We start from the raw sequence: 61,357 nt of genomic DNA, 5'->3' as shown, positions 1-61,357 counted from the left end.
GCTGAACCCTCCCTCTCTCCCCCAGATACCAGGCTGAAGGGGATGCCGCCTGCCAGGTCCAGGGTTCAGCATCCCGGCGGGGCTTTGAAAAAGGCACAACCTTCCGCCCTTCCCGAACCCGCCCCCCGGGACACACAGATGAAAAGTAATTCTGCCCCTGTCAGCTGGCCTCATGCGAAGCGGAGAAGCATGGGGGGGCTGATGCTGCGGCAGGAAGGGAGAAGGGGGTTGGCCTGGGCTGCAGCATGGCCAAGGACAGAGAAGGAGGAGCAAGGAGTCCTTGGGAGCGGCGCAGGAAGAAGCTTAGGTAACGTGCTCATGCCCCAAGTGATGTTAACATTGGCCTTCTGCCAATATGGGCTAGCAGCCCTTTGGCTTTGGAGCCCTCACCCCATGGTCTTGTGGTGGTCGTGCCCATGGGCCTAGGACAGGCAGCCTGGCTAAGCCCCATGCTGCCTGAGGAGTGGTGCGGTGTGGCTGCTTCGGAGCAGCAGCCTCTGTGCCTAATGTTTGTTCACTGTAGCTGCTGTCAAGGCTGGGGGTCACAAACAGCCCTCATCAAGACTACCGACAGCAATTCCTGTCCTGGCTTCCCGCTCCTCACTGCGGCCTCTGGGAAGAGCTGCTTCATCCCAGCGCTTTTGGATCAGTATGGGTGAGTCTTGGCAGAAACGTCAGAGGTGGCGGAGTTGTGGCGGGAGGGGGAGCTGCTGCCGTGGGAAGAACATTCAGATCTCAGCTACAGGGTCAAAGCTGTTTCTGGGGAAAAAACTGGAGGGGATCTCGTGTACTTGGGCTCAGAGGAGGGGAGGTGAAATGTGGAGCAGCAAGGCTAGGTGAAGTCCCTTTCCCTGGAGAGGCACCCAGCAAAGAGACTGAGCAAATCTGGTGCTTGAGCTCATCCATAGGACAGGGAGCGGCCCTGGTCAGTCAGGGCACTGTCTGAGCAGGAATTGATGCTCTTTGCTTTCATTTCCTGGGCCTCCCTTCAGGATCAACTACACAGGAGCTTTCAAGGTGTGAAGATGCAGTCCCTGCTGAGCAGGTAAGAGCCAGCTATGTCCTGGCAGCACAGAGCACTGTTCAACACTGTTGCTGGGGCCAGCTATGCCAGAGGTGGAAGATGATGGGACCTGGGGCTGCCAATTTCCTGGATGGCACATGAGCTGATTTAGCCTTTCCCTAGGGTTTACACAAAACCATCTTCATTTACTGCATGGCTTTACCACCTCTCCGGTGCTCAGGGGATTGCAGGCTTCTTTCCAGTTAAATTTTTAAGGGCCTTTTGAAACATGCAAACCTCCTATGGCTTCTGTTGTTGCTTTTATACCTCCTAACATGTTGGACATGTACTCAGGATGGAGTGAGCAGAGACTGCAGCAAGGTGAAGCTCCCAAGCTGTGAATTCTCCTACCTGAAAAATATGTTTGTGCATTTGCCAGCAGTTTTAGGGCTCTTCACTCCATGGCTGCAACCTGCCAAAGGCATTCTTGTTACACACAGGTGCTGGCAGGTGCTCACTGCTAGGTGAACGTGGCTCCTTCAGCAGGCACTGCTGCTGTGATGGACACCTCGTGGAAGTGATCCCCAGGGTGCTGGGCTTGGGGTGTTGGGTGGGCTGCAGTGCTCCTCCAGTGGATGGGCTGTGCTGTGGCTGAGCTGCTGGTTGCTGCATGGGGGTGACCACTCCCTGCATCACACTTACATCCTGCCCTTGCCAGTCTGCAGGTGATCAGCTGTCCCAGGAGCTGGAGCGTGTGAAAAAAGAGCTGGAGCGAGTGAAGGGGGAGCTTGGTATGTGGGTCTGGCTGTTCTGAGGGCTGCAGGACACCCACAATCCAGGTGACATCCCGTGTGCTCCTCCCTGGAGCCCACAGCCTGCAGCTCCGTGGGGATGGGGCTGGCTTCTTGTTTAGGGGGTAGAGCAGGATCTCAGCTGCTGCCCCAGAGGGTCTGGGGCTGAGGTGTTCAGGGTGGGCTGAGCACAGCCCTTCTTGCCTCCTGCCTGCAGCTGACAAGACTGCCCAGTGTGAAGCCTATCACCAGACAATCTGCTCCTTGCAGGCTCAGCTCAGAGCAGCAGGTATGTGCCCTCACTGCAGTGAGCCCTCACCTCTGGGCAGGCTGCAGGGATGCTCTGATGATCCCTTGCTGCTGTAACCGAGGGCTGCCAGGTGGAAGGGACGCAGCTCGTGGCCTTTCCCATGGGTCAGGTTGACACTGCTGTTGCTTCCCAGGAGTCTATGTGGAAGATGCAGCAGTGTTCAAGGGTGGTGACTTGGGGAGAGATGACATGTGACACATGGGCACATGTCCGTCTGCTTGAGCCTCTGGGCCAGTGATACATATAGAACTGTTGAATGAGTGAATTTTTTTAACTGCTTGTATTTAAAAGAAATAAAATAAAGGTGTCTTTTCCAATGGTGCTTGCTGTCTGCTGGGGTAGGGGCAGTGCCCAGTGCTGCCCACTGCTCCCCAAATGCTGGGCAGACAGGGCAGGTCTGTGCCCAACTGTGGCTGGTTTTGCTCAGCCAGAGACTTGAGGTCTGCTGCAAGGAGGAGCTTGGGTTCTGGCGGATGGAGGCACAGCAGGGCTCTGGGGAAGCCTTTCTGGACAAACCTGGTGCTTCCAGGTGGGAGAGAGGCAAAGCTGGAGAGTTTGTAAAGCTGGACTTGATAGTTCTTATGGGTCCCTACCAACCTGAGATATCCTATGCTTCGGTTGTGGAAGGTAATGAGGGTATCAAAGGGATCTGCTTCTGCAGGGCTTTTGGCCCCCTTTCTGGGCTAGAGCCATCTCTTACCCTTCTTTATGCTGGCAACATATGCCCTACCACTGTTTGCCTTCCTGCTGCTCCTGTTGGGACGTGCCCTTAGGTCGCTTCATGCCTCTGCCTGCTCCCAGCCGTTGGTCTGTGCTGCTGGCCCAGGGCCCTGAATGACAGGGGTGGAGAACGGTAAGACTGGGAGGTGAGAATGGGGTACTGGGAAGACATATGTGGAGCTGCCTGTGAGGTCTGGGACCTGAAGACATGTTCAATGCCAAGTGCTGCTCCCACCGTGAAACTGAAACTGTCTCCCAGCACATGCTATTGCAACAGGGTTTCTGGGAACAGGATGATTTTGGTGTCATCCACCCCCTACTGCTCTGGGTACCCACCCAGTGTCTGTCTGTCTGTCTGTCTGTCTGCCTGGGCCAGGGTGACCCCCCCCCTTGGAGTCCTGCTGTGCCCATGGTGCTGCCAGCCCTGCCCGGGAGCACCCTCGGTGATGGTGCTGCCCAGCTGGGTCCTCGCCTTCAAGAAGGAGCGGGAAGCATCTGGGCTCTAACAGCCCAAGGAAACGGAATTCTGCAACTTGATCTTGAGCTCACTTTAGTTCCCAGTGGGGGTCATGGGGCCGGAAAGGGAAGGGACCTTGATGACACGCGGGGGCACAGCCTGCCTGGAAGTGGCGTTCACAGAGTGCGTTGGTGTTTCATTGCCGTGAGGTCATCGCAGCTGCTGCAGTGATATTTCCATCATCCTGAGGTCGTCTTCCGAGGAAAGAAGCGGCTGGACCTGTTGCCTCGACAGTGGCGCCAGAGCAGAGCCTTGCCTATGATGCCAGGGAGGGGCTGGTTCACTCTCCCGGCATCGCTGCCAGTTTGAATGGGTGCTCACGACATGAGAGCACTGGATTGCATCAGGTCGGGCTGCTGAGCGGCGGGTACCGGCCTGCGTGCTGGCGAGGAGGGTGCTGGCTCCGCCTCTCTCAGGGCTGCCGGCCCGGCAGCGGAGCGGTTCTCCCGGCATCTCTTAGGGATGCCTGTTGCTCCCAGAGTTGAGGAGGCTGTAGCGAAACGCTGTCCGGGCCCCACTCCCTGCGGAGCATACAGGGATCGTAGCACAGTCCCTCTCCATGCCTTAGACTGAGCTCCGCTCGCAGCCCCCATAGGAGGGCTGGCCTCGCCTCCTCGCCTCGCTCCCAGCACCGACAGGGCAAGGCCGGGGCAGGCTCTGCCGTCATGGTACATTTGGTCCCGGGGGACCCTCAGCCGCCCCCTCCGTGGCCTTTGCCGAGGGAACACGGCTGACGCCACCGACCGCACGGTGCCTTGCCCAGGTCTCGGACCCGCCGCCCGCAGCAGCCACACTCCCGGCGGCCGCCCGGAGCCGTGCCTGGTCCTCACCCCGCTACCACTTATTACTTGAATTTTTATTTTTTAAAAACTCTGACGATAGGGGCGGCCGGCTGGCCGGTGGTGGGCAACCGGGCACCCGTGGGGCTGGGAGGGCACGGGCTTCTCGGCAAAGGGCGCGCAGCTGTTCCCGCTCGCCCGCTGCTTGCCCCGCGGCAGCTCTGCCAGAAGCAGGGGCGGCTGCCCGGGGTCTCATTTCTAATGACTCCTTTTGGTGCGCGCCGTCATCAGACGGGCGGAGCCGTCCCGCCCTTCATTTCAGCTCCGGCGCCCGGCGGTTTGTTCCCAGAATAAGCGAAGCAGAGCTGATCTGAACTGAACGGGATCGCACCGGAGCGAGCTGAGCTGCGCCGTGCCGAGCCGTACCGAACCGTGCCGAGCCGCGCCGCCGGTGAGTGTCGGCGGGCGCTGCCGCCGCGCCGGGAGGGGCCTTGGCGCAACCGGTGCCGCGCTTGCATCAGCTGCCGCCCGCACGTGGCGGACCCGCCGCCGCGCCCCGTTCGGGCTTTTCCATCCCCAGGGCTGCTCCAGACACCCCGGCGGGACCGAGCCTGACTGGCACTCCTCGGGACCGGAGATGCCCCCGCGGGGGCTGGGGGAATGGTCCCGAGCAGGGGCTGGCGGCCCCCGGGACCTGCCCCGAGTCGCGGCGGGGTGCGGTGGGCACTGGGATGCGGTGGGCACTGGGATGCAGCAGGAGGCTCCTGTTGTCGCCCAACACGTTGCTTCTCCGCTCCTCTGCCCGCCCGTAGCTCGCTGCGCGCTCCCCGTGTCGGGTGACGAGGTGGCTTTCAGCGAGCCTGCTCCGGCCGTGGGCCGCGGCTCTCCCGGTGCCCGCCGAGCGCTGTCCCTCGGTCGGCTTTGACAGGGACTGGTGCTCGTCCGGATGCTCAGCGCGTTCCCGACATCGGGCACGGCGGGAGAAGGGGAGGCTGCCCCCCCATCTTCCTCGGTGCCACTCGCGCCTTTTTTCCTCGGCCATGCTCTCGCAATAAGGGCGGAACACGTTTCTGTTACCAGCCCCTTCCTTGCAACTCTTGAGCTCGCTCTGGTGTCAGAAATCCTTGGAACAATCGAGCAGACCTGGGGAGGGCAGCCAGAGCTCTCCAGGTAGTGGCTGGGGAGGGTGCTGCTGCTGGGGCACTTATTCCCTTAAAACCTAGCCCAGAGGCTTAGCAGGCTGGGACAACTCCTTGGGCCAAGGCTGAATGTGACATGTGCCAGCTAGGGAGGAGGTTTCTTCTGAAATGGTTCTGTGGAAGTGTGAGCTCGGGAGGAGGTTTCTCTGGAAACAGGCAGGTTTGCTAGTTATGAGGAAGCAGCCACTGGTGGCTGCCCCTGTGACCCTAACTGATAATCTCCCTCTATGGAAAAGAGTCACAAAGTTATCCTCTTGTAGTTACACTGATCCATGCAGCGCAGCATTGGTGCACTGGTCACCCAGCTGGGGTGTGTTTCCTTTCCCAATGAAAGGAGAAGCCAGCAGGGAGAAGATGCTGGTGGGCAAGTGGTTCAGTGATGGGCACAGGTGGCAGCCATGGCTGTGGGCATTGGGAGTCACTTTCCTTGCGGCTCCTCTCACCCTGTGCTGGATGCCTGCTTCACAAGGTGCTCATTTTAAGAGCCTTTCAGGGATGGGTGGCTCCTGTGAGCCAGAGGATGCTGTTGCTCACACGTTCAGGGTGATTACAGCCTGCGGATCTTGCAGGCAGCTTGGCAAGCACTGTCTGCAGGCAAGGGATTTGTGCTGGGGGCCTGTGCTGTGTCTGGTTATGCATCCCTGTCAGGGTGTGGTGCAGAAGCTGAAAGTGAAAAAGGAATGGCTGCATCCCAGTGAGTCAGCCCAGCCTGCCAAATCCTCTGCTGGAGGAATGCTTTGTCTCCCCACCACTGCTGATGTGCACACCCACATGCCAGGCCAGAGGGATGCACCCTCATTCAGGTTTGGGCTGAAGGATCTACAGGCTGCCAAATCAATGGGGAGTTGCTGGAAAACAGTGGGCAAGCTCTGGGATGTGCCCAGGGGCCCTGTGGTTGGGACCACACAGTGCTTGAGCAAAGAGCCTGTTTCCTGCCATGAACTCAGTGGGTCCATCTCTGGCTCACTGTTCTGGTGCAGGAGCTGTGCAGGTGGGGTATGTGCAGCCCCACAGCGCCTTGGAGGGAGCCACCAGAGTCTCTGCCCTACCAGCGTGGCAGGGGCTTGGTGCTGATGGGTCAGCTGGGAGCAGGGTCCTCTGGGCATCACTGCCTGCCCTACTCCCTGCAGTGTTGGTCTTGCTGCCCGAGGGACACTGAGCTTCACAATCCTATGGTCCCTTCTCTTGCAGGGCTTTTGAACAGCTGAGCACCGCCCAGGAGAGGACAAGATGTTCAGGGAAAAAATGACCAGTATTGGGAAGAAGCTGATCCGCCGGCGCGTGGTGGATCTGAGCTCTGATGACACACGTTTTGCCCGCTGCCTCTCCACACTGGACCTCATAGCCCTGGGGGTGGGCAGCACGCTGGGGGCCGGTGTGTACGTGCTGGCCGGGGAGGTAGCCAAGGAGATGGCCGGTCCCTCCATAGTTCTCTGCTTCCTCGTGGCTGCTTTTTCATCGGTACTCGCTGGACTCTGCTATGCAGAGTTTGGGGCCCGTGTCCCCAAGGCCGGCTCTGCCTACCTCTACAGCTACGTCACCGTTGGTGAGATCTGGGCTTTTACAACCGGCTGGAACCTCATTCTCTCCTATGTGATAGGTATGAGGCCAGGCAGCGTGCTGGCATGTGTGCCTGGGCTCTTTTCAGCACCGTGCTGTCAGCATGGGGGGAGGGGTTCTGGGGGTGGCATGTGGTGCTGTGGGGTGGGATCAGCAGGGAGGTGGGTGCTGAGGTGGGAGTGGGCGATGCCACTCTGCCCTGGGCTCGGACTGATGCACGGATTTGCCATCGACAAGGTACGGCCAGCGTGGCTCGAGCTTGGAGTGCGGCGTTTGACAACATCATCGGCAACCACATCTCCACCTTCTTCGCCAACAAGACTGCACTGCACCTGCCAGGGGTGCTGGCCGAGCGCCCAGACTTCTTTGCATTAATCCTGATTGCGCTGCTTACTGGTGAGTATGCATAGGAGCGGCTCCGTGGCACCGTGGGTGGTGGCTTGGGAGGCCCAGTGGGTCCCCACTCACCTCTTCTGTCCCCACAGCACTGCTGGCCTTCGGTGTCAGTGAATCCGCCCTTGTGAACAAAATCTTCACGGCGGTGAACCTGTTGGTGCTGAGCTTTGTCATCATCGCTGGCTTCGTCAAGGGGGACATCAAGAACTGGCAGCTCTCGGAGGAGGACTATGCCAACCTCACGCACCCGGACCCACATGATGACATGTAAGGAGAGCAACTGTGCTAGGCCAGGGTCTGGCACAGGGCAGGCGTAGGCCCCGCTGTCCATGGACCCCATGGCAGCTGCTCTCCTCCCTACTTTCCAGGAAAACAGCCTTTGGCTCCGGCGGGTTTGTCCCCTTTGGACTGGAAGGGATCCTGACTGGTGCTGCCACCTGTTTCTACGCCTTCGTGGGCTTTGACTGCATTGCCAGTACAGGTGAGGGTGGTGTGGGCATTTCCCCTGCACAGCCAGCAGCTGTCTGGGATCTGCTGGGGAGGATGCTCCATGGCGTGGGAAACAGCTGGTCCCACCACCCCTGGGAGGTTTCCCTGCAGAGTATCTCCAGCTGGGCCAGGCAAAAGGGCTCACAGCCTGGCCTGCCGCAGGAAAAGGGGTTCATTACACCACATGGTGGGAGCAGGGCTGCACCCTGCCTGTGCAGGCAGCTCCCGGAGCAGCAGGGAGCCTTCTGACTGCTGAGCCGAGGCTACAACAGTCCTGGGAATTGTTAGTGCCTCCTAGTAATTTCCCAGCCTCAAGCAACCTTTTTCTAAATGACTGGGTTCGTGCAGAACCGCTGCTTCCTGGAACACAGGGAGCCCTCTTAATTTCCTCTCATTCCTCCAGAAATCTACTTAGTGGGTGGCTGGTACAGGCTGTTCTGCCTGACCTGCCTGTGCTTCCCTGCCCCCAGGGGCTGCCCAGCAGCTGCCTCCTTTCCTCCTACACTACTGCTGAGCCCCTTGCTGGGAGTGTGGCACAGCACATCTTTGCAAAGCTGAGGTGCATGGAGAACCTCTATTCAGCAGGCTCTGTAGGGATGGGGAGGGGTGGGGGTAAAGAGCTGGCACGGTCAGAGGGGCTGCCAGGCTGCTGCATCCCTGGAAGCCAGGGCTGCAGCCACACGCCTCTGCTCTCAGCAGTGCCAAACTTCTGCCAGCACAGCAGCACGGCTGGGAACTCCTCCTCTCCAACAGCCCCTGCCTGCTGCTGCCCAGTCCCATGCTGCTGTGCCTTGAGGCTAGCTGCCTCATGCTGTGCCATGGAGTGGGGACACACACTCTCACTTCTCTCTGTACAGGGGAGGAAGCCAGGAACCCACAGCGCTCGATCCCCATTGGCATCATTGTGTCCCTCTTCATCTGCTTTGTGGCTTATTTCGGGGTCTCTGCGTCCCTGACTCTCATGGTGCCCTACTTCCTCGTGAACAAGAACAGCCCTCTGCCCGAGGCTTTCAAGTCGGTTGGCTGGGAGCCCGCCCGCTACGCTGTTGCTGTTGGCTCACTCTGTGCCCTCTCCACCAGGTAGGACCAGCCCTATTCCTGGCACTGCCTGGCCCAGTGCAGGGACCGGCATCATGCTTCCAGGCTGGGCTGGAGACTTTGCTCTGCCCAGCTTCTGCCCTGCTCCTGGCACACAGCCGGTCCCATCCCTGTCTGGGTGGTGGGTGTGGACAGCTTACCTGGCAGGCCCTAAGCCATCTCTCCCCACGGCAGCTTGCTGGGCTCCATGTTTCCCATGCCCCGAGTGATCCATGCCATGGCAGAGGACGGGCTGCTCTTCAAGCCCCTCTCCAACATCAACGATCGCACAAAGACCCCTCTGTTAGCCACCATCACCTCGGGGCTCTTCTCAGGTAAGGCTCCTGCCACTGCCTCACACTTGCCCTGCAGTGGTCTGGAGCTGTGCTCATGCTGCGTGTCCTCATTGCAGCGGTGTTGGCCTTCCTGCTTGACCTGAAGGACCTGGTGGACCTCATGTCGATCGGCACGTTGCTGGCCTACTCCCTGGTGGCAGTGTGTGTGCTCATCCTCCGGTGGGTGACTCCTCGTGTGTGGTGATGCCCAGGGTGGATGTTCCTTGCATCGACCCTGGGGGATTTTAGCCACAGCTTTTTCCTAGGGGCATGCAGCCTGGGGAAGTGTCCAGCCCCCAAGGTGGAGGCTGCTCACGGGAGCCTGTGAGGTGTCTCTGGGCATATCCTTGTAGTGGCTGTCCTGGGGCCACTGCTGGAGCAGTAGGAATATGAGGGTGCTGCCCACTGTCCCCCTGGGCTACGAAGTTCTGTGGGCTCTGCTGCAATCTTGTCCTACCTGCTCAGGTACCAGTCTGGGCAGCTGAACTCCCCGAAGGCCATGGAAATGCTGGAGCTGAATGGGAACGAGGAGGAGAGGGTGATCATGAATCCAACCATCACTGCTGCCAGTGCCCAGCAGAAAGAGACACTGTCCTGTTCAACACTCTTTAACCCACCTTCGGACACCCCCACTGCGCTCTCGGGGCGCATCGTCTATGTCTGTGTCTCGGTCATTGGTGAGTGAGTGGGAGCTGGCAGCTGATGTCCCCTCCTGCCAGGGGCTGGAGTGGTTTTGGTGCGTCTCCACAGAGCTGGGAAGGGATGGAGAGGGGCCAGGTGGAGGAGAGGGGCCAGGCAGCGCAGGCTGCCAGCTGCTGTTGGCAGTGCCAGTGGGTGCTGAACCCACCTGCCCTGAGCAGGGTGCCAAGTGCAGGGTACAGCTGTGGTTTTTGGGGTGCACGGGGGTTGTTGGTGGACATGGGTGCTAAGCCAAGCATGTGTGGGTGGTCACGGGAGATCCCTGCGATGAGCCTGGCCCATGCTGGCCACCAGTGAAGGTGGTCCCCAACCCCTTGAGTGTGCTTTGGCTTGGTTTGCTTTGGCTTGTCCCTCAATGGTTCCATTGTGCAGCCAGAATGGGGTGGCTCAGCCAGGTCTGGGTAAGTGTCAGAGCTGGGTCTGAGCCCAGCTGAGTGCAGGTTCCCTGCAGCTTGCTGGGTTGGCAAGCACCTCCAGCAAAGCGCTTTCCTGAGGCTTTGGGGTAGATGTTGGAGACAGCAGGTACTGGCCCCTTACCTGACCAAGAGGAATGGGTGCCTCAGACCAGCCATTGGTGAGGCTCAGGGTCCCAGGGAGGCCACAGGCAATGCAGCCCCCTGACTAAACCCTCTCTTGCAGCCACGGTGGTCACAGGCCTCTGCGTGTTCCTGACCTTCAGTGTGGCTGCTCTGAAGGACACCAATGTGGGCTGCATCGTGGTCCTGGTGCTGCTCCTCGTGGCTTTGCTCATTCCCACCATCATCATTTGGAGGCAGCCACAGAGCAACGCGCGATTAAACTTCAAAGTGAGTGCAGCCCCTGCCTGGGTATCCTCTGGGTGTGGTGGGGATGGGGTCCCTCTGTGGCCACCAGCATCCTCAAACCTGGCCTGGTCCCTCAAGGCACAGTTGACACAGCACAACTTGTCCCTTGCAGGTACCTTTCCTCCCATTGCTGCCGATCTTCAGCATCTTTGTTAACATCCTGCTGATGGTACAGCTGAGTCCCGGCACCTGGATACGGTTTGCCATCTGGATGGTTTTGGGTAGGTGTCCTGTGGCAGGGAGCACGATGCCTGCAGGTCTCTCCTGGGGGGATGTTAATGCTGGCAGCCCACCATTGTGCATTTCATTATGAAAACTGTCCTGCAGGTTTCGGGATTTACTTTGGCTATGGGATTCGGAACAGTGTGGAAGGGAAAAATGCAGAAGAAAAGCCTCTTCACCATCCTGGACTGGACCTCAGCCCCGGGGCTGCTGCAGTCTGAAGGACTAGGCACAAACACTCCATGGACCCCTGCCAGTGTTCCCGCTTGGGGACAAGATCATGATCCGCACAGTGCATCCATCCCCTCTCCTATAGGGAGTCCCAGAGTCAGGACTGCGGAGCTTGGTCATGTGCTGCCCTTTCCCCTCACAGAGCAGAGGTTGTGGAGACAAGTCTCCAGGCTGGGTGGGAGTGCTGGTGGGCCAGGCCTGGTCTCTGTCCTGCTGAGGAGCAACAACAATGGTATGGCCCTCCTACCACAAAAACTGCTTTCCCTGTGCACTGGAGGCCCTACATGATGGTACAGTGGTGCAGTGGTACTTGTTCCGTCACGTTGCTGTGTTTACTGCCTCCTCTCTGGGGTTTCCAAGTGCCAGCTGTATACATGGCATCCATGGCTGTAGCTGGGCGGAGGGGCTTGCTATGAATCGTTCTGATCCTCATGGTACTGCCAGCAGACCGGTACTCCCTGCCAGCACAGAACTGAGCTGGCCTGTGATTTGCATCCTCTACTTGAGCCTTGTGCTGCCCTGGCCGCGTTGCTTAGCTCCAGTGTCCGTGAAGATGTCCCCAGTGTAGCTGTACTGCTCTCCAACCTCACATGTGTTTGTACAGTTTGCGTTTTAATGTCAGTTTTTATACCTCATAAATATTTTTTAAGTGCTTGTCTCTGTTGATCTTGCTGCATCTCCTGTTAATGCCCTGTGGTCATGGGCCCCTGAGCAGGTCCCTACATGCTACCGGGGTGGGTATCAGGCTGGTGCCAGTGCAGAACAATGCCTGGTTCCAGCTAGGCTGTGCTGGGTGAGCTCCCTGCCTGAAATCTGCCAGCTGGAACCACCCGCCCTTGCACTCTCTCCTGGGAGGGGTCAGTGAGCTTGTGAGCCAGGAGCTGTGGAGCAGTGCTTCAGGCCAGCTCAAACCAGTGCTGCTGGTACCTAGAGGCAGGACAGCATCCTGTCATGGCCCTGCCTTGCAGGCCCAGTGCTGTGAGGGATTGTGTCACCAGGTCCCAGAGCAGCGGATGCAGTAAAGACCTTGAAAATATCTCCTGGAGATGCCAGCAGTGATTGCAGAAGAAGCATGGCCAGGAGCTGGGCTGCATCCTTGTGAGATGATGATTTTCCAGATTTTGGTCTGGTCTAAATCAGACCTGACATTATTATTCAAAATGAACTAATTTAGGGCAGATGGATTGTGCTTGGTTTTGGTATCTCTCCCTGTTTATTGGCAATGGCACAGGGTCACTGCACGGTCAGCAGCGAGGCACCCACACTATCAGCTCTGCTTGGCCCCTGGGCTGGAGCTGTGAGCCCTGCCCAGGGCTGTGCCTGGAGTAAAAGGGGCTGCAGCACCTACTCTGACCCCAGGCCAGGCACTCACTGCCCCGGTGCCCTGGCTTGGCTTGGGGTGCTCTGCCAGAGCCTCAGGCTCCAGCCCTCAGGGGCAGCTGGCTCCTGGCACTGGCTCCTCAGGGCTGCTTTCAGCCCTCCTAGTCAAGCTGGTGCCTTGGTGTGCCACACTGTTTCACCACCCCACCTTGTGGGTATCTTCTGGCTGGGGGCAGCACATGGGGCCCTGCTGAGCCCTGAGCCTGCAGACCCCCTGGCACCCGTGTCCCTGGTTTCAGGTGCTGTTACCCAAGGCTTTCCCCTCCCGTGCTGGTCAGGGAGGGGCCATTTTCTGGTTTGAGAAAACAGCAAAAAGCAGATCCTGGCCTTGCTGCTGAGGGGCCTGTGACGACCCACCCTTTAGGGGAAGGAAGTGCCCAGCCCCACACACAGCTGCCTGCGGTTTGCCCTGACAGCCCGGGCACTTCCACCCAGGCTGGCAGCACAGGCTGTGTTCCTGCCTGCTGTCCAGCCATGGGCCTTCCCCTGGGCAGCTCCAGGCCTGGCAAAGCACCAAACACACCTGAAACCCTCCCCTCTTTGTGCCTCTGCCACTGCACGGGCACCAGTGTGGGCAGGGGCAGCAGGGCTGGCTCCTGGCTCAGCACTGCCTTGCTGGCTGTAGTGCCGAGGGGGACACTCAGACAGACCCCCCTGGGAGATACAGCCAGGGCTTGGTTTGTGATCTCCCTGTTGCCACTTAAATCCCCCTGGATTTAAAGGGGAGCTGGAGGGCTGCTGGCTCCTGCTGTGTTTGGTTCAAGCCGTGGTGAGGAGGCAAGAGTTTGGGGCAGCATTGCAGTGGAGGTCTGGCTGTGGTTGCCAGCTGATAACAGTGTGCCTTGGCCACAGGCCATGCCAGGGGTGCAGTGCTGGTGGGTCAGGGTGCCAGGGGTGCAGAGAATGGGTGACTCTCAGCCTCCCTCCCCATCTGGCTCCACCCTAATCCCGTGGCATTCTTAATTTCGTATCCAGCTGCCTGTGGGGGGCACAGAGCTTTCCTGGTGGAGCCATCGGAGCAGCTTTCTGCACGCCGGCTGCTTGCCACCTCCGGGGGGCTGCTGAGAGGAGCCCGTGTGGCCACGGAGGCAGGGTGGAGATGGGGAACTGTGACACTGAGTCCCTGGAGGAAGAGCTGTCACTGCAGAGGCTGCCCCTGCACTGCTCCCCTACCAGAAAGGGGGTGGCCCTGGCACGTGGAGATGAAGCAGAAGATTAAATTTTAAATTGGGTACAATAATCTGGTTAGGAGTTAAAATAGGCTGGCAAGTCTGTTCTGCTCTGTGACACCAAATGCTTCAACCTGAGGAGTTAATGTGCCACCTTCCTCCCTGTAAAACCAGTGAGCGAGTGGATACTGTCAGATCCCCTTCCCTGCAGGTGATCAGCTGGCAGAGTGGTGGCTGCTGAGTGGGACAAATCCATCAGCAGGACACAAGTCCTGAAATCCAGGGAATTGACTCCAGGCAGACCCAGGGAATTGACTCCAGGCAGATGGGGTCACCGGCATGACAGAGCAAACTGTTCAGCTCCTGACATTTCTGCAACAGCCCCGGGTTGTGCTGTACGGGCCTCGCTGTCCGGAAGAGCTCCAGGAGATCAAAGCCAGCAAGATTCCTATCACTCCTCACCCACCTGGCTCCAGACAGGTCCCAACCCTTCTGCTTTCTGTGGTAAGATTAAGCACGCATGACCCAGTAGCTGGCAGGAGGCTGTGTGCATCCGATAATCCTCCTGGCCCTGAGCTCTCTAATCATGCAGGCTTAATGCTCGCCTTGCTTTGCCTTTGCAGGCCTGGCATGATGGCTTGTTGCCAGATGGTCGCTCTTCTCTTACTCTCCTTTCTTCTAGTGCTGCAGCTGGTGACCTGGTTCCCACTCGTGTTCCCCGCTCCACACTGCAACCAGCCAAAGGGTGGTTCCTGTCACAGTCTGTCCTGGAGCTCACGACGTGCTGTGACCACACCTGCCCTTGGCAGGACCTCATCCTGATCCCTCAGAGCTTCCAGGAGTACTTCTCTTATGAGTCTGTATCCCAACAGCACCCATACCCTCACTGTGGTGGAAGTGAGCCCTTGAGTGAGTGGTGCGGGGAGGAGGGGGTGGAGGCAGCATGTGCAGTGCAAGCAGTAGATTTATGGTGCAGACAGGCGGTTTTCCGTCAATAGGGCCACTTCCTGATGAGTTCCCGCTTCTCTGCCACCATCAAGATCCCCACAGGCTGCACGGGTGTGCTGGTGTTTGAAGACACATCCCCACCACTGCCTACTGCCTTCACCATGGCAAAGTCTACGTGAAGGGGGTCAAGAAGATCCAAGTGAGTTTCCTGATGCTGGCGCAGGGTGCTGGCAACGGGATGGGGAGGCTGGTGATGCACGTGGGCCCATCCTTGGTCAGTGTGGGCTGTGACTACACCCTTTTGAGGCTGCACAGGCCATGCTGGTGCCTGCACATGAAGCTGATGGCAGCTCTGGCAGCAGAGAAGATGGCTGGGAAGAGGAGTGATTTCTCAGGGTTTGACAGTGACCTGCTGGGTGAAGTGGTCTGCCTCTTGTGTGGGAGGGAGGATGAGATGGTCCTTCTCACCTACTGTGATGGCAGCCCTGGTGCATCTGGCTCTGGGGTGTGTGTGCAAAGTGTGAGACCCTATATGACACTATATAAAGCTTGCCTTATGTTTCCCTACCTCATATACATGAGATTTTTTTGCTAATCCTAGATTTTATGGCTGTTACCCTTCTCCATCTTCCTTAAGTTTTCCTATTTTCTTGCTGTGTTTACCCAGGCAATTATTCCCTCTGTAATTCATATTCACCACAAGGGATCTCATGCTGGTGGTGCTTCGCAAGGCTGGACAGATGACTGCTTGTATTTTTCACTCTTAAGTCAACGTCCTGTTCCCTTTCACTGCATCTCAGGGGCAGCCTTTATCACAGGCCACTCAGTGCTGTCACTGCTTAAACCTGATGAAGAATAAACATGCAGTTCCTTCAAGACCTGTGACATTTGTACGGGCACAGCAACCTGACTTGCAAAACAAACATGTAGGAGGCATTTCAACAAACTAAATGTAACATCTCCTCTAACTCAGTTACCAAGACTTCATGTGAGTGTTAAACTAATTTAACTTACATGCCTGGTCTGCAGATGGGTGTGCAACAGTTTCTATCACCCCAGACGAGATAATGCATGAAAAATCATGATGACACACTGCTGGGCAGGCAGCAGCTGCTATTATTTACACAATAGAAACAAAATTTACAGACAGAATTTAACTTGTTCAGTGGAATTACCTGCCCTAGCCAAGAGGTTCTTGGGGACAGACCAAAAAGGGTTTACATCTCCTCTGGTCTCTTGTTTGGACATAAGAACAGGCTAGAGAGTGCCAGCCACGGCCTTCTTAAAATAGGAAAAAACAGGGAAGGGAGTTCTTGGTTCCTTCCTCTCTGAAGTGCTCACTGAGCATTTGTTATGCTTCACAGGCTACTCCAGCTGTGGAACAGGTGACAGGACAGGGAAAGTTCTCCCAGAAGCTGCTGATGTGAAATGTAAGTACTGATCTGATTCAGAGCAGCCAATACACTTCACAAGCAACTTGCTTCTGACATCAGCCATCAGCTGCTGCACAACAGAAGAGGAAAAACCAGCACCAAGACAGAAGCGCAGAGAAACACAGGGAGACTCGTGCACCCTTTTCAGTGTTTATCTATATGTTTGCAAGTGGCAGCAGCTTTAAGACACCAACAAGAAACGTGTCCCCCTGCCCCAGTTTGTGTCACAGAGGAAGTGGTTTTGACACACAAACTGCAACAGGTACAGGACTCACTGCTGGGGTGGGCTGACCTTGGCTGGATGCCAGGAACCCACATACCTGCCTGGTGTCTGTAATCTTTCTCCAGGTCTCAAAGTTCTGGTGAAGTCAGACTGGGTAGTTTCCACTTCTTGTCTGAATTCCCTCGTTCCATTTTGCTGAAGAGCCAGCTTCTTGATTAAACCCTTCTTTCTCCTCCTCCCTTAATAATTGATCTCCATGTCCACTGTTTATTTTTCACGACTGGGGCAATTGTGTTCTTGTATCTCCACTATCATGACCTCAGATGTAGTTTGTACCCCAGCCTCTGTCAAGATATTCTCAGAGGTGTCTTGGGTCCCTGACTTAACCACAGCCCTCTGATAGCCCTGAACTGTGGCTCAGCAGGCTCATGCCAAGGCCCAGCACAGTGCCAGAAGCTGCTGGTTTTCACTGGGGGCCCCTTCTGTCAGGAGGCATGTGAGTTTGCCAGGATTACTTGCCTGTTCAGGTGTGAAGTCCTGGGCTATGGGAGGTGATAACTGCCCCAGGCACCTGCCCAAATCCTTCCACACATTCTGCCACCCACGGCCCAGCCGTGGGCACATTTTAGTACTGACTCACCCAGAAGTTGCCTTCTCTTACACGAGGATGATGCCAGATTACACAGACCCCATGATATGCCAGCAGTGTTAATTAGTAGTATTAAACAGCTCATGTAAGGGTGAGCAGAGACCTCAGGAGCCTGCACAATAAAGCCACCCACACCAGTCCTGGCTAGGAAGAGGGAGATATATTCCCTGATCCACTCCACGAGACAGCTCCCCCAGCAGAGCAAGGCCATCGGTGTGCAGGGCAAAGCACAGAGCAGTGGTTTGTACTAACATGTTCCCAAGCCCAGCAAAGCAAAGAGATAAGCAGTGCAGCCAACAAACTGTTGACCTGACAGGAGCTGCCTGCTTAGTAAATACTACAGCTATAGCACACTGACACAAAACTGCCACGGTCTCAAGCCCCACGCTAGGAACCAACAGGACTGTGGGGGGCTGACCCTGGCTGGACTCCAGGTACCCACCAGGCTGCTCTGTCACTCCCCTCCTCAGCAGGACGGGGCAGGGAGAAAGTGAGATGGAAACAGAACTTGTGGGTCAAGATAAAGGCAGTTTAATCAAGCAAAAGCAAGGTCGCATGTGGAAGCAAAGGAAAACTAAATATTTATTCTTGATTTCCCACCAGCAGGAGATGTCCAGCCACTTCCTGGGAAGCAGGGCTTCAGTACACACAGCAACTGCTCCAAAAGAAAGATGTTTTCATAAGGAACATCCCCCTTCTCCTTTCTCTTAGCTTTTATTGCTGAGCAGAATATCCCATTGGGTCAGCTGTGCTGGCTCTGCCCCCTCCCAAGATCTTGCCCCCCCTCCCAACCTGCTGGTGAGGGGGGAATGTTAGAGACAGCCTTGATGCTGTGGGAAAACTGCTCAGCAGTAGACAAAACACTGGTGTGTTATCAACACCTTTCTAGCTACCAATACAAAGCACAGGTCCATGAGGGCTGCTAGGGGTAAAATTACCTTCACCTCAGCCAGAGCCAATACAACTGTTTATTTAAAAAATTAACAGAAACTTTTTAACAAAATCACACTGAACAGCAAGGATCTGAAAAGCCAGGCAGCGCTGGGGCATCACAAGGAGAAATTCTCTGCAGGCCCTGACCAATCCAAGGGCTAGATGTGCAGACAAGCACCTCCAAGTGGATAATAAGACTTGTTCCACGTCTCTCATCCAAACAGTGATGCTGCTTTTTAAGCAGGTGAGGTTGTAAATCAGAAACCTGAATCTCTTGTGCATCCCCACGAGGTACCTGGAGGGCTCAGATGGTGGTAAGCTCTTAAAAATGTCCCATGAGAAAGCAACCACGGCTGCACTTGCAGCTTGGAGGAAGCCACCTGCTTTAGCTGCAACATGAAGAGGATGTCATAGCATAAGGTGTGTGAAACATGCTGCATTTCTTCTTGCCCAGAATCCTGCAGAGCTGTCCTTTTTTTTTTCCCCTTGTTGCCCTGTATCAGCACAGAACATCCTCTCTAGCTCAGAAGGAAGGGAGAATGAATACATGTATATCCACAGTCTAAGGAGGGCCACCTTTTGCTGGAACTTGGCTCTCACTCCATACCCCGATCCCAAATGCGACAACAGGGCTAGCTCTGGAAGGACAGAGCCCTCTATGACCTAGGAACCACATAGCAGTTAATAGATTGCAGGCTGGTGATTTGCCTTCTGCATCTGAATGATCTTGCCAAAGCCACCTCTTCCCACATCGTAGTCTGTCCGGTACTCATCTCGCACCTGGGGCACAGCAACAACACACATGTCAGCAACCTGCACTCCTGTCTCCTCCTGGACTTCATCACCCACTTCTTGTTCATTTGGTGGGCAACTGAAGTTCAGGTTAGAAGCACTTCAACTCGTTTGAGATCTCCTCAAATAATCCACCAAAAAGGTGGTGAAAATGAGAAATAATGATATTTCTGATGGCTGAGGTGTTTTCAGATAAGCAATGAAGACCTCAAAATATTTTCATTCAGCTTTGCAGCCCAATTTTCTGAATTGCCAAGCTTGGCCCCCAGAACATTTTATCCCCTCCACCCTGGAAATCTGTAAAGGAACCTCACACCTTTGCCCTGGGGCAAACTGCTGTGTCCTGAGATTGGCCTGGCAGCTACACTGTCCCCCTCCACACAAATTCTGCATCATTTTAAGAATACTGGCTTGGATTTGGGAGCATTCTGCTTGCATTACAGGAAGTTTGGAGTCCTAGATGGAAATGGCCTTAAGCTGTTCCCAGCTTTTAACACCAAGCATCAGTTACCAAAACAACCCGGGAGCGACTAAACTTCGTCGTCGGGTCCTTACAGTCTGCGTGAGACAAAACAAGCGAAGAAGTACAGAGCCTTTTGGGGGGGGATCAGATTCAGGGGGTGAACTGGTATTGCCTTTACCTGTCCTCCAGTCTTTCCTCTCCCATACTGCCTCCCCTCCTTGAACCCAGCATCCCAGTCGGTCCGGATGATGCGGTCGTCCAGCCGCGTGCCGTTGATGAACCGCATGGCGTGCTCGGCATCTGCCCTCGTGTAGTATCTGAGGAACTCTATAAGGAGATCTTTTTTTTTTGTTGGGCAGAGGGAAAATAAAGAAAGAGAACTATTGTTTGTTAGAAACAGACAAAACACCCCCCCCCCACCCCTGCCCTCCAGCCTTTTTCTTCCCTACAGGATCAAAAACTGCGCTAAAACCGGCCAACGCTCTGAGAGGATTCTGTACTTTAATGTCAGGACCTGCATAGACAAGAAGATGAAACAAAGACATTAAAGCCTTGCTAAGGGCAAGAAATAGGTAATATGCCTCTTTATGTTATGTGAAACTTGACTGAAACAGAACAAAGGGGGAGTTCTGCACAGACAGCTCGTGGCATGACCTGTACAAGCGTGTACCCTGTGCCTGGGAATGCCCCCGTGGCTTATGCTGCTACTTCCTTCAGGTGTAAAGCCGAGGTGAGAAAGCCAGCACGTACTCTGGCCACAGAAGACTTCAGACTGAGGACTCAGTTCTCCTTCTGGCCCTAAAACCGTGAAAGAGATTAATAAAGTAGCTCTCTGTCACCTCCAGAAAGAACAGCAGTGGTGGCACTTGTGATGTGTGGCACCACTGCACAGTCTGTCTCACAGTTAAGGTGGGGGAGAGCAAGGTGCAAGGTTGGAAGGGATGTGCCTGGCAGAAAGCACTTGGCTGTGTCTCCCTTCCAGTAGCAGCAGCACAGCTGTGCTTGGAACTAAAGGTGGTAACCACACACGGGCTGACAGAAGGGGAAGAGAAAGGATACTCGACAAAGCAGAAGCCACAGGGGGTCTTCTTGATCTTGTCCAGACCCATGACAATCCTCTTGACATCCCCGCACTTGGAGAAGAGCTCCTGGATCTGCTCCTCGGTGGTGTAGAAGGACAGGTTGCCGACGTACAGCGTGGAGGAGATCTTCAGGGACTTCTCCTGCAGCTGCCTGCTGCCCTGCGGGCAGAGAGGCGCACGCGGCGGGGTCAGCGCTCCCACTGACCCGCTCCCTCCCGCTCCATCCCGGCCCTGCCCCGGACACGGCCCTCCCCGCCCCCGTCGGGCGCACCCTGAAGTGCTGGTCGCGGTACTGGCTGATCTCGCAGTACGAGTCGCTGTTGAGCCCGCTCAGCGTGGTGTGCAGCAGCCCCGACATCGCGCCCTCCCGCCCGCCCGCCCGCCCGGGCCCCGCTCCCGGGCCTCGCTCCCGACCCCGCTCCCGGGACCCTTCCGGAAGCACCGCGCGCACCGGAACGCGCGGGCGGCTCACGGGGGGGGAGGAGCCGTCGCGCTGCGCCGCGCGATTGGCTGAGAGAGCTGTCGCTCGGGGCGGGGAGGCGGGGCGGAGGAGCGGAACAGCCAATCGGCGGCGCGGTAGGTCCGCCGGGAGCGCTGGGCCCGGGCCGGCACACACGCAGTGCGGCGGCGCCGGTCCCACCGCCCCGCGCCCCCTCACGGAGCCGCCCCTGAGGGGCCGCCCCGGCCATGGAGGTGTCGCGCGTGGCCGCCCTGGAAGGTGCCGCGGGGCGCGGGGTCTCCGTCCCCGATAAACGCCGCCCGGCTGTGTGTCACGCCTCACTCTCCTCCTGTGTTGCAGGGCTGGTGCGGGAGCTGCTGAGGGAGGAGGCGCCGTCGCGAATCGCGGCGCTCACCGAGGAGCTGTTCCAGGCGGCGGGGAGCCTCCCTGAGGAGGCCGGGGGGGCGGCGCAGGGAGAGTCCCCCGCTCCCGGCCCGCCTGAGGGACCGGGGGGTCCCTGTGCCTCGCACCCCGCGGGCCTCGCCCAGGTTGGTGCCGCAGCTCTTGCGAACACCCGCTGCTGCCGCCGCCCATCGCCACCGCCCGGCGGCGAAGATCGGTGTTTGGCACTACACAAAACAGTTCATTTTTGAGTCGTGGTAGCACAAAATAAAGTGGGAAATGCTACATTTTAAAAATCAACGGGAAACGTCGATCCTAAATGTAAAAGTGTGTTGCAATGACCCCACCTGGATGCTGTGTCCAGCTCGGGAGTCCCCAGCACAGGAGGGACGGATCTGTTGGAGCGAGGCCACCGAGATGATCAGAGGGCTGGAACACCCTTCCTAGGACAGGCTGAGAGTTGGGGGGATTCGGCCCGGAGATGAGAAGGCTCTGGGGAGAACTTAAAGCCCCTTCCTGTACCTAAAGGGGCACCCAATGAGCTGGAGAGGGACTTTGGGCATAGGACAAGGGGGAATGGCTTCAAACTGAAAGGGTATATTTAGATTTGATGTTAGGAAGAAATTCTCCCCTGTGAGGGTGGTGAGGCCCTGGCAGAGGTTGCCCAGAGAAGCTGTGGCTGCCCCATCCCTGGAAGTGTCCAAGGCCAGATTGGACAGGGCTTGGAGCAACCTGGGCTAGTGGAAGGTGTCCCTGCCCAGGGCAGGGGGGTTGGAACAAGATGGTCTTTATGGTCCCTTCCTACCCCAACTGTTCTATGATGATAATGGGAAAAGTTACTGGTTGCTGGTGATGTTGAGGTTTTTATTATTTCAAATTCCTACTGGTATCTGTCATTTCAAGTAAAAATGCAAGCAGAGAGCAGTGATGCGTTAACAGTTTGGTACTTGATCAGAGGAGAGGTTCTTTTCATCCTGTATGACAGCAGACACTTGAGGAAGAAGAGAGCAAGCAAGCATGCCATTTTAACTGCCTGGTAAACCCAGTACATAATATTAGAATGGGAAGCACTCATTTTCTATATTTATAAGTTTATCAGGTGCTAATAGCAAAAGGTTCCCAATGTAGGTATTTAAAATAATTAGCTACTCAGTTTTCTTTTTGATATGTAAAAGAGATGAAGCCTTACTACAGATATTTCTCAAACCTGATAAGATTCTTACAATTCTTTTCCAGTCCCTTCAGATCTTAAATCTGTTTACAGTGTACATAATATATTCTGAAGACTGCCAGGGAATCAGTTGTATTTTGGACATGGTGATGTGAAATTGCACAATTTTTTTTTCTGTCTGAGTGTTTCTAAGAAATTTGCATCCCAGATGGATGGGGTGAGTGAGGTCCTGTTTTGCTAAGTCTGGACTTGGTAGAAGTGTGGGTTAGGACATTTCAATTAATGGCATTTGTTTAAGAACATATTCGAATGCATCTTAATTCCAGCACTTTCCTTACAGAATTCCCTTTTATGTGGAATTTCTAATTGAAGCCAAAGGCACTGATGGATGATGTGACATATATGTGCTGCTTGCCATATGATTTAATTAGTTCTCTTTAGTTTGGATTTACACAGTCATGTTCTGTCTCACCTTGCTTCATCTCAGAAGTGCTCTCGTGCTTTCAGGTGTGAAATAACCTTTGTCAGACTATGTCTTATGAAATGTGCTTATGACAAGAGTATGTGCTTCCTGCTACCAGTGTAGACTTGAATGACCCATACTTACAGGTGAAGAAATGCTGTGTGGTCCACTCAGCACGCCTGTTTTCAGGTCATTGTTCAAGATGTCCCTGTGGGGTCATGTGGCAGTTTTATGGAAAACTCACACCTTTGACTGCAACGCCAGAGGGAGTTGGCACAAACCCGGTCATTACTGTGGTACACGTGAAAGATGGTTCTTTTTCCAGTAGTAAATTTCAACGGGACTCACGTGCAGGACAAAATTAAACCTCGTGGAATTCTCCCATCCAGGTTGAAGAGGGTGCAGTCAGCCTGTGGAACTGGGCTGTGGCCAAACACACGGGTGCTGTTGTCAATGACGAGCAAAAAGCCAAACGTACGTATGTTCTGTGCCTTCCTAAATGTGTTCCCCGTGCTGCAGCATGGAAGTGAACAGCTCTCTGCTGACAGGCACATATGTAGTGCTGTAGATTTGTTTGGGGCTTTGCAGGCAGGGTGTGGAGAGAGGAGAATGTCCAGTTGGGCTTGTACAAACTGTTCAGGGAGGTGTAATAGGTACCTTCTTGTGACTCACAATCAGTGCAGGCGTTTTTATCACACCTCATTTCTGTGCCAGAGCACAAGGAAGCCGCAATTTACCTTCTGATGCCATGGTTCTAATCTCAAAATATATGAAAATAAAACAGATGTAAAATTTAGGCTGTTGGTCACTTAGTTTATATCAAGTGAAATTGTTTCTTTAATTGTCTCATCAATGTTTATACACAGAAAAACTAAATCCTCTTTTTACTGACCTGCTTTAGCTGGGTACACAGATGGTGGGTTCTCTTGGTAGCCTGGAGCAGGGCTGGGGGAAAGGAGATGTGAGCTTTTTCATCTTTTCCTTCAATGTGTTCTTTCTGTGGTTCTGTGGGATTGTAGTGTCAGGCCTACATTCTTGTCTTGAGGGTTTATAGTCAAAATTATGTATAATCTGCATCATATAAGTTGTATCTGGTAAAGGGAAAAGGGTAAGTTTACACAAAATAGTGTAATGCTCTCAGATCACAGCTGAAGGGCCAGGGAGAGGCTGTTTTAAATACATTAAGTGGTGTCTTTTCCATCCCTGATGTATAAAGAAGGCCTGGAAATATTTTTGCTTTTTTCTTTGTAAGGATTATTAAACTTAATTTCCTTATTTTGCTCAAGGCTATTTTGAGGCTCTCAAGACATGTTACGGTGAGCACCTGCAATGTAATTAAGTCTTTGAATACCATGTATTTACCTTAAACTCTCTCAAAATTGTTTAATAGGTATTTTAATGAGAACATTTTTTTATTCCTTACTGCCCGAATAGCAGTTTTAATCAGCTTGGCTAAAATTCAGATTTGCTTTGACTCCCGAAGCTTTCAAATTGTTCTCTCTTTTAATTTCAAATGCCAAACGGCCTCTCAGATATGACAGGGCCTGACTTTCTGTAAAAAAAAACCCCAAACCAAAACCAAACCCAAGGAGAAAGTGCAAGGGAAGCTGATGAATGGCTGCCCTGTTTCCTTGCAGTGCGGTTTGTTGCCTGCAGACTGATCCGCCTTTGTGAGGGCCCAGATCCTCCGGAGGGAACCATCCGAAGGCAGATTTTGGTAAGGCTAATTGTGGCTGAGCAATGAGGTACAGTTGATCCCCCAGGGAAGTCTTCAAATCTTATGATGCTTGTTTTGGAGAGGGAGTGAGATATACGTGTAGTTCTGGAAGGGTAGTTGGTGTTTTGGCAGGAGTATTGCTGACTCTCTCTTCTCATCACTTGAGGAAAGATAAGATTGATGAGCCCGTTTTTTCCCTTTTAAGAGTACAAAGTACAGGCTGAAGTGGGACCTGTATTTTACCTTGCTGAGACAGAGGAGTTAGGAATGTCTGGTTAGCATCACATCTTTTCACAGGACAAAATGTGTTATGAGCAACACATTCATTTATTTCAGTATGTTATAATATTGTCGAGGAGGGCACCATAATTCTTATGCTGCATCAAAGTGTTCAGGACCTCATTCAGAAGTGAGAGTTCCTGGTCAGAAATTGCAGAGCTGAAATACCCATGTGCTGTGTTAGGTACACTTCAACAAGATGAGATCTTACCTTGCCTTTCTTGAAAGTGCCTGTATTTTCACAAAGGACTTACCATTTTCTCCTTCAGATGTCTATGAAAACTGGGAAAGGATGGATAGATGTTGGAAAAGCTGATCTTGCTGATGGATTTCTAGAGAATGCCGTGAGTGTAAGTTTTAATTTCCAGATTTAATTTCTTACATACACACCTCTTTGTAAGTTCCTTGGGTGATGCCTGTGCTTTGTTTTCCAGAACATAGAGAAGCTGTATGCAAAGTTACGTAAGGGGAGCGATGGTGAAGCAGATATTCATGAGCACAGAGCTGATGTGGAGAATAACCTTTTCAAAGTACTCTCTTATCAAGCTGAATCAGTATGTGTTCTTCACAGTTTTCCTTATAAGTCACGAGAGGTATAGAGGGAAACTCTGACCCAGTTATTAGATACCTGAATGCTTGGCATTGAAGACTTGCTGAGGGATATGTTTCCTTCACTTAGATGTAAGATAGCAGATCTCGTGCTTGCATTCAGTGTTGCAATCATTTAATGATTTTTAATTTCCCCTGATTTATCGCAGTCATTTTTGCTGTGGTGTTTATATCTTCCAGTTCAGATTTGTTGCTCTATGATTTGGCTGGCAAGGCTGTTTGTAAAATAAACAGCTGCCTGTATGAATCATAAATGTGTCAGTTCCAACAGTGTCCTGTGCTTGGCTGAAGAAGAGGAGTAGGACTGGTGTGGAGCCTGGCTCCCCCAAGCTGAGTTCATGTCACATGTACACTTTTGCTGTGTGGTCACTTAGAACACTCATCATACTGCATTTATATTTGCAATTAGGCTGATGAAGGTATATGAAGGTGGTATTCCTGGCAGCACACAGCCAAGGTCCATATCTAACAAGTATTTGCACTTGTACAAAGTCTTCTGCAACTTACAACTTTCATGACTCTGCAAACTCATGAGCATCCTCAAAGCTGTTAATATTATATGCCATCAGAGATCCTGCTGTGCATGAATACCCTCTTTTCCATGGCCTCATACATGCTACTTTCCATGTATGAAGGCTTTAAGCAGTGGGAGAATCAGTACAAAATTACAAGATCTGGAAATAGCGATTTCCATGATGTTTGATATTTTGTTTAAAGTCTGAACCTCTGGCATTGTACAGCGAGGTAAGAGTCATGGTGATAGTTTTTAAAAAAACAAACCTGGCACGATATGAGAGAGGTCTGAAAAAGTGCTAAAGGTTTTCTAGGGCATAAACAAGAAAAATTACAGTAATTCCAAGTATGTAATTTAGAAATTCTAAGCTTTGTGAGGATTTGCTGTGCCTGACTGAAGTGTCTGAGTCCTTTATCAGTGCTGTAGAGTATGAGAGACATAGGAGTGTTAATACAAGAAAATGTAGTTTCCTGCTTTTGTCGATCACATTGCTGACCCCAGTATCTAGAAGGGGAATTGTATCTCCAAAATTCTCAGGAGCTGCCCTAAACAGGCCAAAGCAGTGCCCAGAATTTTTAATTTGGTCATGGAGACAAAAAGGAGAGGTGGTGTAAGATTTTCTGAAATGCTGTATCATCTTACATCTGAATGATCTTGTCCCATGCATTTGGCCTTTGCACACTACCTAAGGACTGCAGTGATTTTCTGGATGACTTTGTCATCTGGCAATATATATGGAAATACACAGAATTATTGCAGCACTGTAAGGACAGATATCTAATCCCCAGCTTTGCTTTACTGCGTGTGAAAAACCCAACCCAAGTCCTATTTTAAAGAATCAGTCTTGTAATGAATTTTAAAGACCAGTGGCACACTAACAGCTTGTTGGCTTGCTCTGCTGCTTTCTTAGGCGGTTGCTCAAGGGGATTTTCAGAAAGCAATGAGGTGTGTGCAGCGCTGCAAAGATATTTTGATGAAATTGCCAAAAGAAGTAAGTGAATCATCCCTTCTTTATCATTCCAAACTTCCAAGAACTTTCTTTCCTCTCTATATGTTAAGGAATGACATGTGCCATATAAAATTTTGAAAAGTGCTCTGAACTGTGTGTCTCTTGTGGCTGGTTGCCTCTGAGATTTTCTCACTAAAAATTTTGCTTGAAAACAGCAGGCTTTTTTTTTTTCAACGTGAATTTTTTTTTCTCGCTTCTCATGGTTGAGAATTTGAAATAGAATGATAAACTCTTCCTAAACAATGAGAAGACAAATCTACAAGCAAGGCAAAAAGATTTCTGAATTGAATATGCCACTTGCTCTTCTACAGAACCAGCTGCATTTTACATCTTGATCTTGTGTCTTTCTTTGTACCCATATGAACTTTTGTCTGGGGTCAGATGGGACAAGAGAAGAGCTGTTACTAAGTTTTTGATATGCAAGTCTATTACTACCCTCAGTACTAATCTTAATTTTCATGAAACTGTAGAGGCTTCCCATTGCACTAGACTGTGGTTTTTGTATTTCTTGTGACACAGATAAAACAAACTATCATATGCAGGATAATTCTTTGTTGGCAAAGATAAAAGTTTAATATGTTTATATCAGAATAAACTTTCCCACATTTATTTTCTTTTGCTTACATGTTTTCCCAGTACTTAGGAAACACTTTGTTCCTGTCTCTGTAGGCAGTAGAATTCAAAGAGGCAGATGCAAATTCTGAAAGGGAAGTATGGGAAATACAGTAGAAGATTATTTGGGTTTTTAATCAGTTAAACTCTTAACTGATTTTAAATTGGGTTTTGTGATTTGCAGGCCTTGTTCAAGTGCATCTGAGTGACTAAGTCGGTTGCAGGGGTCTGGCTTTGATTTGAATCATAAGAGCAGAGCTTCTTACTGTGAATTCTTGAAAATGCTCACTGGGGTCTTTGCATTCCTGCTCTCGTTTAATTTTAGCTGAATTTAATCCTTTCCGCTTGATCTCCTTCATTAAACAATATTAAACTTCTCCTGATAAATTCTCTTCACAAACCAGGAGCACTGATGCAGACAAGGGAAAGGTTTCTGATCATGAGAGATAAAATTTGCTTCTGGTTTAAAGAGAGAAACAAGAAAAAGGAAAGAGCTAATGATTGCTGAGTGAAACTTTTGGATTGCTGGGTAGCTGTCAGTCCTTAACTCTGCCAGAGTCCCACTGCACCAGGGAGCACCTGGAGAGTATCCCAAGGAAACCCTTGTGTTACAGTGATGTGTGGCACCCCAGACCAGCTGGAGAGGATTTACAGCTTGTGGATCATCAGTAGTCTGTGAACCAGTACTCAGTACAGTCAGCTTTTTGTTCTGGAAAGAAAACATTCACAAGTGAACTTATGAAAAATAAGGGGTTCACATCTGAGAGTGATCTTTTTTTTGTGTTTGTGCTTACTGAGTCTGTGCTTTTGCAAAGAAATAATAAATTTGAAGCAAGGTGTTGTGCTACCTTTCTCATTTTTGCCTGAGTCACTTGCAAGAAACATCATTTATACTTGGAAAAAAAAAAGTTACCGCAGAGACAAAATGGATGTAAATATTGGCAGCCTGCTAGCATAAAAAATGATTTTTCTGTCTCTTCTTTGGGTGACATATGACAGCTGCAAATAATTTCAAAGGAAAGACAAGTTGTTATGAACAGATGTTGCCAGGGCTGATTGGTAAAGCAGAAAGCAACAGTGCTCTGAATAAGCAAGCATTCAAAAATGGTTTTCTCCTAAAACTTTTGATGCAGATGATTGTTTTTAACCCCAAATAGACATACTGGGAAGAAGCCTATCATGGAAGAGATAGAGTCCTCTTCACTTAAATATATTAAACATTTTTTGTAATTTTTAAAAATGAGGTTGTAATATTCCAGTTTTTCCTCTCAAGTTTTAATTTTTGTTGTTGACTTTACGCAGTTGCAGTGCTTTCAGTGTGATTTATTGAGGAACTTTGTGTTCCTCGTGTGTTTCAAGATCCTGCTGTTTGGTGTGTCCTGGACTGGTTAATGATGCTTCCCTTTCCCACACAATTGTAGTTCCATTTTAGTCATGTTCAATATCCCCTTGTAAAAGGCCAGAAGTGATAACTGTGGTTATTTCTTTGAAATAAAATGCATTTTAAAGAACATGAGGCTGGAGTTCCACAGATCTAATGATGTTTTACGAGAACATTATAGAAGCAGGAGTCTTTTATTGCAGACCTGTTACCTGTCAATCCTCTGTTACAATTTTGGAGTGGAAACCTATGAATCCAAGAGGTATGAAGAGAGCTCCTTCTGGCTCAGGTAATGTGCAGGGACAAACAAAATAAAATCCTGCTTTTGAGATGTAAAAATATATGTGAAGGAAAGGGGAGAGCAAGGGAAAGTAGAGGCCTCATTAAAAATGTGAGAATAAAAGATTTTAGCTGAACCAAATTAGCTGAGCAGATACTTTGTGGGGATCATACTCTCTTGCTTAAAATTTATGTCTGCTTCCCACATTGATTTCCAGGTCATTAGAATGAAATCTTTCCATGGTTCTCATCAATTCTCTCCCTAAGGCTTCTTCAAAAAAGATTATTTTCCTGAAGAGGCTGTTCCTAGTTCTTGAGCCATTCATAAATGACAGTGAAGGGATTTGAAAACTTTGGAAGAGAGTAGATGAATTCTTCTGACCAGTTTTAAACTGGTCTGTTTTAAACAGTATTTGAATTTCTCATGGAGAGGTGCTTCACTGAGAGCAAATCCGTGACTGATGAAAAACACAAACATCAAGGTGAAAAAGGAAATGTTAGAGATGGGCTGGGTAGGATCCAAATAACTATTGTGGTACTACTAAGGGTGAGAAAAGGTAGGCTATCAGGAAGAGTATCCTCGTGCAATGGTCACAGCCTCAGCACAGAAAATTTGGGTTTATGTCTTCTTGTTCTTTTTCTTTTAAATGGTCAGAAGAAAATCAGTGGCAGCGTATAAAATCCAAAAATAATTGTGGTCACATATGTTGTCACAGAGGATTTGTAGAAATGCTTAGAATTAATTACAGATAGTGCTTCGAAGATAATTTTATGTTTTATTCTTGTGGAAAATGAAATACCAAATCCTGATGACAGAATTTGAGGAGGAAATAAAGTGAAAATAATGATCTGGCGAAAGAGATGTGGCTCCATCTAGTGGGTTAAGATTTCTCTGATCTAAGAATATATTAGATCAGGAAACAAATGCCCAGTTATTGTTTTTCTTTCTAATAGTTCTTTATTTAGAATCTGGTTTTGTGGAATTACCCCAGAGTTTTCTCCTGAGTGGTCCTTTGTGCTGCCATTTAAACATTTAGAGAGTGAATGGGGAATCATGACTCCCAGGTTCTATCTCTGCTGTTGATCTGCTGTGATCTTGAGACCAGTCATGAATAGCTTTTGTGTATGACTATATTCTGTGTCAGGTGAGAATGAGAACACTTGCTTCTACAAAATCTCTGTGGTTAAAACTGATAAAGCCTACTGAAATGTAGAAGATGTTACAGAAGGTCCTGCAACAGGTTGAAGAAATTGAGTACAATTTTTGATGTAAAGGTAGAAAGGAAACAAAATTTCCTGTTCTCTGGTAAAAGTGAGTACTGAGATATGTGAATACTTAATTTGTGCAATTGATGTGGTTTCTAACTGGTTAAGAATAGGAATATTTTACCTGTCAGAAGACTGACTGAATTTATCTCTCTTATCCCATTTGTTTCTAACTTTCACTTATCGTTGACAGCCAGAGTTATGACATTGGGAAGATGGACATGAAATATTCTGTTGGCAAAGAAATGCAGGTAGGAAATAGAGAAATATCTGCTTTCAAATAGGAGGATTTTTTTAAGCTGACTCCAGTGTATCATCTGCCTCTTATGTGCCAAACCTGACCAGTGATTTCTGGGCCTCCTTTTTAGAGTTTGCTATGAAGTTTGGCAGAGTTGCAAGTTCAGTTGCTATGAGCATCAGTCTGAGAGCTCAATCACTGATGAGTGCCCTTAAATCACATTTGAATCTAGACCCTGAAAGACCATCTCTTCTTCCTTTCCCTTTCTTTCAATACATCATCAGTTACAGCTGTGTCATTTCTGATAGATGTTTGTCTGCCTCACTGAGAAGTTTATTAATCCTTTTACTCCCCACAGCGGATATGGAGATTTTAATCTCTTCCTCTTTATATAAATAATTTATGTATTTGAAAGCCATTATAATGTATGTCTTTATCTTGTTTGGTTTTGTTTCTTTCCTTCTTTGTTTTTCTCTCAGTGAAGTGTGTCCCTCCCGTTCTTTCAATTTCTTCTTTCACTCTGCTTTTTCCAGGTCTCTGATTTTCCTTGCTACCTTTCTGTTCTCCTCTGAACTCTGTTTGATTCATGTCCTGTGTGTACTGCAGTGCTCTAAGACTGGATATGTTTCAGAACTGAGCCATCCCCTTATTGCCTGATACCAGGCAGGCAATTTTTTGACTCAAAAAGCTTTTATTTTTCATGACCTTAGAATTTAAGTGTTTTCTATTCATATGTATGTTCATATGTGGCTATTTATTTCCTTTCCAGGCTAAAGTGCTACGTTTGTTAGCCACAACCTATTTCGAGTGGGATTGCACTCTGCACCTTGACAAGGCATTGAAAGCCATAAACTTGGCAAATCAGGTATAATGTGTTACTCTTTTTGTGGATTGCAATAGATGAAACTCAGGCATTTATTAACATAATATGGACCACATTAAACACTTGACAACAGATGGAAGTGTAGTTTTCTTTACTTTTTCATGCTCCTAAGTATGTTTTTGTGCTCCCAGCTCTTTTTGCAGAGGAATACTTCTTTGCATGTAGGTGTAGAGCTGCCTTACTGCCTCCTGTCTATTAACAGTGAGGCCCTTTGATGATGACATGACTAAGATTTCTCTGACGTGTCGTGTGAGTCGACACAGAGAGGCGGCCGAGACAGCCACGAACCCCCAGCTGACACACAAAGAGTAAATTCATTTCTGTCACCTCCTTAACTGGGGGATCCCCAAAGCCACACCCAGGCAGAGGCACATGGGAGGACAGAAAGGCAAATTTAACTTGGGGCCATGCCAGAGGATCACAGGCCGTTCACACGGGCTTATCAGGGCTTATCACCTGCAAGGTCACTGGAGCCATTTACAGTCACCAGCCTTCTGCTTTGTGACCCCTTCCTCCCAACACCTGTATTCATGACAACTATACAAACAGAGGAGCTGCAGTGTGGGCCACCTGAGATTTATACCAGTTTTTCTGCCCCTCTTTTCTTGCTTTGGGTTATAATGGATAAGCCCATACTGCTTTTTGAGGTCCCATCTGTACAAATATTTGAGCAAGCACCAGAGTTCTGTTTTGAAAGCTACTTCGGTCTTATTTCAAACAATTGGTTTAGCTATTGCACTTTACTGACATGACTGTATTTCTTCTGGAACCTGAAAAATGAGGTGCATAAGCATACCAGCTACCCTGAAGGAATATATCTTATATCTCTAAGTAGTCATTACAGTGAGGGATCTTGACCTTCTACAAATTCTGTTTCCCATATAAGGACTTTAATTAATTTCGTGCTTCTCTCTGTTCAGGTTAGTGTAGAGTAAATAAAATTTGAAACATTCCTATTTGCCTTTGGTTGGCAGTTTAAAAATTTTCATTATCTGTTTCATAAAAAACAAGTTTTCAGGATAAAATTTTGTTTAAAAGGAAAGCTCAAATTCATTTTTCCACATGCTGTTAGAACTTTCAGACAGATGCATGAGCCCATGAGCTCATGAGCTCAGGATAAAAGGCAGTGTATTTTGGTCATTCAAATAACATGCTACTACAGTATAGAAGTCCTTTGTCTTTTTCTGTTGTATTTATTATCACAAAACTTTTTGAAATGGAAAGTGTTTTTATCATAATTTTTGATAAATGTACATTTTAATATTATATGAGTGTGTGGAAAACTAGAAGAAAATGTTTATTCTAGAGCCTGAAATGTGCAGTTTTAGGGAGAACTGTAGTATACAGTCTTCATTATTTCCAGTTGCTTCCATTGTTGTTCCCTCCTAAATTTCTTCTTCTTCTAAGCTACTTTGAATTCTGCTCATATTAATTCTAAAGTAATCCAGCCAATTCACACATAGGAAAGAAGGAAATATTTCTATCATTGGGCATCGTTCAGCTTCTATTTAAAAGTATCAAAAACAGGCCACAGCAAAATGAAAGTCATACATCTCTTGTTTAGTTGTTCTCATGGCCTTTGGCAGTATAAGAATAAATAATAAAGATGCACATTGCAATTAGGAAGAAAATATTACGTAAGTTGCCTGCGTCTTGCTTCAGTCATTAAAATGGAACTGAAGAGTACAGTGGGGAGTATCTGATTTCTTAATATTTGTCTGTGTTATGAATGTGCTGTACTCTCACAGGATCTGTGTTCTACAAAGAGCTGTCCAAGTAATGTGTTGTTTTTCACTGTGCAGGAGGATACTCATCCAGCTGGGTTTTTTTTGAAAGTTAAAATTCTTCTTAAAAGTGGAGCATCAGATGAAGATATCAATGCAGGTATTACACCTCTGTTTAGGTTTCATAGTAAGGTCCTATTACTCCATATCCAAGAAGACTGTGTTGTACATAGGAAAAAAAATCCTTTCTTGTGTGCTTTGGTGGAATCTTTATTAGTTAAATGTCGTTCTGGTTTTGGAGTGTGAGACATAGTGGTCAGTGTTCACAAAGGAGTTATCCAGATGCTGATTTCAGTTTGCAATATGATCCTGCATGCAGCCTGAGCACTAACCTCAGTCTCAAGTCATTCCTTCTGGATAAGGGTGGGAAATTTTGATGGAAGGCAGCAGGAGGTAAAAGATTGTGCTACTAATGCAGCCTATGCTGTTCCTGTTTAAAGAAGGAGGACTAGAATTCCAGGGCTATCAGTCTGTCACCTTTCTGTAGTTGTACTACATTAGCTGTACTGGGAAAGTCAGAACACAGTAGACATGTTTTATTCTTCCTTTTGGTTTAGATCTATTATATTGTTGTTGGGTTTTTTCCATTTTGTTTCTGTCTTTGAAAGAAGCTGTAAGAGCTAAATGGTAGTTTGGGTAGTTAAGTTTCAAAGTTGATTAAATAATCTCAAGTGTTTTGTGTTCTGTCTAGCTCTCGCAGAATTCCTGCACTTGGAGATGTCTTTAGACTTCTGTTTGAATACTGCCAAACTGCTGCTGGAGCATGGAAGGTAGGAAAGCATCATTAAGTGGGCTAAACACAATGTTTGGAGTTTGTAGGTGTTCCTTTGTAAGCAAAGAACATCATATTTTACAGTGATGCTTTATTTTAAATAAAAGCTCACTGAGGTAAGGTAAACAGTTTTGAGAGGGAGCCTGTCATTTCTATAGCAGGTGATACTGATTATGACAGCAACAAAACAGGGAGTAAAATAAGTTTAGTGGCAGTCTGCAGTGCTGTAGCCTTACTTTGGAATTATTAAGATTCCCTATGTAGTTTTAATATATGTCTGGAGTTATCAGACTGAAATCTTCATTCTAAGCAACCCTCAGAATGAGTTTGGGGTCCTAGAATCATTCTTGTGAAAAGCAGTAGAAGGATGAACAAGTTACAGCAAAATAAATAGAGGCATGAAATTTCTCCCTGTTGAATGCTCCCTCATAATTACCTATGTATATGCTTCTGTCTTGAAGCAAATGGGAGGAGTAAACTCCCTTGTGAATATGGTGGAACAAGTAAGTGCTAATAGGAAGCTGCCATTGAATAGATGAACTGTAATAAATTCATACCTTGATTCATTCTGTCAGTGTGATTGAATGAGAAACATTCTGCAGGGCATGAATATGTGAATGGAAAATTATCAGCTCTTCTGGTGCAGCCTCTTAAAAATGCATCTGTTTGAATAGGGAATCAGTTGGTCTTGATTTTCTGAAATCTGTTCCTGAACGATTTGAATCTTCACCTGACCTTGGAAAAATTACCCTGCTCCACATCGAGTTCCTGTTGCAGAATAAGAGGGAGCTGCTTGCTAAGCAGAAGATTGAAGAAATTATTATAGGTCTGTATCTGTCTTTTGCTGCTGTTTACTGAAAGCTGGATGTGGTTGGCTAAGGTCTTGAATTTTAATTTTCACTTTTTTCGCTTATTCTCATCTTTCTTTCTCTTTGTGTCTGTTTTCCCTTATGTTTCTTTTACATGGCAGCTCTCAACTTCATAATGAATGACAATCATGATAAAGCTCAGGGTTAAATTCATTTGCTACAGCAATTCCTTCTTCTTAGTGTAGACTGTGTGACTGACACATGTGGGATTAGAAACATGTGGAATTAGAAACATTTACCAGAAATTCTGTGTAATGTTAATACTTCCATCCAGCCCAATGTGTTTTTGTTTTTCAGTATTAAAACAGGTTGCATGTCCTTGTTTGAGCAGTTTATTTTTCATGTCTGTGGAACCTGTAGCACTGTAATATTTTTGGACTGTCAGATCTGCTGTAAAACAGATCCTGTCTCACACAGCATCAAGCTAGGAGCAAGAGCCACATTTACATTGTTCAGGCTTGAAAATATTTTTCTCTTACCCGTGGGGTTTTTTTTTGGAGTTTTGTTTGGGTGGGTGGGGGTTTTTTATTTGATGGTTGTTTTTTTCAGGAACAAAAATGAAGCACTGGGTCCTGACTGAAACTATTGCTGTGTGCTATGTTGTGTTTTTTTGTGGTAGGCTATGGACAGTCTTTCTCAGATAGTTCTTACATGCTTCTCAGTGTGCTTGTTAAAGTTCTTGTAAAGTGATGATTTGCAGTATCTTTTCAGGTCATTATACTGGGAAACAGCTGTTGCCTGAAACCTTGAATCAGCTGCACATCATCTTGTGGGACAGAGCTGCCAAACATTACGAGGTTTGGGACCAAGCAGTAGTGTTCTTATTTATATCAGTGAAAATGAAAATCTCTTTCTGACCTCTTTGATACTTCTATTTTTGGTTAAAGTGCAAACTGTTACTAAGATCCTTGTTCCAGCTGGCACTAGTTTTATTTTCATCCATCTGGGTGCTGTTTTCTGTTACAAAATCGAGTTTCAGGTAGCCTCATCTCAAGGTTTGTGCATGAGAAGTTATGGCTAGAATTCCTTCTCCAGCTGGATCCCTGTGTGTCTGTGGGGCCTGGTGGGATTCATGCAAGGGTACTCAAAGAGCTGGCTGGTGTCACTGTGAGGCCTCTCTCAATGATTTTTGGATGGTCTTGGGGATCTGGAGAGATCCCAGTTGACTGCAGGCTGGCAAATGTTGTCCCAATTTTCAAGAAGGGCAAGAAGGACGACCCTGGAAACTACAGGCCTGTCAGTCTCACTTCAGTGCCTGGTAAAATTATGTAGATTATTCTGGGAGTTATTGAAAAACACCTGAAGGACAATGAAGTCATTGGTCACAGCCAGCACTAGTTCAGGAGGGGGAAGTCCTACTTGACAAACTTAATTTCCTTCTAGGACAAGGTCATCCACCCAGTTGATCTGGGAAGCCAGCTGATGTAATCTCTTTGGATCTCAGTAGAGCTTTGGATACTGTCTCTCACAGTATCTGGACAGATTAGAGGACTGGGCACTTACAAACTGTATGAAATGTAACAAAGGCAAGTGCCAGATTCTGCACCTGGAGCAACCTGGATGTACAGACAGACTGGGGAATGAGAAGCTGGAAAGCAGTGCCATGGAGAGGGACCTTGGGGTCCTGGTTGATGGCAAGTTGAACATGAGTCAGCAGTGCCCTGGCAGCCAGGAGGGGCAACCTTGTCCTTGGGGGGGCATCAGGCAAAGCATGGCTGTTCTGGGGGAAAAGTTACCCTAGAATATACCTGACTATCTCAATCTTTCATTTTGTATGAAGTTTCTTTAAATAAAAATTGTGAGGACATAGGTAGTTTAATCACCCAAATAAGTTTGTGTTTGATTGTTTGTTTGTTTGGGTTTTTTTGATCTGGTTTTATATTTCCTAGGAGAAAAACTATTCTGAAGCCCTTCACTGGTACAATTATTCTGTCAGCTTCTACACACCTAGGCAGATAGATCAGAACTTGGCCAAGCTGCAGAGGAACATGGCTTCTTGCTATTTTCATCTGAAACAAATTGACAAGGTATATTTAGGACGTGTGTAGACATATTTATGTATTTATTTGCATTGTTTTTATTTTGTAGCTATGTCATTGGGACTAAATTTACATTTGCAGAGAAGTGCACCTGCTTTACCTGCCCAGGCTTTCTTGGTTTGGGGATGTTAAACCTCACAGTTCAAAGTGACAGAAGGGAGTTTAATATTTCAGCATTCTCAGGGCTTCTCTTGCTTTCTGAATCTATAGCTCTGATTTTGAGGAATTGGCTCTTTCCTTTCTGGTCACTGTCAGCCTTCAGTGCCATCTTCTGGTCTCATCACTTTTCTTTCAAGGGAAGATGTTGCCAAACCAAACTTGTTGAGTAATTATATAAATATCAACAATGTAACCATAACATTTTCCATATCTTTTTAGCCCTTTTCTGTTGCAAATTGTGTACTACTAGTTTCAAGATGTTTTTGTACTGATTTCCTTTAATCTTTTCTGTGAATAGGCTAAAGAGGCAGTTAGAGAAGCAGAGAGGTGTGATCCAAACAGCATCTTTACTAAATTCAGTGTCTATAAGATTGCAGTGATGGAGAACGACACTGATAAAGGTAAAACTTGAAAGATAAAGGGTTCACTGTAAGGAGAAGAACTGCTAAATATGTTAGAAAATACTAAACAGATTTGGACTGTTCATCTTGAGAAAGACACAGTAGAGGGTTGCTAGAAGAAGTGTCTCTGAAGTCATTGAAACTGTCAGGCTGCAGATTTAAATTTTCAGAGTGGGTTGTTTTTTGCACAGAGCTTGTGAGATGTAGAGTCCACTGCTGTATTTGATACTGTCTGGTTGGAGCCTCTGGTTAGGAAGTTGTAGTAGCAATCCAGGGTGAGAAGCATTGTATGCTCACTGCTTTTCATATATTTTCGTATCCATATACAATATAAAAAAGGATACTGAGCTAAATGAACCTTAAAGGAACCATTATGACTGCTCTTAATTCCTCTGGACAAGTAAAACCTGGAATTACCAAAAAAACCATGAATTACTGAGATGACTTGCAGAATGACATATCTCTGTAGCCTCTTTCTTTTTATAATGAGTTCTGCTATTTCGTATTTTAACGAGAATCTGAGCTCAAGTAATGAAAATTGAGAAACTTGAAAATTGAGAAGCACAGTCTCTGCTTACTTAGAATACAGAATAACACGCAGATCTTATTTTCCAGTGAGTTCTCTGCCAATTAATTCTTCTCTATGCATCTTTTAATGAGAGCATAATTTGTTCACATAATATAGAGTGGGAACCACAGCACAGTGTGAACATAAAAGCAGTGGCACTCTTAGCATGAGCCAAGATGTGGGAGCTTGGAATGACGCCCAGACAGCGTATTAGAGAAAGTCTTCTGTCTTTGGTGACAAACAGTTATTTAGCAGAACAAAAATTAAGATGTGAGATGAGTATCATTTGTATGGCATCCTTATTTCCATAGATTAGTAGCTTGGAAAGCTTTTTGGCACCTCCCTAGGAAGAAATGCAGATTTGTGGAGAAGTGCTGGTATGATCAGGTTTTCTGGTCTTGGTTTTTCATTAAAAAAAAAAAAAGAAAGATTATAGCCTTCCAGAAGTCATTAAAACAGTAGAACTTTTCACCTTCCAATTGCTTCCATAAAAAATGTTATTTCTTCCCTATGTATCTTTCAGCTGTGGAAGCAGTGGTTGAGATGGGGAAGCTGGCAGAAAAGACATTGCAAAATGAAGACAAGCTGGGAGTGGATAAAAATACAGGCACTAACCTCCTGAGTTTGGCTGCCCAAATTGCATTAGAGGTAGAGCAGATAATGTTGCCTTTACTTTGCTTTGTTGTTATAAGTAGGACAGCTGTAACCTCTTTAACCTGGCCTACTTTTAATATTTCTCTGTATTTCATGGATTTCTAAGTATTTCATGCTTCTGTGACAAAGGTCTCACTCTACTGTGTTGTGTAATGCAAAGTGGAAATTCATTTCACGTAGAAAGAAATGGTATCTCTTAAAATTTCTGCAGAAAAAGAAAGGATTCTGAGTTATAAATGTTGGCAACTGGAAATGACATGGTGTATTTCTGTAAGATTTTCCTTAGCAAAATGTTACATCTTCTTCTGCCTCCGGGGTTTGATCTTTGACGTGAGAGGGGGAACCTGTGCACAAAACACACATAAGCCAACAATGAAAGAATGAAAAGTCCTTTGTCCCTCCTGTTTGCCTCTTGGTTGGTGACTTGAGTGATGTCTGAGCTGGTTAATTGTGTTTTAAGCTATTAGGGCTTTGTTCACAGCCCTGTAAGGCATGAAAGCCTTACCAACCTGTGCTAGTCCTGTTCTTGCCATGGGCTCTCTGTGCATGGGGTCGTGTGATCTCTCCTTAGAGTTTTCTCTGCACTCTGAGGCAATTCTGTGCAGAATCCTTTGTTCTTTTTCCTGCTCGTAGACTGCACAGACCTCTGGAATATGTTGTTGCTTTGGGGTTGGTTTGTTTTGTTATTTGTTTTTTTGTTGTTGTTGTTTTGGTTTGGTTATTTTTTTGTAGTGACTGAGGTAGTGCAGTATATACAAAACATGTTTTAATTTCTTTTCAGAATGACCAGCAAATTGTGGCTATCAAAGCTTTGGAGTATTTGTCTGAACATTTACAAGACTACCAGCAATTATTTGCAGCCTTAAAGTAAGAATTCAGTATATTTACAAGGAAGTAGAAATTTTTCTGGTTTCTTTTTGAAAAACATTATAACGAGGAAAAGTGCTTAGATGAAATATTATTTAGCAGTCTTTTTGGTGCTGCACATTTACCTCAAGCCTCAACTCCTACCATCTACAGATGTTGCAAGTCTCTCCCAAGCAAATTATTAGTTGCTCTGAATGTTGTGATTACACTGTGGTGTGAACATGTGACCAACAGTGATTTTAATGGAATTGCAATAATATTTTTGGTGAAAATACCAGTCAGCTTGTGTCCTCTGATAAAGTGGCATCTTCTTGAAATATTCCATCTTGTTTATAAAAACAAATATTGTGAGACAGATGTATTTATTCCAATATTTACTTAAAGCCTTTGTTAAAGTACATTTATTTTAAAGTACATTATTTACTTACCATTACATGATTGCTTACTAATACATGATTTAACAGAGTGATATACAAAACAAGGCAATGGAGTGGGAAATAGCACAATCTTATTCTCAGTTTGACATTTTGAATTCTTCTGTGAGTTCCACGGGCTGATAGCATAAGGAAGAAAAGTGGGATCCCTTCTGGAAAATTAGGACAGAGTACACTGTTGAAAAAAAAAAATCTTGTTTCTTCATTGCCTTTTTTTCTCAGATGTTTGGTTCGTCTGATGTTATCAAAAGTCACGGCAGAAAAGGAAGAGAAAAGGTGAGTCCATTTGCAAAAACATTTTCTTGTTGTACAAATGGTGCAATGTTTTCTTGCTGGGCTTCTTTTCCTGCAGACTAATCAAGAGATCGTTTTTTATGCTAGTAAAAAGTGCACCCAGCTGACTTCCCAGCTTGACCTAATGACATCACATAGGAACATATTTTCTAGTTGTATAACCTTTCCTTTAAATATTTGCTCTTTGCCTTCCTCTCTAATGAATGCATCAGACTGTCAGGTATTTCTAATGGAGGATGTGAGCTAAGCAATCTCAGTAACTTTGACACTTGTGTGATATCTTTCAGAAGTTCTGGGTGAGAAGAATGAATACATCCATAATTATTATGGAGTTGTATTCCAGCATAAATAATGTGTTCTGTTGTGAGAAAACCAATCAATTTTCTGAAACTTAATTTTTCCTCCATTCTAGAGATGAAGATATCAATTCAATACTGACTTACTTGAACTTGGGTATGCTTTTGTTTAATTTGCATCTTCTGGAGTTCTTCCATATGTGAACATTTTATGATATGATTAGGTCCATACCAACAAAATGTTTGGACTCCTTTTGTCAGTCCCAGTTCCCAACTTCCCACTGAAATCAGTGAAAACTAAAACTGGACATTCAACAGTGTTGTGAAGTTGGATCTCAGTGCTACAGGGTTTTGCTATTGAAAACTTGCAGTACTACTGCAAGTAGAAGAGAATGAAGAGTAGAATTAAATTAATTAAAGGTTCCTAGAGGAAAGGCCTCAAACCTGTTATTAAATTTAAAAGCCCTCAAATTCTTGTGAAATTAAGTAAAACTTCTCTGCATAAGACTTCAGTGTCAGTAAACTTTGAAGAGGCTGTACTCGTCGGCATCTTCTATAAAATGATGTTTGAGGCACCTTTTGATGTTTCTTTTTATAAGGCTTCCAGGTGAAAAATATGAGATTTAAACTGTGAGAGTAAGTCTTCATCAGGAATTACATGGGAGTTTTGGAAACCTCTGTTTTGTAGTGTAATGATTAGGCTTGGAAATGTTTTTGAACATACAGATGTATTGAACAATACATTCTCTGCAGCTCGCAAGAGACTTGCTGAGTCTTTCACGGAAGAGAAATTTGCAGGGGACATGAGGATCCTTGAGGCTCACTGGTTCAGAAAAGTTGGTAGGTTGCACTCTCAAAATCTAAACTGAATCTCCTCTACCTCCTCTTAACCAGACCTTAAGGAATAAAGAAGTGTTTAGAGAGGTAGTAGATTTATAAAACTTGTCACCTTTGGCAGTCGCTGCCTTAATTGGTCTTAAAAGTTCTCCTGCTGCATTTTCTGTTTTCTGAAACTGTCTGACATGATTTGTGTTTTAAGTCAGTTATCAAGACAAATACTCACTCAAGGTGTGTTTGCCTGAAGGGGTAGCTGATGCATTATTCCTTTCACCACAGGAATTGTTGTATATGTCCATGGTACCACTCTTCACAGTTCACCACTTTTCTCTTAGTTACACCTTCTCTACCAAGACTCTGTTACAGAGGTAAAATTTAAAATCAGGAAAATAGAAAGAATAATGTTTTTCTTAAATGCTAAGAGCAATAAAAAAAACCCCCAACCCTTACTGCTGATCCTGACTATGCATATTCTCATGTAGGCAAAATAAGAATTATGGAGTTCAGATGAGTGCACTGGTGTGGTTGGTGCAGGCTGAGTTTATCTCTGCCACTCATACAGACTGTCTTCATTTGTCCTTTAAATCAGCAGTCCTGGAGTTTGCCTTGACTACAGTACAGTGTCTGAAACCTACACAGCAAATATTATCACAGATGAAGTGTTTTCTAGTGGAAAATGCAGCTCCCATGCAGCTACACTAAGCTTATCAAAAGTGTTGTCTCTGGATCCTCATTTTGTAGTCTTTGTTACAGTGTTTTGGTAAAGAATCAGTGTGCTTGCTGTCTATAAATAAAACCAATTTTTCAGAGTCTTTCTTCTGTCAGAACATACAGGAGAGAAAACAGCTGAAATCAATAACAGAAGACATCTGCTTTTGCACACATCCTCACAATGTAACCGTGCTCCAATAAAGAGGAGCAAAGGGGGGAGAGAAGCAGCAGAGGTCAAATACATTGACCATGAGCATGAATGGAATCTGTGGTGACCATGACCTTTCCAAGACAGCATTCTTACTCACAGAATAAACAAACTGGAGACTACAAAACCATGTCCTAGTGGATAAATTAATGTGAGAGTTACTGTAGAATCTGAGCATTTAATTGGGTCAGGTTCTCACACATAAATTGTTTGATTGTCTTTAGATGCTCATCCATTTACTACTCAAGAGCTGTGTGCTTAATTGCCCTGTATTTGACCTTGCTGGGATAAAATGAAAAATGTTTCAAGATGTGGGGTTTTTTTTCATTTTTTTTATTTGTGTTGGGAATATTGTTTAACACTTGCATTCATTGATATGCTAGCTTGGTTTACTAATTTAAGAAAATGCTTCTTCCAGTTTGTGCTCTTGTGAGCAGGGTGTGTGGTAGGTGGGATACTTGGTTGTGATGAAATTATCAAGACAAAATTTGAAAGCATGAACAAGCTATTTTAACAAATCTCTAATATCAATATTTCTTACTGTTGTTAAATGAGCTGTTGATGACATTTTGATTAAGAAATAGAATTGTAGAATGTGAACTGCTTATTGCTAGAATTTGATGGGCACACATGTAACAGTGAAGATTTTTATTCTAGTCTCTATTTTTTATGTCTTTGTTAGCTTGGAACTTAGCTGTACAGTTCAAGGACAGCCCTGAAAAGATGAGGGAGTTTTTTGTACTGTCTTTCAAGGTACTTTTGCTGATAGTGTCTCTAATTGAGGAATATTTTCATCTGTCTGATTCTTTTAGAAGTCACATTCATGTTTTGGGTGTCTCCATGGAGATGTGCTTGTGTGCTCTGAAGGAGATTGACTTGTAATACAAAATGTGTGCATTATTGTCATAATTTTACATTCTGTTGCTTAAAAATGTAATAGGAAACTTAGACTTCAATGAGAATTTTCTGAAATAAATGGATTCTGATGCTTGGAAACTGTATCATTAATACAAAATGTTAAGTGCTTGAGTCCTGATCTCCGTTCAGAACTTCTTACCAACACTGTCAGTTTTGCATGTGTTTGTAGAGAGGGAACTCCAACTCTGCTTTACACTTTATATTTAAATAATCTTTTTGTGTAATTGCACAAGTAAAATTGCAATATAACTATATACAACTCGTGACTAACTCCAGACAGTGTCACAGAGGAGAGTCAGCAGTCATCTGTTCACAAGCAAATTGCTTTGTAAGGGTAAAATTCTCATTACTTTTTTCCTATTTTTGGTGTCAGTTGTCCCAGTTTTGTCCCTCTGACAAAGCTGTTCTGATTGCTCAGAAGACATGCCTGTTAATGGCAGCTGCAGTTGATCTGGAAATGGGGAGACAGCAAGTAACACCTTCAGAACAGGTAGGGCAAGTTCTGTTAAATATTTCTCTCTGTGCTGGTGTAGCATTTTTTTTCTTTTGGTTTTGGAGTCTGTTTTTTCATTCAGAATGGGATGTCATGAATGTAAGCAAGGGAACATTTCATAGTTAATTAGAATCAATGCACCTTTCCAGACAATTGTAAATGCTGGATTTCTGTAAATCAGTTCTGTTGACTTCAGTGGATTTGAACAGATTTATATCAGCAAAGGGTCATGGCACTACCTTCTCTTACATGAATTTCAGTTTACTGTGTATATTATGTGAGGAATCTGCTGCTAAACGTGGGCTGGTCAGAGAGTTACTGCTGTTGCTAGAAGCCAGTATGGTTGTGATAAAGCTCACAGTTTATTTTTGGTTTTATGCATATGTGTTTTGGTGGGGGGAGGGCATTGTGCTCCCTGTGGTAGGAAGATTAAGGAAAATGCCCAGTGGTTGTGAAGGAAGTACTGAAGTCTGCTGTGGAGTGATTATAAAACTTACTCCTGTGGAGAGCGATGCACAGTCTCACTAGCACTGTTTTATGCTTGGGAGATAAAAAAAAAATAGGCCCCATAGGAACATGTGTGGTTCTTTCTGGACCAATGGAACATTGTGTTTGTCTGAGATGTGGAGGTCTTTGAAAAAGAGACACCCCCCCCCAAAACAGCAACTGGTACAGGTGATTTGCTAACTAGGCCGATTCTTAATTTTTTTTATAATGAGATATAAAGGTGTTGTTGGTTGTGACATAATCATTCCTTTCTCTTTTAAAACTGTGACAAAAAAATGTCTTCTTAAATTTTGTAAAATAGGTGGAGCTTTTTAGCCAGGCCCTTCAACATCTTCAGACATGCAAGGAGATCTGGAAGGTTCTGAAATTAACAGGTAAGCTACGAAGTGTAGCTGTTCAGCACATGTAACTCTTAGAATTAGTCACTATATTCATGAAAAATACAGGGTGTAGGGAGCTGCTGTCTCAGCTGAAGGGTGTGGAAGCAGATAGATGACAATATGATAAAAGAATTGGCAAAGCCAACGACTGTTTTTTGTTTGTCATTGCAGGCTTTTTATTGTAGAGGTGCTGTGAAGTGTGGAACAATCTTTCAGAGTGAGGTTGGGTTGATGGTTCTGGCTTAGATGTTAAGAAATTCCAAGCTTTTTGCTCTAGAGTGGAGTCACTCTTGCCCTGTTCTAATGGTTTTACCCTTTTCCCACATAAAGCATTTCAGAATACAGAAGATCTTGGTCCACACTTTGAAGTGCCAAAATCCATCCTCTGTTCCCTGACTGTTCCATGTCAGTTTAAATTAGATATTACTGGAGACTGACGTGCTTTCAGCTGACATGCCAAGTTAGCCTAGCAGAGGCATGCTTCACTTTTTTTGTTTTGGTAGTAAACTTCTTCCCTTTTAATTTGCCATCCTCAAAATCCCAAAGGGTTGGTTGTCTCAGGAACAGGAACACAGTGGAATTTCTCCCGCAGACGTTTGTGAGGTGGCAGCCTGGTGCTTCCTTCACCTCTTCACTAGACCCTGGTGTTTGTGTCAGGTTTACCTGATACAGTTCTGCTGTTCTCCCACCCTTCTGCCGTGTTTAAGCATTTCCTGAGGGCTTTTCTACCAGGAAGGGGTCAAGTCCTGTAGAAGAATTTGCAGCAGATGGTGACTTCTTCTGTAAGCTGACCTGAGCTGGTGGCCTTCTGTTCTCTCTCTTACCTGCCTGTGAAAATGGCTTCTCTAGTACCTATTACCTTGCCTAGGAGGGTTGTATTAATTTAGCCAATTACAGACAATTCAGATTATTTGGTGGGGGAGGGAAGGCATTGTGGTTGGGGGGTTATGCTTTGGACATCTAAGTTTTTTGTCCAAGAGTGCTTCAGAGTTCCTGTCGTTGCTCTGTTTTAAAACAACAGTTGCTCTGTTGTTAAATCTTAGTGGTTTTCCTGCCTCTTGGGAGCAAAATTTATACCTTATAGTACACCACAAGGCTTTGGGGAAATTCATCATTACATACAGGCTGTTCTGTCTCTTTTGCAGGAGATTTTGCTAAAGACCCAACAGACACATTGTTGCTGCTTTATGAATTTGAAGCAAGATCCAAACTGAATGATCCATCACTTCACAACTTTATGGAGTCGGTTTGGGAGCAACCACAAATAGAGATCAAGACACTAGAAATCATTGCATGTAAGGACTGCATTTGTGCTTTCATAGGTCTTCAAGTCACAGGAAAAAGCTTTTGTTTCTCTGTCCTAACAATTTGGGGTGACCAGTATTATCATGTATTGCCCAACATGCAGAAAATGGGTCTGATGATATATATTCTGTCCTGAAGCAAAGATGCTTAGGATCTCAACAACATTAGGAAATCTGTATTTTGAAATGCCATATCACATGGATGATGAACCAGAAATTTATGACAATCTTCCTTTCTAGACCCTGAAACATTCATGTAGATTGTGAGTCTAGAAAAGGTTATTCAGGTAAACTTTGACAAGCTCCAAACTGGCAAAGGCCAGAGAATGACCCCAGCTGATTCATGCCCCAGTAAGAGGTTTTAGAATGTGGACTTTTGGTAGATACTTTAAGTATATTTAAACATATTTAAGCTATTAAGATAGCTTGAAGTTTCAATTTGAAATTAGTATAGTCAGTTTGTAAATAGCACTTCTCTGTACTTTCATCACAAAGTAACGAAAACCTTCTTGAGAATCTAGAGTAGGATCCAAGAGAGATGAGTGACATTTAGAACTACCATGGCAAATCTTTGGAGGGTGTTCTGTAGGGTTGCATAAACACCTTCTGATCTCCCTTGTCCTAAGGGAGTAGCCTTGGAGACACCAAACTGACATCCTGCTCCTGCCTAGTTTTTCCATCCAGATTTTCATGTTCGAGGAGGCAAACAAAATTCTTTACTTTGGACAGTTCCCCCACCCCAATATTTTTGGATTACTGCACTGCAGGTAAACAGCAGTGAGAGTACTTGTAAATTATGAAACCTGCTGTGCTTCTGCCTTGTCCTCTTTGATGATGTGCATGGTAAGAAAGAAGTAGAGAAGCACTGGTTTGTGACCAGCCCAGGTATTAAGCAAATCTCTTCTCAGTTGTTTATCACAAGGGATCTGGCAACGTGCTGTTATGTATTTTAGTTCCTTATGAGATTAAAGTCTGACTTCAGTAATTCCTTTTTATATTCTTCTCTATTTTCTTGTACTTTTAAGCTTTAGCAATGGAATCTCCAGCTCGGTATCCTGTACTGTGTAAGAAAGCTCTCAAGAGTGCACTAAACCTTCACAGAAAGCAGACTGTCATTGATGCTGTGAAATTTAGGTTAGTGTTATCACACAGCTTTGCCATGAGCCTGTGACTGGAAATGCTGACAGGGAGTTAAGCCTGCAATTTGAAAAAGGTGGACTGTAGTTTATTTGCAAGGTTCTACTTCTTGCTGGCCAAGCAATGTAGCTCTGAAGGATGACTGTCTCATAGATGTGTTAACTGCAATTTGCTTGCTTGGCATATTCTCTGGCACAGTCTTATTTCCAAGAAATAAATCTACTGAGGAAGAAAAATGGAAATTGGATCTAGAAGAGGTTGTTTCTTGTAAGGAAGGTGTTCATTTCAAATGTTACTCTGCAGTAGTGAACTAGGTATTTCAAAGACAATGAAGAGAAATGAAGGGTGAAGAAAGCCCTGAGTTGAAAGTTAGTGATACAATGCCATAGTACATTTGTGATTTATTTTGCTGGGTACCTGGCTTTCTGACAGCTGCTCCTTATGCAACCTGAAAGACAACCTGGTGTATGTTCTTTCTCACTTGTGTCCCACAAAGGATTTTTTCCCTCCTTTCCAGGTTCTTTGCAGTAACCCCTGGGCAAAGGCAACTGTTAATACTGCCTTTCTCACTTCACACTGAGGAAGACAGACCTGTTTTCAGAAGCCATGTGTTTGTTTTTGATTTTCTGAGGGTTTCCTTCTGTGTTAGAGACCAGCAGTGAAAATAATTAAGTACTGCTTGCCTCTCTTAGCTCTGTTTTTGCATAGTTTGTTTGAGTGAGATCTGATACAGGAAAATGGATGTTTCTGCCACAAGAATGTGAGTGTAGTAAGCACCAAGGTAGACATGTCTGTCTGACAATTACAGTGCTGCTAATACTAAAAAGCAGCTGTTTTGTGCACATGGTATTGAATGTTTCCTCTTTTGCTCTCTTTCAATTCTCAGCAAATGCTTACATAGCTTGATTAATATTTCTTTGCCGACTGGATTAACAGACTTGGAGACCTGTGTCCTGCAGGAGGTGTGGGACTACTTTGAAGATGCTCTGAGTGTAGTCAGCAGCACAGTAAGTTGAACAGGAAGCCAAGAGATGGGAGATGATCCTGAGCACACTGGGAAAAAATTCTCGTTAGACTGAGAATAATTAGTAAACTGAACATTATATACTGTTACATGTGGAGCTGCTAAGACTTCTTCAGTAAAAGATACACCAAAATTACCTCAAAAAAAATGTCTCTTGGATATTTATGACTGCATTACAAATTTCTCTGGATTTGTAAGGGTTTTTTAGAGATATTTAAGGCCAAATTTTCAGTGGCTATTTTAGAAACATCTTGAGCTAGAAGATCTATCTTTACTCCTCTTGCTTTCTACATTCTTACGCTGAGTATGTGTTTTAAATGCAGATTACTTTTTCAGATCGGTTTAAACCATCTAAAATTTGGATACCAGTCTTGCTTTTTTTCTAATCTCTTTTTTGTTAAATGTATTTGGGAACTTACTATGTTACTGTTTTTTCTGAGTTACCTAGAACTGGATTCCTGTGCTGTCAGTCCCTGTGGTACCTCTTGCCTTGTTTTCTGTGAGGACAAGGTGTATGGAGAGTAAAATCTTTCTTTCAAAAAGCATTTCTTACCCAAGGAATTGCCCTTGGCTTAGGAGGAAAAAACCCGACTGTTTTCCCACTCTAAAACTGAACTCCAGCACACTCTTGACTTGTCAGTTTTAAAGTGAAGTTTCTGTTTTCTGATGAGCTGCTGTTTCTGGTTTGCCACCCCAGAATGCTTACCCAGAGATGGAGATCCTTTGGTTGATGACAAGAGCCTGGAATACAGGGATATTTCAGTATACTGTTGGTAAATACAAGGAAGCTGAGCAGTGGTGTGGCTTGGGAATGCGTTTCCTCAATCATTTAGGATCTCTGAAGAAGAGCTATGAGGGCCATGTAAGTGTACACAGGGGGATCTGAGGATGTGGGATTGGATGTCTGGCCTGAATTTGAGACGTGGATCTGGGTGAAGAAACCACTAGTGATGATATCTGAAGAGTTTCAGGAGAAGCATGGTACCTAAATATTTTGGGGGAGCCTGATGCTAGAAGATTTTTTCAAAGTGAGGCCAGAAAGGTTTTGATAGACAATAGAAAGAGTAATGTAATGTCCTTTTATTGGAAGGATGATTTAAGTGGCTGACTGGAAATAAACTTCATTTGTGCCATGGGAGAATCCTTGTACCTTTGCCTGCTTTAACTATAGTCAAGGTGCTGTACCAGCTTACTTAAGTCAGCTGTTGTATGAATACTCTGAAGCTTGGTTTCTAGTATAATCTAATGTTTTATAAATAGGGTTTAAGCTGATGTGAGTGAAATCCTTAAAGCTCATCTTTTCAGGTGTAGCTTAGCCACTTCTGTGAGGGAGAAATTTCAGAGCCAGTACCTTTGTAGATGACACTTTGCAATGACACTTTTTTTTTTCAGTCTGTCACAAGTAAGCTTCTTTCTACAGTTTTTGGCTGGTGCTCCTGTCTAGATTGCAACACTGCACAGCCTGACTGGTGTCACCTTTCATTCTCTTATGCACAATCTGGGCAATCAAGGGCTGGCTGTAACTCTAAGGCCATTTTAAATATGTCAGTTAAGACAGTAGGAGTTGAGATCACTCCCTTCCAACCTCAACCTCAACTCCCAACTTCTGTGATTTGGTGAACAAGTTTATTCACTGATGTAAGACTCAGAAATAAGCTATGCTTTATGACACCTTTATTAGGTTGCACTGATTTAACTGGTTTTTAATAAGCTATTGTATTTAAACCTGAGCCAAAATCTTTACATCAACCTGATATTTCAGGTTTAGAAGCTCCCACTTATTCCTTTGCTTCTGTTCCCTGTCACTTTGTTATATCTAGTTGAATGATACAGCTTTATCCATCCTTGCTGACAACTGTGGTGCTTCTATTCTCCAGATGATTGGTCTTTATAGTGAGGTTCTGGACAAACTGGACAGAGCAAAAGGATTTATTCCAAATGAAGAATAATGAGAGGCACAACTGCAAAAAAAGGACAGCAGTCTCTCTTGGAAATGTTCTGCTGAATAAAAGAACCATTAGCTCTGCAAAGGCATGAGGTCATGGGAGCAGTGGAAAAGAAACCAGGATCTCCTTCTCGTTGGCAAAGAAGTTATGTACTTTTTAGGAAGTGTTTATTCAATAAATGTAATTGTTTCCCTCTAGGGAATAATTTTCATTCTCCTGAGCTATTTAACAGTTAGAAATAAATATTGAACAGTTAGAAATAAATATTTAACTTTTTCATGAGATGCGTCTGCTGTTGTGTAACAGGCTGGTTTAAACATCTGATTTTAGTAGAAAGTGGCAGTGAGAATGATAAAAGTATTCCAGAAGTATTCCATCTCCTCTGGATGTCATAGCTGCCTTGCTGCATAAATATTTATCAGGTCACTTTAGCTTCCAGCCCATTTCAGCGTGGACAAGAATTCAGAGCTGGTTGCTGCTTTCACAGTCAGTTAGGACAGACTATGAGCTCAAGGAAAAAGCTGAGGCTTTCACTGGCACTGCTGTGAGGGCTCCACCCTCCCTTTGAGCTCGCTGAGTGCGTCCCAGGCAGCCCTTAATTGTTGTTCTCAGTTCTGACTTGCACACACACATGAACAGGTAAAGGTGTCACCCTGGACCAGGTGACAAAGGTCATGTTTACCCAGGAAGTGTCAGCAGGTAATTACATACAGCCACAGAAGGAAGCATTAGATGTGGTTTTGCCTACAGCCGGAATTGTTTGAATATTTTCCTTGGAGGTACTCAGTTTGATTTCTTTTATGCTACAGATTTCCCTAAGGAGGCCAGATCAGATCAGATCAGCCACAGGCTCTGCTGATAGTACTCACCTCTTCTCTCCAGATTTTCACATGGCACATTTTATTCCAGGCTGAGTATTTACACAGGGTTTAAGTAGGGCAAGAATTCCTCTCCTAGCTGAATCAGACTTAATTAGCTGCATTTGCAGTGGCCGTTCCCAGTAGGCAGCTTGTGTGCAATCACTCTGCTTTGCAGGTGTTTGCTGGTGTAGGTGCAGGCTGGTCCAGGTTATTTTTCTAGGCTAAACGTTGCTTTATAGTTCAGTAGCCCATCCAGAGTGACTGTGGGTTAATAAATCTTTTTAAGCCAACAACAGCTGACTTGGAAGAAAAAAAAAAAAACAGTGCTGCTCTTTCCTCCCCCAATCTTCTCTTTTTGTTGATCCCTGTTTTCTTTCAGCTGGGAGAGCCCGGGTGCTCATCCCTGGGTGTGCACAGATGGCTCCAGGGGGTGGCATTGCACTGTTTCCGATTTACACATCACTGTGGAAGCTGCAGGGTGTGCTGGATACCGGTTCTGGAACTTGCTTCTGAGAACACAAATGGATCCTCTAGGGCAGGAGGTCACAAGTTTCCCCCCTTTCTGTATTTTGTGCCCTTTTTTTTTTTCCTTCTAATCTGATAATTTCATAACTATTTGGAGAGGAGCCCCTTCTACCCCCTCTCAGCCGGAGGAGGTGGCTCTCCAGCAGCTTTCCATTGGGGATGGGCCACCTCCCCCCACACAGTCTGGGAAGAGCTTTGCTGTTGTGGCTGATCGAGCTGTTGAGCATTCTGGAGGGGCAGGAAGGAAGAGGGGCCGGCCTGGCCACCAACACCTAGAATTGAAGTGGTCACAGTAATCAAGGTAATTGGCAGAGGGCTGAAGCTCATTAGGGGATTGGGCAGAAGCTTTTGTCAAGCAGTGCATGAACTAAGGGAGGAAACACCACGGTCATCCCTGTGCTGAGCCAAGTGTGGCCCCAACAAGAGATTGCAAGTCTCACAAGAGCTCCCGTGTGCTCATTCCACTGAGAGATGCTGCTGCACTGACTGACCCCAACAATGAAATGTTTTTCCTTAGGGTTAAAAAACCCTAAAGTTAAACATAACCCTCATTTTGGAGGCAAGGGATATAAATAAATACTATAAGTCAAGGGGAACCTGAGGATTCTTCAAGGAAAGAGACACCTTTGACATGATGATAACTTTACCTGCTGCACAGCCATGGATCCTGCTGTGACATCCTGAGGAGAGCAGAGAACAGCAGTCCTTGAAGGCTGTGCTGCCAAGCATCATTAGCAACAAAGGGCTATCCAGGTTCCCACATCTCAGGCATCCAAGGGAAGACAATTTTTCAGAAAACTCTAATCAAATTCCTTTAAAGCCCCTCTTCCAGTAGGCTCACAGATCCTGTGCTCCTCTGCTTAACCAAGGCCAAGACAGTTAATTATCCAGAGCTGCAGAGAGAGGCACAGACATGTTTCTCTGCAGCACAAGCAGCTTACGGTCTAATTTTCTAGAGGTGTCTTAGGGCAGATTAGTTTCATGCCTGTTCCAGGCAGCTGGAGCAGGACATCTTGGCAGAGAGAACCATCCCCCTACACTTCACAAGGAGACAGGACCATTAACAGGACAGTGCTCTGCAGTTGTTTGGTCCAGGACTTTGCTAAGGTCCTGGTAGGCAGAGCTATTTGTCCTCAGCCAGAAAAATAGGTTGTTAAAACCCTAAGATTAGCTCAGTTGGTTAGAGCGCGGTGCTAATAATAAAAAGCTTTAACAGAGCAAGTTCTTCCTTCACGCCACGCTCATTCTCTTCCCATGCCGGTTTCCCTGCCAGTGGTTGTCTCCACCTTACAGGAGTGACAGGGTTTATTTGAGAACATAACCCCGTGTTCCTCTCCCCACTGGAACCTGAATGTTTCCTGTCGCAGCAGATCGAGATGACACATCAGCTCAGGACACATCCCGGTTTGCCCAGGGAGGAGTGGCTGCAGATCCACGAGCTGCAGCCCAGGGTTACTGGGACTGGACAGAGCAGCCTGGCAGCCCCTGTGGCAGCCAGCAACAGGCAATGCTTCTGTGATGCTTCATCATTCCAAGTCCGTCATTAGGCAAGCAAATGGTTGGATTTTTGAGAGTGGTACTGCTGATATCAGATCTGCTCAGCACCTGCTTGATCTGCTGGGGTTTTGTGGACAACCACGACCACCAGCCGGTTGATCTGATCAGCTAAAGGAGTTTCTAAACGGTGTTTTATTTGTCCAGTGGGCTTCAAAAACTGTGAACTGTCTGCAAACTGTATGCCCATGTGCTCAGTCAATGCTCCTGTTCTCCTGAAGTCTCAATTTGCTTCTCTTGTGTGCAGTTTGACAAGAAAAAAGGAAATACAATATTTAAAAACCAAACCCCTCTCACCTTTCCATTAGCTCAGCTAAATGACAAAGTGGATTCAGGCAAGAATGCAGTGACACCCTACTCACCCCATTTGTCTTCCAGTGAACACTCCTTTTGTCTGCACTTGAAGGTATTTAAAATGATATGAGTTGTCTTTACAGCTTCTTTCTCCTCTCTGCTATCTGAACAGCATGTTAAACTGTAAAAAGAAGCTCTGTATTGGCTGGACTATGTATTTACTTTGCTGTCTTCATATTCAATACAGGAACAACTATGTAGCAACATGTAAACCCTATTATTTGCAAAGCAACCTCCCCACAATTCAAACTATGACCCAAAATACACTTATGGTGTCACATCATCAGGCCAGACTCAACCTGTGTTACAACAACCCAACCATGAAAGAGCTTTTCAGTGGCCTAGTTACAGGCCCAGCCACTTCCTTTCTTTTATTTTCTCTTTTTTTCTTTTATTTTTTTTAATTTCCTTTTTTGCATTAGGCAAGTTCTCAGTGACCACCTTTTGTACTAAAAAAAAAGCAAATTTTTTTTTTTTTTTAAAACCCCTGTCAACACTTCAGTTTGCCATGGAGAGACCATATCAATAGGTGCTAAGATCACCAACAAACCAGATGTGGCATGCAATGAAGGACTCTACAAGAAGGTCTCAAAGACAGAGTTCTTTGCAACTCTCTGTTTATTAAAAATATATGTCTCCTTGGAAGAAACACTGTTAACCAACTACTGTTGTCATGATCGATTCGATACTGTCAGCTATGCCATGGAGTACATCATCTTTTTCTCCACGTGACTTGACAGAGGGAGACAGGCTATTAGGCAAAAAAAAAGAAAAAGGAAAAAAAAAATACAGGAATGGTGTGACTAGCACCTTAAGGATTTTTGTTTCACTTACTCCACTTCTCCAGGGACCGACATTTGTAGCAGCCGGAGCAGGAGCAGCGGGGCAGGGGGTGGATGCTGAGCAGGAATCCATTGCCAAAGTTCCATGTGCTCCTTTAGGGTCGTCCCCCCCGAACAGCAGAATCCTTCCTGCCCTCCACCGTGCTCACGGCTGCGTCTGTGTCCCGCCTCCTGTCCCCAGAAGCTGCTCAGTCCCTGCAGGGCTCCTTGGGATGCAGGAGGGGCAAAAAGGGGCTTCTCCCCAGACAGCACAGGGACAGTCCTACAGTTCCTGCTCACACTGACAACCGTGGCCTGTGTGTGCCAGGCCCTGACTGACACACCGGTACCCATCACCTCCTGGAGAGGGGACCAGCACCCCATGCCCTCACCTATCCCTGCCAAAGAGGAGGAGAACACTTACCTGCTCGTGCTTGTGCAGTGACCTCGGCCCTGGTGCTTGGCCAGCTCTGTGCAAGGTGGGAGCGCTCGTACCTGCACACAGGTGCCCAGCAGCACAGCTCCTTCTCAAAGGCCACACGAGTGTCCCCCCAGCTTCACACCAGGGTCTATTCCCACACTGGAGCCCCCACTCAAGTATGGAAGCCAAGGTGTCCTCAAGGACAGACATGTCTCAGCTCAGGGCCGTCGGTCTGGGTGCTCACAGTTGTCTCACTTGAAAAATCCCAGTGCCCAGCAGGAGGGGCAGCTCTGCACCCCCTGCCCTCAGCCCTGCCAGCACTCAGCACCACCTCGGGCTTCTGGGGGCACCCCAAGAGGGGGAGCAGAGCCCAGTTTTGGAAACAGGATTCGTGCAGAGGTGTCAGAGACAGAACCAGGCAAGGCGGCCACGCAGTCACCCACCAAGCCCCAGCTCCCAGCAGGTGAGGTCCTGCCGTGCTGGAAGGATGGGCCTCCCACTGGGAAAGCCACCACTGGCACCTGCACGCAGCAGAGCCAGGAATTTGGCATGGAGCAGGGAAGAGAGGAAGTTTTTTCAGTTCTGTTACTGATTTGGAAAATGTGAGTGTCCATCCAAGGCACAGCTGGGGGCTTTTCCTGCCAGTGGCTAATGCAGAAGGGAATGTCAGTGTGCTGCCACGAGCTAGAATGGGTCATTTCACCTGCACCCACAGGTACAGGGCCAGTCCAACATCCCAGGTTTTCCACAGCAACACAGGACAGTGAGTACATTTGTTCCATGTGGCCAGTAGAGTATTTCTTAACTAAACACCACAGATCTAGATTCTATTTACAATAGAGCCAGCTTAAAAAATAAGTTAAAAAACTGGATTTTATACCCATTCAGTTCATTATTAACAAGAGAAAAATGGAATAATAATAATAATAATAATAAAAAAAAAAAGCCAACACAACAACACAATATGGTTTTGGTTTAAAATCAGCTTAAAAAAATAGAACCAAAAGGAAACCTCTCATGCAAACACATAAGGTGGTGTGTAAAACAATGTGCAATTTAATATGTAGTATCATCCATTCTCTTGCTCCGCAGCCTCCTGCTCAGTCTCTGTCTCCCAGCCTCTCTCAGACCAGCTGCTGCTCCTTGCTCTGGTCCCTCCTGCACAGGCAGTACCAGTCTCTGCTCTGCCTCAGACCCAGGGTGGCTGCAGGGAACTGGCCTGGATGGGAGATGCTTCCAAAGCACCTGGTACCGTTTTGAGCTCTTCCTGCCCAAGTGGACTCCCTACGCCCCGTGGTTGGGACAGAGGAACTGAAAGAACCTTGCAATAACACAATACCTTTCCAGAGAGGTCCCTCAGGTTTCCTAGTCCACATACATATATATATATATAATATATATATAATATCTCTCTATATATTATATATAAATTACATATACAGATAAATAAAACGCTTTCTGCTGCCCGTGTGTCGCGCTGTTCAGAGCTGCTAGACAGTCACACTTGGAAAAATGCCCCTGGAGCTCTGATACCAGCTCGTGTTCAGAGTCCATTGTTTCACTTGTTTCTTACATTAGTCCTTATCTGCCTCCTCCCATCTTGATTCTTTGTTTAGTTAATAATAATAATAATAATATAATAATAATAATAATAATAATAATAAAAAACGACCTTGAATGGGTTCTCATCTGTCTCTAATGGAGCAGTGGGAAGGTCCATGCAGGAATGGTGGGAACAGTCACGTGATGAATGATATGAGTTCATCCCAACAAAAGAAACAGGACTAGAAAACTCAATTTTGCGACGATCTAAAAAAGGGGGCAGGAATAGTTTTCATATCCCTCCCCCTCAGGGCAGAGGGCTTGGATGGGTGGGACTTCAGAGATCTTCTGCTCACAAGGAAGCAGGTGGGGGACATCTTCAGAGCTTCTCTGGGGACGGGACCCAGATGTAGTGCCCGGACTGGTCCTCAATGATCTGTTTGATTTTGCTGTAAATCTCTTCAAGAGAGTCTCCTTGTACGATGGCTGGAAGAGGAGAGAACAAGCAAGACCTTGAGCACCAGGCAGCACTGTCCCTTCCCTGCCACGAGCTGCGGGAGGGCATTCCCTCTGTCCCAAGGGGCCGGAGGGCACAGCCAGCAGGGACTGAACCGTGTCAGAGGAGCTGCAACAGCCCCACTGCGACACAGAGGGTTAAATCAGCACCTCCCTGGGGATTAGCCAGCACTGATCCCGGCTGGCAGAGCTCCTCGGTGTGTGCAGGGCTGGCTGGGCTCTCCACACCAGGCTGCTAATCAGCTTTGCAAACTGTGTCAGGCACCGAGGCTGCGGGTGGGCCTGGCACTGCCACTGCCACTGCTGCATCGTGGTGAACCCGAGCGAGGGGAGGCAAGGCTGGGGCACATCAGTCTGCCCCGAGGGGCTGGGTTGGTCTGTACCCTCTGGTCGGCTGCTGAGGGCTCCTTCTGTTTGCTGCTTCCCCTGCTGCAGGCTGGGGATCGTGTGCTGTCAGGCCGGGAAAGACCACGGCACTAACTCTTGCTCAAAGAGCAGTGATGGTCTCACCACCCAGCACAGACACTTCACTGTGCTTCCTGCATCACAGGAACATGCACATGGTAAGCTTCCTGGTAATCCAGCCTGCCTCTGTACTCTCCAGCATCTCTGTTCCCTCATTTTAAGTTGCTGGCACAGCACTTGCGACAAGAACCATCTCTCTGCCCATTACCCAGTTCTTTCAACAAGACATTTCAGCCAAGGGTGTTCCTTCCCCAGGTCACCCTCAAACTCACCCTCCAAGTGTACAGTGGCATGCTGAGGGCCTGCAAAACTGCAGCACAGCCCCCTGGAATAACAGCCAGCAGCTCTGAAGCTGCTGCCCAGGACAGGTCTGGGGAAAACTCTTACCCTGTTTCTACCCAGACATTTGTTCATACGAGATCAATTTTTGAAAAAGGTTCTGCTTGGGATTCTTCCCAGTAGCTGTTAGGTGGGTAATATAAGGTTTGGCAGGATTATGACTCCTCAGCTTTAGAATAAACAGTTACTGCTCTGAAGAAAAGATGGAAGACCAGTTTCTCTGCATCTTTGCCTGTCCATGATTTTCCACAATTAATCATGTTACAAACATTAGTTCCTTAATGCACAAGGATGCCTGTGTCATGAGCAGCTCATCTCTACAGGCACAAAGTGCCAGCAGCCCCAGCCTGGCTCTTCAGCAAAGACTACTTAGGAAGTCAGCCAAACTTCCAGTCTTTTTTGGGAGATGTTTTGTAATAACTCAGGACAGTCTCCACTATTTAGGTCACTAATTTTTTATCTTTCCTCTTTAAATAAGATACTTCTCTCTTTTGGAAAATGCTCCCCTTTTCCCCACGCAGGGAGTTTATTTCCTGGAGACTTGCAGCACCCTGAATCTCTGCTGTGCTTCCCCTTTAGTAGTACTAAAGTTGGCAGTAAGTTTTCACAAACTCAGAAAATCCTGCCTGACAACTCGTCTCCTTCTCTACAGCTGGTTTGTTCTTATCCACTGATCTTGGAGCAGTCCCCTTGCAGAGCCCTCCTGGCAAACTGCCATTTCTTTTTTGCTTTGATGAAGCTGGATGTTTTCCCATGACCCCGCAGTGAGACAGTGCTGGTAGAGAGGTCACAGCTGTCAGATGGAAAAATGAAATAAATCAGATACAAGCCTGCTCAGGACACTCACCTGTAAAATATTCTCCAAACTCTTGCTCAAGTTTCATGGCTTTATCAAAGACCTTGTTGGCCTGTTCATACGTCTGTCTCCGGTTCATCTCCCTGCCATGCACAAAAAACCAGAAACTTGTAGTTCTTTTTCTTAGCAATGAACAGAAGCAAAAATAGCCCACAGAGTCAGGGTGCCTGGGAATCCTGTGCTCATAGGAATGGAAGCTGTGCAGGACCCAGCTCTCAAAGGCAGGGCCCTTCCCCACGTGCTCCAGGCTGCCTTGGCACTTCATCTCAACTTCCAACAGTTCTTCCCATTGCCACCACCTCCCCTTCACCATAGCACAGGAGTGAACTCAAATCCAGACAATTCCCTGAATTTGCAAGACCACTGCAGAAGTCTCCCTGCTTTTCCAGAGCCTGTCACCATGCTCCTTGCCTAGGTTTCCTCATCTTCATAAAACACCCAAATAAGCAAATTGACCCCTTCTGGCTTGAGAAGGGGTTATCCCAGCAGGGTCTCTTCTGATCTCAGAGTCAGTCTCAAGCTGTTGAACCTCCTCACAGATATTGTTCTCTGCTGCTCAGAAGAGTTGAAACCTCAGCTCTTACATCCTTTCCAGCCTCCACTATCCAGGGCCAGAACAACAGGACAGGCAGAAGGTCCCCCTTAGGAACATAGGAAGCATCTCCTCTCTGTTCCCCAGGGCCGTCCAGGCTCAGCCACCACCCAGCTGTGATCCAGCACTACAGGCTCTCAACAGCTCTTCTGGGCCCAGTGAGCAGTTTACACCAGGAACATTTGGGAGCATTTTTACATTTCCCATGGATGATCCTCTTTGGGACAAATGAAGGGCTTTAAGCCAGAGAAATCCACGAAGCCTGGATGCACTATGGCATTAGATGTGCAGGGACATCACACAGACAGCAACGGGCCCGGCTCCTACTTAACAAGGGACAAGTTCAGCACCAAAAGCAACCTCTGCTGCTTTCTAAAAAGCAAAGGCAGCAGACACAGCCCCCCCATGTGCCAGAGCTCCTTGCCCTGGAGTGGCACAGAACACGGTGCTGCACTTACATGAGAGCTTCAATGGATTTTGGTTTGATGAAAATGGCAATGGGATACAGTTGTGCTTGTCGCAACCTCTTGATAGCATTGCCAGACACATCCAGGATGCAGTGTTTCCCCTGGAAAGGAGACAGTTGGGATCAGACCTGCCCACACAGTCTACTCTGTGCAGAAAACAGCTTGCTCATACAGATGTGCTTACAAAGGAGAGGAGCCACAGTGATGAAACCCCAGTCCTCAGACATAAGCCAGCTCCCAGTGGCATCACATTCCTGCCTGCTCAGGGCAGGACAGTACCAATGCAAAGGGACTGAATTTTTGCCTGGACATCTGAAACGATTTACAAGCCCTTGGTAACTCCAGCACTCCTGCAGAGGAATGCTGCTGCTTTGAGGGCAGTCAGGTACCTTTGTCCTGTGAGCTCCTAAGCACAAGGCTGGTGCCACCAGTGCTGGGCTTTCGGGCAGAGTTTGGATGACAAAGGTATGACAGTGAAGTAAGAGTTACACAGCTGAGAAAAGCAGCCACATGGCTTGGCAGGACTCAAGGGAGGAGAGGCTCGTGCCACACTCACTTAATGTGGTTACAGCCCTTCACTAACAACACAGGGAAAGGAGGGGAACTGCTGAATGTGTACGGGTTCAGGTTGGATGTGTCCCAGTCCCAGGAATGCCACCTGACACTCACCCTCTCTGCCACTGCTCGCACTGACTGAATGCTGGTGCCATAGAGATTGTCATTGAACTGCCCAGCCTCTATGAACTTGTTGTCTTGGATGTCTTTCTCCATCTGTTCCCTGGATACAACGAAGTGGTAGTCCTGTCCGTCCACCTCGTTCTCCCGCCGAGGCCTGGTAGTGTCTGGAGGAGAGTGGGCACCAAGAGTGAACCTGAGTGACACACGGCAAACCGGGAGGGGGAAAACCCACCAGTGTTCCCGGCCCCCTCCCCATGCTGTGGGTGAGACCCCACAAGCAGCAGAGCCCCCACTCTCCCCTCCCTCCAGCAAGAGCACTGAATGTCAGCTGAGACTTACGGGGCACGCAGGAACCAAACTTGTGTGGGAATTCCGAGATGAGGTCATCGTTAATTCGGTCCTTTGTTGGCCCCAGGATGATCACCGGCCTCGCATAGTGAACTGTGAACAAGAGCCACAACCTGAGGCCCCACCTGTGCTGCAGGCAGCTGACCCTACTGCCACCTTCGGCATCGACCTGCCCTCTCCCTCCTGGCAGTGGGTGCTCTTGCTCACATGGGCACCCAAAGGTGCCTCCTCCGTGCGAGTTTATCTCCTCCTGGTCACGGTCAACATCTCCTTCCCATCTGACCCAAACCATCTGTGTGGCCCCAAGGAAGGTGCTGCAGGTCTCCAGGGTCGTGGATCAGCAAAGCTGCTCCCTTGCTCAGGGCAGGAGCCAGGCAACCAGGACAGCTGGGTGAGGATGCCACGGAGCTGGGGGAGTGACGGGAGCCTAAAAGTCAGATCCAGCTTCTGGCAAGGAGAGACCACCGAGGCTGGGAATATTCAGCCTGCAAAAGGGTCTGCAGGGATTGAGCATCAAGCAGAGTTACAGGCTGAGGGCCAGGGGAGGAGGGTTGCTCTGCAGCAGGGACCTGGTCTGAGGCAGGAAGGGATAATCCTGTCCTCAACTGGGGACTAAAGCCCAGCTCAGTTTTAGCTCTGGATCTCTCCCTTGGTCTTGCAGACCGCGTCACAAGTCTTTACTGCTGATTGAAAAGGGGCAGTCGAGGCCAGGCAGAGCCCAGCGAGGCAGCTGCACTCCTGGCTCTCCTGCTGCACGCAACACATGAGACTCCACTTGTGTTCACCCAGCGTGGTGCTGGGATGGCAGGAGGGGAGGAGGGCACCCTGGCCACCCTGGTTGTGCTGGGGACACAGGTGGCCACGCTGGAGTGGGAGTGGGGCAGCTCAGCACCAGGACTTACTTTCTTGCCGTGTCACGGGCTCGTATGAC

General features: G+C 47.2%; 4 protein-coding genes and 1 pseudogene across 10 annotated transcripts in view; 3 read left to right on the top strand and 2 right to left on the bottom strand.

Annotated features, from left to right (window-relative positions):
- Window positions 1–691: 691 nt before the first annotated feature.
- On the top strand, window positions 692–11,818 carry SLC7A3 (solute carrier family 7 member 3). 3 transcript variants are annotated; one of them, XM_027663114.1, is made up of 12 exons: window positions 692–1,045; window positions 6,511–6,919; window positions 7,117–7,275; window positions 7,365–7,542; window positions 7,644–7,756; window positions 8,622–8,844; window positions 9,037–9,176; window positions 9,254–9,356; window positions 9,642–9,853; window positions 10,515–10,681; window positions 10,812–10,920; window positions 11,027–11,818. In XM_027663114.1, the coding sequence occupies exons 2-12, from the start codon at window positions 6,550–6,552 to the stop codon at window positions 11,140–11,142; spliced, it is 1,890 nt and encodes a 629-aa protein (XP_027518915.1). In that variant the 5' UTR covers window positions 692–1,045; window positions 6,511–6,549; the 3' UTR covers window positions 11,143–11,818. The 3 variants fall into 3 exon arrangements, with proteins under 3 accessions (XP_027518915.1, XP_027518914.1, XP_027518916.1); XM_027663113.1 differs by lacking the exon at window positions 692–1,045 and adding an exon at window positions 4,360–4,571; XM_027663115.1 differs by lacking the exon at window positions 692–1,045 and adding an exon at window positions 5,224–5,290.
- Window positions 11,819–14,334: 2,516 nt separating this feature from the next.
- Window positions 14,335–16,076, top strand: LOC113956458 (annotated as a pseudogene).
- A 1,830-nt stretch (window positions 16,077–17,906) lies between these two features.
- Window positions 17,907–20,677, bottom strand: LOC113956546 (nuclear cap-binding protein subunit 2). Its single transcript, XM_027663252.1, has 4 exons — window positions 20,496–20,677; window positions 20,202–20,383; window positions 19,321–19,459; window positions 17,907–18,667 (listed from the first exon to the last, which is right to left on the bottom strand). Exons 1-4 carry the CDS (start codon window positions 20,580–20,582, stop codon window positions 18,569–18,571), a joined length of 507 nt encoding a protein of 168 aa, XP_027519053.1. The 5' UTR covers window positions 20,583–20,677; the 3' UTR covers window positions 17,907–18,568.
- A 156-nt stretch (window positions 20,678–20,833) lies between these two features.
- Window positions 20,834–50,320, top strand: TEX11 (testis expressed 11). 2 transcript variants are annotated; one of them, XM_027663236.1, is made up of 29 exons: window positions 20,834–20,942; window positions 21,024–21,211; window positions 23,089–23,173; window positions 24,337–24,416; window positions 24,965–25,045; window positions 25,130–25,249; window positions 26,729–26,809; window positions 29,024–29,109; window positions 30,559–30,616; window positions 31,373–31,468; window positions 33,289–33,370; window positions 33,962–34,040; window positions 34,717–34,868; window positions 35,623–35,708; window positions 36,801–36,938; window positions 37,408–37,510; window positions 38,602–38,726; window positions 39,514–39,599; window positions 40,256–40,309; window positions 40,740–40,780; window positions 41,377–41,463; window positions 43,062–43,132; window positions 43,671–43,787; window positions 44,599–44,671; window positions 45,823–45,972; window positions 47,007–47,115; window positions 48,005–48,125; window positions 48,840–49,004; window positions 50,020–50,320. In XM_027663236.1, the coding sequence occupies exons 1-29, from the start codon at window positions 20,912–20,914 to the stop codon at window positions 50,089–50,091; spliced, it is 2,817 nt and encodes a 938-aa protein (XP_027519037.1). In that variant the 5' UTR covers window positions 20,834–20,911; the 3' UTR covers window positions 50,092–50,320. The 2 variants fall into 2 exon arrangements, with proteins under 2 accessions (XP_027519037.1, XP_027519038.1); XM_027663237.1 differs by lacking the exons at window positions 47,007–47,115; window positions 48,005–48,125; window positions 50,020–50,320 and having other exon boundaries at window positions 48,840–48,930.
- Window positions 50,321–53,981: 3,661 nt separating this feature from the next.
- The window catches only part of DLG3 (discs large MAGUK scaffold protein 3), a 37,759-nt gene continuing 30,383 nt past the window's right edge, over window positions 53,982–61,357 (bottom strand). For 3 of the 4 annotated variants that reach the window (XM_027663153.1, XM_027663154.1, XM_027663155.1), the window contains 6 exons: window positions 61,329–61,357; window positions 60,418–60,519; window positions 60,070–60,242; window positions 59,392–59,501; window positions 58,333–58,424; window positions 53,982–56,651 (listed from right to left, as the gene is read on the bottom strand). The exon at window positions 61,329–61,357 is cut by the window's right edge and continues 22 nt beyond it. In XM_027663153.1, the coding sequence (XP_027518954.1) occupies window positions 56,545–56,651; window positions 58,333–58,424; window positions 59,392–59,501; window positions 60,070–60,242; window positions 60,418–60,519; window positions 61,329–61,357 (613 nt within the window). In that variant the 3' untranslated portion in view covers window positions 53,982–56,544. The remainder of the gene's footprint in view (window positions 56,652–58,332; window positions 58,425–59,391; window positions 59,502–60,069; window positions 60,243–60,417; window positions 60,520–61,328) is intronic. The other variant, XM_027663152.1, reaches the window with a different exon arrangement.

Source organism: Corapipo altera, unplaced genomic scaffold (genome assembly GCF_003945725.1).
Source record: "Corapipo altera isolate COAL_440 unplaced genomic scaffold, ASM394572v1 107b, whole genome shotgun sequence".
Taxonomy (NCBI): domain Eukaryota; kingdom Metazoa; phylum Chordata; class Aves; order Passeriformes; family Pipridae; genus Corapipo; species Corapipo altera.
Note: the sequence above shows the minus strand (reverse complement) of the source record. Positions and strands in the feature narration are given on the sequence as shown.

Excerpts from the sequence above, each read along its gene's own strand:
- SLC7A3 (XM_027663114.1), top strand. The coding sequence starts at position 6,550 with ATGTTCAGGGAAAAAATGACCAGTATTGGGAAGAAGCTGATCCGCCGG. Across the intron at positions 7,543-7,643 it reads CCGGACCCACATGATGACAT|GAAAACAGCCTTTGGCTCCG; the intron begins GTAAGGAGAGCA and ends CCTACTTTCCAG. Across the intron at positions 9,854-10,514 it reads TGTCTGTGTCTCGGTCATTG|CCACGGTGGTCACAGGCCTC; the intron begins GTGAGTGAGTGG and ends CCTCTCTTGCAG.
- LOC113956546 (XM_027663252.1), bottom strand. The coding sequence starts at position 20,582 with ATGTCGGGGCTGCTGCACACCACGCTGAGCGGGCTCAACAGCGACTCG. Across the intron at positions 20,384-20,495 it reads ACCGCGACCAGCACTTCAGG|GGCAGCAGGCAGCTGCAGGA; the intron begins GTGCGCCCGACG and ends CTCTGCCCGCAG. Across the intron at positions 19,460-20,201 it reads TGTGGCTTCTGCTTTGTCGA|ATACTACACGAGGGCAGATG; the intron begins GTATCCTTTCTC and ends AGAGTTCCTCAG.
- TEX11 (XM_027663236.1), top strand. The coding sequence starts at position 20,912 with ATGGAGGTGTCGCGCGTGGCCGCCCTGGAAG. Across the intron at positions 25,046-25,129 it reads TTCTAGAGAATGCCGTGAGT|AACATAGAGAAGCTGTATGC; the intron begins GTAAGTTTTAAT and ends TTTGTTTTCCAG. Across the intron at positions 36,939-37,407 it reads ATCTGAAACAAATTGACAAG|GCTAAAGAGGCAGTTAGAGA; the intron begins GTATATTTAGGA and ends TTCTGTGAATAG.